The following is a 61,629-nucleotide window of genomic DNA, read 5'->3' on the forward strand; positions in this document are numbered from 1 at the left end:
TTTCTTGGTAATGATGATAACTGGTTTGTTCTTTGCTTTATAGATCAGAAAGACAAAGGTGGATACCAACAAAACAAATCTTACAACAGAGGTATGTTAAACCACATTGAGTCTGCCCTTTGGATACAAAAAAAAAATGTTGTGACCACATGATGACCTTCCCAAGCCAACACGCCTCTGATCTCCTGCAGAGGCTGTGGTTATCCTGTTCATTCATTGCTGTTTTTAACTGTGTTACAGAGTGTGTTAGCATTTAATCAGTTACTAACTTGTAATGCATCAAAATGTTAGTTAAAGGATCGGGTTATGCCCGAACAGAACTAGTTCGTAGTGTTAATAGTTACAATGGAAGGCAGAGTGAAAAGCCGGCTGTCGTAGAGACGGGGGGAGACGAGATATTGTTTATATAGGGCGATAACGACACACATTTTCAGACACTCTCCTGGAAGGCATTTATAGTGTTGTGCTCGGTTCACATGAAAATTGACAGAATTGAAAAACGAAAGCTTGAGGTAGTAGTTCAAACCCTGCCTCCTTTCTCACCTCTATATTTTGGACAATCACTGCATGAAGTGGGTGTGAACGTCGACTGTCTGTTTTAGAAAGTTATAGATATTGTCGTACACAGCCCCCCTAATCACGCGAAGGTACAGCGGGAGGGGGTCTCGAAGCTATTTGACCATCCAACAAGCTGTTCTGAAGAAGCCTACTAGCAGCTTAATTTTAAATTGTTGCATTTGGAATTGTGTGTAAACCATTAAAACAATGCACGATGAAGTCATTTCCTGTCGTGGATATTCGTAGCTAATCATGTTTTCCCTCTTTGCACGATTACAGATCAGCGAGGTGGTTACCAGGGGAACAGGGGAGGCTACAATCGAGGCGGATACAGAAATCAAAACTACCAAAGCAACTACCAAGGCGGCTATCAAGGCGGCTATCAAGGTGGCTATCAAGGCGGCTATCAAGGCGGCTATCAAGGCAACTATCAAGGCAACTACCAAGGCAATTATCAAAGCAACTACTGAGCTTGGAACGTTTCGATTTCGGTCTCGCCCGCCTGAACTAGTCTTCATTCCATAACAATAACAACAACCTGGGTTTATTGCAGTGCAAGTCCTTCCCACTGCGACTCCACTACGGCCGACTTCTTTGAATAAACATGAAGAGTTTTTAAGGTTATTATTGCAAATAGAAAATTGTATAATAAAGGAATTGCAGTGTGGCTGACTTGTGGCGGTACAGTCAGGTGACAGACGTGTGACGTATTGTTGACTTACACTTATTAAATAAACAATTACGATAATGAAGCAGCGTGTTTTGTGTTCTCTTTTTACAGTTTTGTTTTTATGATTCCAATTCAACAACAAATGGATGACGTTAACCCCTCCTCCACACTAAACAGTGAAAGTCATTATTAGGTCTCAATGAATGTTTCTGGTTGTTGGGCAGAGTTTATGCATCAGTTGACAGTTGAAAACAGAAAGGTATCCTCTTGAAAAAAGTCTTCCATAATCTTAATATGTCTTCTGTCTACGTTTTGTGCAGTATAGAAACTCAGGAGCTGCTCCCTGGGATCACATCTCAATTCTTGATGTCAGAGTAACATTTCTCAGAACTAAAAATGAAGCTGCAAACTAAAGGAACTACTTTTTAGGCGACTCAAAAGAAAGATAAAAGGATTGCCTCTTTGCTTTATGAACAAAATATCAAAATCTATCCAACTGCTGAACATAAATATGCTACAAGAGTTGGCAATGAGGAATATTATGAAAGTACACCTGGTAATAACCTTGATTCTCTCACAGCTGCCAACACCCAGTCGAAGGGCTTTAAGCCAAGATAAATTGTAGTGAGCCAAGTAATAGTAAAAGATTTCCATTATAATCGGGACCCAGAGTGCTTTGGATTTTTCCGTCTTATTTGAACTTGTTTTTATATCTCTAGTAACATATTTGTGATGGTGACGTTCCTCCAACCCCCACAAGGCAAAAGGTAAATGCGTCAGATCAGGTCAGTGAGTTTGTCTGACAAAGACTAACCAGGAAACATCAGACTCAGTCACTGTGTCACCTCATGTTCTCGTTACTAATTATTTGTTGCTTTAACACCGTTAAAAACAGCTTGTGTTGTTTGGGGACATGTTTCTTATTATATGAATAACAGACTCTCTGCTACACAGGGGTTTGATAGCAGAAGACATGAATGGTAATGTCAGTTTCTCCATGGCTGCTTTTTAATTTAAGAAATACTGTTTTGTGTTGGTGATCTGTCAGCAACACTTTTCCCAATATTTTTAGTGGTTTTACCAGAAGTTAAGAGATCTGTGTTGTTTCACCAGCAGGCAAAAATGAAAATAAATGTACGTAGTTTACTATAAAACATAAAGACATTGACAGTTTTAATGTACAGCAGCAATATTTCATGTTTTTGAACAAATTGTCCACCAAACTTTGTTGCACTTATTATTCTCCAGTTTACCATACACCCAGTAATTAAGATCAAAACTAATCAATCGAGGCCAACTGCAAGTTGCTTAATATACATTCACTTCATCAGCAGCTTTCATATCAGCTCTTTAGGTATTACTAACTAAACATTCTTTTGGTCAACTGTTCCCATGTTGCTTCCTATCCTGCACCATTTCCTGATTGGGGACCTTAATGTGTCCAGTGGTTCAGCACCAATGCCTCTTCTCTGTTCTCCCTCTGTGCAGGTGGCCCATTAACTGCGTCCTCTCAGTCTCCTGTAGAGCTCTTGCTTCAGTAGATCCCTCTCTTTGCGGATTCCCTGCAACACGGTGCGATTCTCCTGAGCCCGACGCACCAGGTAGGGCAGTGTGTCGTCCACTGAGCCGTATGGCACCGACTTGTATATGGCATAACCCTCCTTAGCTGGAGAGAGAGAGAGAGAGAGTATTTTAGCATTTAAATCTTGCCCATCGTAGTTTACATGAAGAGGGGTTGGATGGTCAGAGCTGCTGTCCTACAACTGAAGGTTTGTATCATGTCAAACTGTACTTGAAAAAGACACAGGAGCTCTTGCAGAAAATGTAAATGTAAAGAATGGCAGTTAAGGTACAGCTCACCCAGTGTGAGGGAGACGTGATCACACATGCCCAGCAGCTGGCCGAAACACACTGAGCCTCCGTCACTGTCTATCCTCAATTCTTCCATCCTGAGGATGAGATACACAACAGCTACATCACATACAGCAGTAGTACCCAACCTGGGGCTCGGGACCCCACTAGGAGTCGCAAGATAATTTTGAGGGGTCATGAGATGATTAAAGGAGAACTCCACCGATTTAGCATTTCACTACTGTACTGATATTATTGGCCATTATTTATTATTTACCATTTGCTCAGATTTAGCCTGGGCCCAGCTTAGGTTGGTCAAGTCTAGAAGGAAGCCCGCAAACTGCGAAACCTGATTTGAGATTTGAAAAAAACTTGAAAAAAACTCTCACGAGACTCCCTGCCAGACGACCTATCCTAACGTTAACCATTCGAGGTCAATGTCTAACAACCTCGCGAGAGTTTCCCCAGTTTGCGGGCTCCCTTTTAGATACTACCCCCCCTCCCCCCCGCCCCCACCCAGTTTGGGAGCTACCGGGTTAGGGTAAGAATATCAGGGTAAGCCAATCAGAGGCAGAGTAGAGCGGGTCATTGCTTCGCCATAGTGGGATTCATAATATCGCACCCAGGCCTTATGCTAGTTGCGGCAAATATAGCCTCGAGTCGCTAGCCTCAAGCAGAGCCGAGGAGGGGCTAGCTAACTACTCCATACCCCCACGTCTTCAACCCAAACTGACGCTGACTCAGGTGACATCACTTGAGGCAATTTATCCGATTTTGTGCAGCTCCCCTCTGGAGCCACAAAAGGATTTGTACAACCTTTTTTCCACATATGCAGTTTACTCCCCAACACCTATAAACACATTTTGATGTGTAATCAGTGGAGTTCGTCTTTAACAGATGAAGGAAGCAGAAAAACAAATTCATGCTACAAAAAGTTATGCTATTTTCCTTTAGACTCCCATGCAATTTTCACTTCACGTGGTCTAACCGTTTGGCGGCTCGCCTCACTGACTCCTCGTTGTGAGTGGCGACTATGATCCTGTAGCGCTCGGGTTTCTGTGAAATGGCTCCCAGCATCACATCCAGAGAGCCGTTATAACTGCACAAACACAAGTAAACAGATGAAATGTGTTGGGAGTCAAGTCAGAAATGATCAGGGTGTTTTCAATAAGGCAGGATGAGTTGTAACTAGTCAGACTGTTAAAGTACAATATCATTATTCATAGTTCTGCTTTTGGTGTGATAATGTCCTGTTTTGCCCTGGATGATGTGTATGTATGTACTGTTTATATCCCTCTCTACCGCTTGTATAGAATAGAATTTATATATGCAACAGACACAACCAATGCACTTGAGTTGATTTTAATCCAGATAAAAAGGTTTTTAGCATAAATATATGTGCATTGGTAAAATTGACCAAACCCAGAAGAGTGCTAGACACAGTTTTATGATATTTTTTTAGTGTTATCTGGGATGCATTTGCCTGGTTGTGATTAATGACCGCTGCCTCTTATCCACCTGTCATTGGTGTCCTCCCAGCTCTGGTGGACGGGATCCAGACGACCCTCTTTCTCTGCCAGCTTCCTCTCTTTGTCCATGTAGGCTCCTCGCACCAGCTTCACCCCAAAACAAAAACCCTCATCGTTGGACAGACGCATATCTTCTAACAGGAGAGACCTGGACTCCTGAAAGACACAGACGGATAGGGGAGAATTTGATAATGTAAGAAAATACTTTTTATTAACTATTGTTTCAAGTCCAATTAAAAGGAGAAAGAGAATTAAAGATATTTGCCTTCAGGTAACACTGATATGTGTTCCAAATCCAGGCGCCATCTTTGTTAAACTTCTTCATCATCGCCATGGTGACAAGAGTGAGGGCGGGGTTCATGTAGGTGTACTCTGCATCAACCAGGACTCTGACTTTGTTTACACTTGCCTAAAAAAAAGCACAATCAATCTTTGCAATAAATGTATAACTTCACTTATTCACTGTCTTGAGGCTTAAAGAGGACCTATTATGCTTATTTTCAGGTGCATACTTGTATTTTGGGTTTCTACTAGAACATGTTTACATGCTTTAATGTTCAAAAAAACGCTTTACTTTTCTCTTACCGGCTGTGCTGCAGCACCTCTTTTCACCCTCTGTTTGAAACGCCATCCTGAAAAGGCCAGTCTGCTCTGATTGGTCAGCTGGCCCACTCTGTTGTGATTGGTCAACCGAACCAAACTCTTCGGACTACGCCCCAGCTCCGCTCTAACTAGCTTTGTTTGAGGGAGTGCCAAACTAGCCTCTAGGCAGGTATTATGCAAATTTGTTACTTGGTGACATCACCATGTTACGGAAGAAAAGCGGAACTTCAAGCGAGGCGTTTCAGGCAGTTCAGGAGCAGTGTTTCTGTGGGGGAGTGTAACTCCCTTTGGCGTGGACTTTGGGCTTTGTAACTTTGCAGACCTTTTACATGCATAAAAAAAGCACAAACCATAATAGGTCCTCTTTAAAAATAGTCACAATAATTTAAGTGTTCAAGATCACTTTGATGCAGTTCTCCCATGTAATATAAATTTCCTTCACATCTGTACCTCTGCTATTTTGTTGAGTCTCCGCAGGCTACAGAGGAAATGGGCCGCTTCACTTTCATCTAAACCAGGGAAGTTGATCGGCTGAAAGAGGCAGTTTCAGGCAAAGGTCAGAGGTCATTTAACACAATCACCCTCATCAACACTGTAAATGTATATATATAAATTGGGGGGAAAGGAAGAATCTGACAAACTGGGTTATTTTGGTGTACTGTGGATGTACCTCTCCATCCATAGCTCTGACGAGGAGATTCAGGTCATATGGTTGTTGTGCGATGAGGGTTGTGAGTTTCACCTTGATACAAGCAGTACAGATTCGTCGGTATGAAGAAAAACACAACGTGTACACAAAATTCAAGAACAAACTGGAACAGCTGTGGACACATCAAACACTAAAATGTGTATTCTTATCTTTTTTTCCCACGTGTTTGAGCTACATTCAGCTACTGTTTGACCTCAAAAGCCTGGGAATTTCCCAAATGGTTTTCCTCGTAACCAAAATGCTTAGAAAGGTCATTGATGTACCAAAAAATAAATCAAATTTTAAATACCCCCCTCTATTCAAAGATTTAGCATTTGAAAGTTAAAGGTGCCATTGATAACACTGATAACATTCAGCCACTAGATGTGGCATTCTCCCTTCCTTGTTCCAATGCATTCACTTCACAACAAGTGGTTGCCAGGCGCTAACTGACGACCCAGAGAGACCATGTGATACCAACGTCGTTTTACTATTGGCTCACAAGCTTTGTTAGAAGTGGGAACCAAATGTCAGATATTTTCCATAAATATAAACAAAACATTCAATTTGGACCCGCCAAAATATTTAAAATGATTAATTCACAATCATGATATTTTTTATCAGGAAAGCTATATTTTTATTTGGCACCTTTCTAAAGTCTCTGTGGATGTTTTTTTTTTGTTTTTTTATATTTGTCTACATAAAAATGTCATCAATAAGTCCTTTAATTAAAATGTCTTTCTTAACATTACAGTAAACATGTTAGTAGCAGTTCAACTGAAAATGGTGTGATGATAGTAATTTCCTAGAAACATAATGAATGGTGATGTACAGTAAAGCGTCTCCTTACACACAGCTCCGGGCTGAGCAGGGCCGTGACCTTCAGCTGCATCATCGGGTCTTTGCTCCACGCGTTGCTGTGAGATATTCGCACACATTCCAACATGGCCTTCATGTTGTCGTCATATCTCTTCTCTCTGGTGGTGACAAACAGCAATAAAGTGATTCACTTCACATGCAAGAGCATTTCACTTATAAAACAGCAGTATAGAGGAAGTGTGTGTTTCCAGTGGAGCTGAGGTGCAATGTCAAAAAAAAGAGACCTAATTTGCAATAATAATCCATTTCTTTAATACCCTGTAATATCAGCAACAAACAGGCAATGACCAGACTTTGTCACCACATAGTGAAGACAACAGCATTGTTAATTCCCATCTTAGTTATGGAAGATAAACTTGCGTGGTCTCCCCTCTTTGAGCCAGGGTTGTGACAATATGATTATTTTACACCCAGTACTCTTTATTACAAATCCACAAATAAAGTCAGTGTGATCGCCCAAAAGAGGAGCATACTGAAGAAAAATCAGTGCACCTCCACTGTTTTTTTCTATCTAGTTCCCCTTGAACAAAATCACCAGCTTCCAATTACAATACCCAGTTAAATTTGTGAGATTTTGATGTTTGGTTGTTGTTGTTTTCCACGTTTTTTATATGGTGGGATGTCATTTTCTGTTCTGTGAAGCCTGAGCACACTGAATTATTAACAATTTGTAGTACCCTGTGCTTTCTCCCAGATCTTCCTCGATCGGTACCGCCAGCATGGGCCTCAGTCCCAGCAAGCTCATCTTCTCCATGGACTGAGAGATCTCACTCTCATTCTCTCCGGCCACAAACTGGGCGTACACGGTGGGCCGCAGCAGCAAGGAAAACCCCCTCCTCCCGAGGAGGGTGCGTGCTACCGACATCAGCTGAAGGAAGAGGAGGAGAAGGAGGTGAAGTGGACAGAGGCGGTGAAGAAGGACCTTCGTTTGGTCAGCTAACATTACTGCCAAGCATTTGAAATATTTAGTGATATTGTGGTTTTAGCTGTCAATCAAGTTCAGTCTTACGTGTCTCAACTCACTGTTTTGACGGATGCTCATGTCTATGTAGTGCGAGTACAAACGCGCGCAATAGGACGCTGACTGTCGGTGACTTAGCAGCCATATGTGTCACTGTTAACAAGCAATTTCTGATTTTTACATAGAGCCCCTTTAAGATCACTTACTTTAAAACTATAAATGTTGTCAAGTTGAGTCCAAATGCAATTTGAACAAAATTACCCTCTGATTAAAAGTATATAAATGGTATTAACATGATTCAAATTGAAATCTGTTTCTGTTTATTAATATAAAACAGGTCTGAAGTTTTTAAAGTTTTAGAATACAGATGAAAATAACATCTAAGAGTACAAATGGTAGTAAGCATTATACTTAATCAGTGTAACGATTATGAGGGGGTCCTTGGAAAATGTTCTCCCCTTTAAGGGGTCCCTGTCCCCAAAACGTTTTAGAACCCCTGGTTTGAGTTAATAAACTTTGGTTTAAGGCAATCGGTGTCCTCAAATAACACCAATGTTTGACGTATTTAGCTCATCAGGTTTTAAAGTGTACCTCTTCCACCACTGCACAGACGCACTTATTTTTGTCAGACATTCATAATGTGCAACATTATACCACAGTATGACAGAGAAAAGAGAAAAGATTGATCAAGAAAAGTTAACATATGTCTCTCCTTGCCTCACCCACTTTTTTTATCCATTCACTTGTCTTATTCATTTCATTTTCCTCCAGATAATAATCACGAGTGTCTTACCTTCCCACTGTTGTTGACGAGCATAGGGAAAGAGCAGAGACGAAAGATGCCCAGAGCCCGGAGCAGCTCACCCCAACTCTTCACCTTGAAGGCACTGGGATCTTCAAAAGCCAGGGTCGCTGAGAGAACATCAGGCTGCTTGACCGCCGCCGCCGTCCTGGAGGCCGCAGTACCCAGCAGCCTCAGCGACAATAGGTGAGGGAGAGAAGGACGCAAGCGAGAGCACATCATCTTCCCTGGAAAAGTGTGTATGCTTGGGCTTGTATGCTACCGACTCAGCTTGTAGGTGGAGTCCCGAGGATGTTTTTGTATGAAACTTCCTATGTTGTAATTTTGAGGTGTATACCGTCTGCTCAGTGAGGAAGCTGCATCTGACGTGTGTGTGTTAAATATAAATATAATGATCCATAGTGTCAGAGAGGCATGATCAGAGCCGGAGTGGTCGAGTCAGGAAGACGTGATAATCCTCTCATGTCAGGACCTGTTGAAAGAGCAGAAAGATAGCAGCAGTGTTTGTTTTACCAGCCTTACTGCATGACGCTGCCAGGGTGTGAGTGTTGGCATCAATTAGAGAAAAACTAGTTTTAAAAAAAAAAAGCAAAAACAAAACAGCTCAAAGGAGACAGGATAATTTGAATTATTTGTCTGTTAGGTTACTCCAAAAGTACCAAAATGTGAATGAAATTGACTCACGGGTTACTCACGGGTTAATAAGTGACTAAATTTAGGTAAACATCAAGTTGACCCTTAGCATCAACCCACAAGTGTTCCCTCGGTTTGACATCAACAAAATGCACATTAAAAGCTCACTTTGTCATGTTGGATCTGGCTTTTTGTGAGAAGCTTTGGAATAAATGTGGCTGTAAAAGCCAATTCTAGGTTGTGATTAGGCATTCGGATAGTAGAGCAATCAAAGTGGGTCAATAGCAGGATTCAACTTGTTGCATTTATAATTACAGCTACAATAATGTTGCCTTTTTAACAGTGAAACAGAGCTAAAGATATGATCCATGAGGGATGTTAAAATAAAACATTAAACATTAAATGAAGGACTCTTTAACAGAGCCAGAAAAGTGGACACATAACAAACGCTCCGGAGAGGTCAGTTATATTCTGAGAGGGAGGTTGAGTTTAATCATATTTTCCAAAAAGTCTGAGCTCAGCAGTCAGGAGAGGAAATGATTAACTGCTGCCTGCCGCCATCCTTGTCACATATCTCTGACCTGACCGCTTTAAAGTCCTCAAACTTCACACACAGTCGGGCAGTTTTGGTAAAGAAACACACTCTTCTTGCAGGTAAAAGGGGTAACTAGCTCTACTTTCTTTCATCAAGCAGAAGAGGGAGAGGTCAGAGGTCAGAGGTCAGGCTTGAGAAAGGTGATGTCTAGATGTTACCCTGCAGATTAAAGGAAAAGTTTGACATTTTGGGAAACACTGTTATTCACTTTCTTGCTGAGAAGAGAAGGTCCTACATTCGATCCCTGGGTTCCTCTGGGTTCTCCAGTTTCCTCCCACCACCAAAAACATGGTCCTGGCCTACACATCATATTCTACAGACTTAAAGTGGCAGTAGGCAGTATATTTTTGGCATCATTGGGCAAAAATTCCATAATAACCTTTCAGCATATTGTAATTCAAGTGCTCTGAGAGAAAACTAGACTTCTGCACCTCCTCATGGCTCTGTTTTCAGGCTTTAACAAATCTAGCCCGTGATGGGAGACTTTGACCAATCACAGGTCATTTCATTGAGAGAGCGTTCCTATTGGCTGTGCTCCGGCTATGTGACCAGAACACGGCGTTCCTTCACCAGATTTCACAATGGCGGCAGCGTCACAAACTTTCTCATTTTACAGCTAAAGAGTGCACTACAAGATTATTCTGAAAACATTTGAGGCGAGAAATAGGCATTAACGTAACAGAATATTGATTCATATTTGATCAGCGCTGCCTAGTTTGACCGTTTGGTCAGAGTTCGCGAGAGACAGCCGGCTCTCATAGACGGCAGCTGGACAGCGGACCTCAGATCAGCTCTTACTGCTTGTTTTCCTACGGTCTGTGAAATCTTGCCGATGCCGTCAGGAGCACTGGAGGAGATAGATGAACATGATTTTTTTCAGGTTACCTGTTTCATGTACCACTGTCACGATATAGCGACCGTTTTATAGAAATAACTTTTTTTAATCATATTTGCTCCAATCGCGCCTACTACAGCTTTAAGACAACATCTTTGTTTGGTACAGATCCCCGCAAAAATCACACCATAACCATTTAAATATGTTTTTCAATGAAAATGAGAATATGATGTAAAAATTATAATTCCCTCTAATATTGCAAATCATATCGCAATTGCAATATCAGTCAAAATAATAGCAATTATATGTTTTTTCAAACTCATGCAGCCCTTCCCAGAACAGCTGTGTTTTTTGTTTGACACCTTATCCAAAGATCTAGATATTAACAGAAACAAAGAACACATTTTTTTATTCTCTACAGTCACTTTTAGCATGTTCAATGTTTCAGTGAAAAAGAATTGAATCACAAAAGACTGGATCATGGGAGTGTTTTTTTATTATTTTTCACACTGGAATGGATATTTGCAAAGAAAATCTTCAACATATATTTACAAATTCATCAATTTCATTAATCTGTTTTATCAGGTTATCATCTTGGGAAGACACACACACACACACTCATAGTACTTTGGGCTACTTGAACTAATGCTACTAAAACCCCAAAAAGCGCTATCAAGCCAAATCATTTTAAACTATATTTTAAAACACAGCTCTTGTGCTCATATCCAGGTAGGACCCCTGGGGGTGGGGGTGGGGGTGGGGGTGTCCATGCTGGTGTTGTCTGTACAGATGCCTGAACGGGATGGAGAGGGATGGGTGAGGTTCCTGACAGAGCCGGAGAGGGTAGGACGGGAAGGCGCTGGAGGGAAGTGATGGATCCAGCTGAGGGAGAAGAGACGGGTGGTGCAGTACCATCTCTGGGCGATAGGGGGCAGCGGGATTGAACTGTGGGATGGCACCTAGGTCAACTGGAGGGTATGAGGAGGTGGAGGGGTTGGGCAGGTTTTGAGGATGGGCTGTAGGCTGCATTGAGGCAAGCAAGCAAGAGGAGGGCTGGAAATGGTTAGGAAGGGAGGACGAAGGGTGAGTGAAGGAGGAGGGAGGGAAGGCAGCTTGGGCTTGGTGGCTCAGATTTGGGAGGTGAAGGGCGGCGCTGGGAGACGCGTTTGAGAATGACAGATTTTGCATGTGTGGAGGGACGGAGGGGAAGGCAAAAGATGTGTGGGCACCATGAGCGGGTAGGGAGCACGGCAGACTGGGAGGTTGTAGTTGGTGGTTGTAGTTGTGGAGAAACTGAGCGGGAACTGGAGCAGGATCAGGATTTGCAGGAAGGATATTTGGATAGATGAATGCTGCTGAGCTTTGGTCGCCGGGTGGGTTATTTCCGCCGGTGATAGGTTCACCCTGCGGAGGCTGACCGGTGAGCAGAGAGTGAACTGATATCTGGTCCTGCAGTATTGACTGACACGTGGAAGGTGGGGCAGAGAAAGAGGCGTCTGTAGGCGTATGAGGGCTGATTGTCTCTGGGATGGTGTGATAGGTGTTGGCAGAGGGGGAGGAGGAGGACAGGAGAGGCTGTGGCGAGGAGGAGTTGGAGGGAGGCGGAGTGGGGAAGGTGAAGGAGGTCTGCTGCAGGGAGGGAGTGGTGGTGGAGGAGGAAGAGGAGGACAGAATGGAGGGATAGTCGATAGGCTGAGGATTGGATGTGTCTGAAGAGTCGGAGAAGGAGGGGGATGACTGAGGAAGAGGAGCTGAAGGGAACGAGGAGGCCTGAACAGCAGAGAAGGTGGAGGTGTAAGCTGCTTCTTCCATAGTGTCTGATCTGTGGAGGAGAAAAAAAATCAGTGCTGAAAAATGCTTTGAATTTAGGAGTAAATTCCTCTCTCTCTCTCTTTCTCTCTGCACACCTACCTTTCAATCATACGATTCGCCAAATCAATTCCTGGTGTGCCCTGCATCCCGTTGGCCAAGGAGATGCCGATGTCAGACATCTGCGATGCCATGAACGCCTGGCCAATATCTAGCGGCTGCTCCGGGACCAGAGCATCCTGATAGGAGGCCTCCTCTGGTCTGAAGTCACAGGAGGGGTCGGGCAGTGGGGGCATCGAGGCCAGAGCGAGGACCTGAAGGTCTGCGCTGGTGGTTATGGACGGGGGCAGAAGCTCAGTGGAGTCGCACGGATCACAGTTCACTGAGAGAGAAAGATAGAGCAATTCAAGGCAATGTAGGAAGTAAGAGTCATATCCAAAGTGGCTTGAGTCTGCTTATCCCACTTACCAATATCCAAGGTTTCTGTCATGACAGATATTTTGCGCTTCAGTCGTGCATCTCTTTGTCTGCGGCGGGGAAAAATTGGATTAGTTCAGATCCTCCACAAAATGAATGCAACAATGTGTTTCTATGTGGGGATTGGTTGTAAATTACTTTTTGCTGTTCATGCCCTCGTCTCGGAAGCCTTTAGCAAAGGGGTTGGAGCTGATCTTCAGCTCTGTGATCTGGAAACAACAAAAAAATAAATTACAGTTGGTTTATCTTTCCTCTACTTCTGTTCTTGGCTCTCTGTTTTCTTGATTTTGCATTGAATCTCAGAGAAATATGGTCAGGGCACTGTGGCTCTGCTGCTCGAGATATTGGTGCATACAAAATTCATCCTAATCTTGAACTCATTGCAGGTAATTTTGTGCAGAATCATTAGCCCCTTTGTTAATAAATAAATGTAGTATTATGGTACCTTGTTGTTCTGGTAGGCGGTGACTGTGAGGAACTGGGTCTCGGGGAAAACGAAGGAGTGTTGCCCTCCGCCCCACCTCAGCACATCTCTGGCTTCAATCACATGAAGTCTGGGCTGGTAGCGATGCAGCGAGTGCAGGATTATCTGCAAATAAAAAGAAAAGAGAGATGCACCATAAAGACAAAACCTACCGGTGAGGGTTTGGTGCTGTATTTGTGCTGCTGTCAGTACTCACATGTCCCTGTGAGTCCAGTGTGTTGTTGGTGAGCTTGGCGTAGTGAAACGAGATGGTGCGGCTCTGCCAGTGAGCACCTGTGGCGGGAGAGTCTGGGTGGATGAAAACCCGGTCGGGTAACCTCGCCTCTGCACCGCCAACAGCCTGCCAGCCGCCACCTTGGAAGCGATAGCGGGAGTTGTCCGCCGGGATGATGTCCAGGAGGAGGATGTAGCGGAGGGACGGGTTCAGGCCGGAGAGCTTTAACCTCAGCCCGGGGAACATCCGTCTAAAAGGAGGAGGGACAGTGGACAAAAAGGTCATTGGTTATTAGGTTTGGAAAAGTTGTGGACATTAACTGTAATTATAGGAGGATTCAATGTCAAAGGTCAGCGCTCTCTCACCTGCCCTTCTTCGTGATGATCATCTCTGTGCCCACCGAGCTGAACTGTTTCCACAGAGACGCGTTCTCCAGCTCCATCTTCACCTCATTTTTGGGGGTTTTGGTGGTCGGGTCGTTGGGGACGTGTGGCGGGGCCAGCAGCCTCGGGGGCAGGGCTTTGGCCGCCACGTCACAGGCGGGAGGGAACAGCGGCATGTGGGCCGATGCTTGCCGGTCTGTGGGGAGGATAAAAAACCTTTACATGGATGGTTGAAATTAAGCAAACATGGATGCAAATGTTGGTTGAGGACCAATCAGGTCTCAACCACTTCAATCAATCAATCGATTTTATTTAAAGTGCAGAATCACCATGGAGCATGGTCCCAATACACTTTAGGAAAAGAGAGAACAAAGCACACAGCAAGCACATGAAATAATAAACATTAAAAGTAACACATCTACAGTAAGAACAGGAAAAGGGGTGATAGACCTGACTAAGTTCAGGGGTAGGCTGCAATAAATACAAAGGACAGAACACATAGCAAGCAAATAAATAATACACCATATAAAAACAGCCACCAGCCACTTGAAAAAATATAATTGGCTGATAACAAACTAAATAAGTTAAAATCTGAATCCAATTTTATAGCCACACCCATAGGAGGGACTATTTCTTTGATGACACAGATGAGCTAGCAGAAAGTATTTCAAAAGTACACCACTAACATTTTGGGAGAACATTCAAGATTTTAAAAGCAAACTGTTAAAAAGAATGAAATCACATTTCTTCATGGAGGTCCGTCTCACACTCTCACCTCTGTAAAAGCACTCTCCGATCCTCTGAGGTCCCAGAGTCAGACTGGGGTACATCTCCACGCTCAGCATCTTCCTCGTCTGTGTTTGTCCCTTTGCTCGTCCTCTTCACCTGCTGCAAAGTAGCATTTCACTCTTCGACTCTCCTCGTCTCCTTCTCGGTTTCCTTCTACAGATTTGTGGTATCAATCTTCTTTAAAATGTTCTGTCTCTTCTCGCTTCTATCTCCGTTCCTATCCGTCTGCTGTCCTCTGCCAGAAATGCCCACAGCGGTGATGTTCTCTGTTAAATAGGTGTGTGGAGCTTCACACATGAGGCCAAATGGCCCCCTTTTTTTAACACGGCTCTTCAGTTGCCTCCCTCATCTTCCCTTCTGTCCCTGCTCGACAAACACAAACAACACCGGCCATATAGAGGTGATTCACAACAACTAGGGTTTACTTTAGTGTCTGGTTGGAACATGACTGTGATTTGTGTTATTTCATGTCAGTAGAGGCAGAATAAGTACCTGCACTCAAGTACTGAGTTATTTGTATCTGTTCTTGAGTACTTTATCATTCTTTTTCACTACATTTCAGAGCCAAATATTATGCTTTTTACTTCACTGCAATTATTTTACAGCTGTATTCACTAGATACTTTGCAGATAAACATTTTACATACAACAATCAGCTTAGGAATTATGATGTATTGCTGTAAGTTAAACCACCTAAGCTATATAAATTAGTTAAAATTTGCTCCACCTCGACCAGCAACAACAGTAAAATGTCTTACACAATAATGCATGAACAATTAACTAACATATTACATATAGTACTTTTACTTTTTACTTTTTGTTACTAATACTTCTATACTTTTACAGGACTTTGACTTGAGTATTTGTACATTGTGATGTAGTAAAGGATCTGAATACTTCTTCCACCACTGCGTGTCAGTAAAAACTGTCACTAATGAATCTGTTATACATATTTATCTTCAACTTTAGTCATGAGGCATTTAGTCAGAGGTACAGTATGTGTGTGTCGGATGTAAAACCGATATTTGTAATCTTACTTTCAAGGCTTTCTGTAATAATTCTACTAATTGCGACTCACATTTCAAACGCCTCTTACACACACATATAAATGTGGTAGTTTAGTGGCAGGACCCCTGCGGCTGTTTGATGACTTGATGACATGTTTCTTCCTCTCAGCGGGGAGTCGGGCCTTGAATGAAGGTGGAAAAAGGAAGAGGAACAGTTTGGCCGACGGCTGCAATTTGGCCGCAACACAAACGTGAGTGTCTAGAAGTTTATATGAATTCAGGTATGAGCTCGGTGTTACAGCTGATTCTGGGCTATCTAACACTTGAACTGTTGAATCAATGTGAAGGAAGTTTGGTAAGCAGACAGGATTTCTAGTTGAAACACAATGTGGACCACACAGACAGACAGACAGTCAGTTGGTTAGTATGAGTTGTGGAGGATGTTCAGATCCTCTACTTAAGTAAATGTAGAAGGTGAAAGACAAATAGGCAAACAGGTCTGGTGTGCTTTGTAAGTACAAATAGTTAAAATGTTGGAAGTATTATAAGCAAAACGTACTTCAAATAAAAGTACTCATTATGCAGCAAAGTCTCTCCTGTAGGTGTAATATTAATATTTATCATGTTAGTGGACTATTATTATAACTGATGTATTAACATTTCAACAGCATTTTGATGTTGTAACCGGTTGAGACGGAGCTAATTCTAATGACTTTAAATTTGAGCTGTCAGTTGATTAAAATATTTAATCGCGATTCATCGCAAATTAATCACACATTTTTTTAAATATTCAAAATGTACCTTAAAGTGAGATTTGTCAAGTATTTAATACTCTTATCAACATGGGAGAGGGCAAATGTGCTTTATGCAAATGTATGTATATATTTATTATTGGAAATCAATTAACAACACAAAACAATAACAAATATTGTCCAGAAACCCTCACAGGTACTGCATTTAGCATAAAACAATATGCTCAAATCATAACATGGCAAACTCAAGCCCAACAGGCAACAACAGCTGTCAGTGTGTCAGTGTGCTGACTTGACTAGGACTTGCCCCTGAACTGCATGTGATTATCATAAAGTGGGCATGTCTGTTAAGGAGAGACTCGTGGGTACCCAACGAACCCATTTTCATTCACATATCTTGAGGTCAGAGGTCAAGGGACCCCTTTGAAAATGGCCATGACAATTTTCCATCGCCAAAGTTTGGAGCGTTATTTAGTCTTCTTTGCGACAAGCTAGTATGACATGGTTGGTACCAATGAATTCCTTTGGTTTTTTCTGCGTTAAAGAAATTAGTGGCATTAAAACAAATATGCGTTGACGTGTTATTATCGCGATAACTTTGACAGCCTTACTATTAATACTTTTAGGAAGTTTAACCTACCGCAATATATCATATTTTAGAAACTGCTCATGTTTTGTATGTAAAAGGGTAAAAAGCACATTATTTCCTAGTTAAACGTAGTGGAGTAAAAGAGCTTGAATGGAAGTACTTTCAAATTGTAATAAATTATATATACTAAATTACATTGCACATCCAGATAAGTGTCTAATGAGTGAAAAAAATGTGAAGTGCACAATTTCATGCATACAAATGTGTTGCAGTAGGGTTTGAGATGTCTTCAGCTAAAATAAAAAAAAGTAACAATGATAACAACAAATCTCCATAAGAGACTTTAATATGTAAGAACTAACAGTAATCTGGTGCTTTTTGGAGGACTCGACAACAGACCACAGAGGATTAATGTTACATCATGAGCACAGCAACTCAAATGATCAAAGGGGATGAACTGTGGGAGATTTCATGTGAGCAGCTGATCAAAGAACTCTTCTTGAACTGCTTTCAGAGGCCCAAATCTACCTGCTCATATATAGACAACATAAAGAAAGAGTGACAGCTGGAGTCACGTTACAGGAGTGAAGTATAAATGTTGTTCTAGTTGTTGTTTTCCTTCTCCATTTGTGTTTCTGTGTGTGTTGGAGGGGATAAAAGCTAGTGAGGGGAAGTGGAGGTGTGAACGCCACACTGAGAGAGAGGTCATTACCTCGATGGTGTGTGTGTGATGTCTCTTAATGTTTTTACGAACCGACAGGTGCGTCAGCCACCAGACTCTGTTACAGCCCATGATGAGGACTGTTAAGTTGTTTTGTTTTTTCTGAGGGGGGGGGCAGGGTAGTGTGTGCTGTTTACAGTGCTCTAAGTATTAGCATAGGCCTGCTCTCTTGCATGTATGTGCTAAGTAGTTTGATATCAACCTTTGTTTGCTCACTGAGGCCTAAAGGTCAGGTTACTAGGTGAAAAACATACCATAAGAGGCATTTGCCTTTACGTTTTCATTGTTGGCTCAGATGTTCCTGCTGTTTGAACACTTCCTGCATAACAGGGGGGGGGTTGTCCCAGTGTGTTTACAATGAAACAACAAGCCCTTTAATCTGATGACGATTACCGTTCCTGTGTGCATGATGCAAACACTCGTCCTTTTAGGGTAAATTTGTGGATGCTGAAACTCTCTCCGCACCGCCAAAGGGCACTCTTTGACGCCACAGATTATTAGGATTGAAACATGACGTGCGTTGTCTGTAAATAAATCCCCTGCATGCAAAAGACACATGCATTTAGATTACATGCTGCTTAATCTTCATCGCTCACTTTGTATTTGTGGGCTGTTTTCCAAAACACAACTACAGTCCATTTTTGTGATCAAACAGAATCCATTTTTATTAAGACCCTGCCAGAAATACGTGATAAACACCACATAACATGTACCACAGGAAGCACTCTTCATTATTACACCGGGCACAGATATACTGACATACTCTTTTACGGCTTTACATAAAGAGCCTGCACGGAGAATTGTTTTTTTTAATACAATCATATCGGCCACATCCATTTGAATCACATTATTACAAAAAACAGAAGGTGCTTTTTGTAATGTCGTTAATTTGATCCAATCAAAACAAAGAAAATGCATCCAACAGACTAACTAGTGCAAGTTGGTCAGACCACCTCCAGAGGGTCTCTGTCAGCCTTCGACACCGCCACTGTTACACTGTCGGGAAGACGCACGGCCAGCTTCTCCCTAAACACGGCCAGAAAGCCCCGCTCACTGTTGCTATGGTCACTGAGGATGACGTTGGTTCCCTTCGCCACGGCGTCCAGCACTTCGTGGTGGGACATCTCACCTAAACAATGGATATTTACAATAATTACATCTGCAGTTGTTGAGCATATTGACAGTAAAACAAATATCAGGTATATACAGTTGATTTGAATGGAAACTAATATTTATTTTAAATGTCTACCTGTGATGTAGAGGTCTGCCTTGACTCCGTTCAGTACTGAGGCCCCAGATCCAGCACACACAGCCACAGTACACACAGAGGACTCTGAAAAACATCAGAGTAATGACTCACTGAGGCACGTATTTAGATCTCAGGACAATTTCAACAATCAAAGTTTGATTCAGTGGCATCCAGAGCTGTTTAAATTAGATTTTTAATAAAAGCATTCATCACCTCTAAAGCACATTTAATGCTCGCTCCATGTGGAGCTATTAACCCCCAAAGAAGTACAGGCCGACTTCTCCGGTCGTGCTTAATATTTATTTCCACATTCAGGTTGAAGACTGTGGAGGTTTTAAGTGTCTGGTTGTGGCCTTTATGACATGCTTGACCCATTTGTTTGGAATATGGTCTGTATTTGGGAAATTTGGTGTAATTAAGCTGAGTATTTACTCTTTTGGTGAACACATTTTGTCATATTGTTAATGTATTGGTTTGATTTGTATGAAGGTATCTTGGTTGTTCCTTAAGCTTCACCTTTCACCTCTTAATCTAAAATTTCCAACCATCTATGTCGTCTACTGGACCCAACACTCGCCTAATGGGTTACTTATAACGCCAGTACAATAATCTCCTGTTTGTGTAAGAGTTCATTACCTAGCTTCTGCCCCGATCCCAGAGCCAAACGGAGGTGACTTAAACCCAAGTGGGACTTCATTTTCTGGATAGCTGTTGCCACGGTTACTGGTTGGTCCAAAACACTAAGTCGTCCTTGGCCATGGCCCGGGAGAGGGGGCTGCAGGGAGCACAAGGTGGAAAGTAAAGAGTAGCTTTAACAAAGGTTCAACATAGAGCTTCGTTTCCATCTTAAGAAAAATCTTTTTTTTCCTCTTGTATTTCTGAAACAACATAATACGTTTTCAGTGAATGAAAAACAGTGCTATTTCTAAACAATATTCCTGAATTTCTTGATGTTCTTCTGTTCGTTATCTTATAGTCGTGTGTTTGTGCTGTACCTTTTCTAACTTCAGGATGCTGAAGGACAGGCTGGGAGCATTGTGTCGTAACAGAGTCTGGACACTGGGGGTCAGCGCTGAGTCACTGCAGGTTACGCTGACGTGGATCCCACTGCTGTCAGGTCTGTTATGAGAGCAAAAAAAATATTATTTACCAGTGCAAAGGACCTAGTGGTGATAGGTATTTTTTTTTAAATATTAACCTATTATCTCCAAATCTGTATACCTTCCATAACTTATTAACATAAATGATTAGTTTCTGTTCTTTTCAATATTTGGTGAAAGTCCCCACTTGCTGAAAATAGGCAATCAATCAGAGTGCAGGATTTTTTACTTTACGTTGTTGTCAAAGTTATGTAACCAGCTTGTGGTAATGAAGTTGGGAGCAGGGTCTCAGAGTTTGTCAGGCTCTTTTCGGAAGCTTTTGATATCCAAGGTGTGAAAGTCAACTCCAGAAACGCATTGTATTCACAAGTTAATTGGCTTTAAATCCAAACCCGGAATAATAAACTGAGACTGGATGTTGTGAATACAGTAGCAGTGGCTGTTTCTTCATTAAAACTGACACTCAAATCTTGCACAAACAGTTTTCACAACTTTGAGATATAGTTGTGTTGGATTGCGTAAGTGTCGGTTGACTCAATGCTGCACTGAAATGAAGGATATTACAGTAAAGGATGCTTGAATGAAAGGAAATCAATGTAAAATGCTTTGGAAATTGTCTGCAGTTAGTATACAGAACTTGTAGTTGAAGGGCTAACACATGCTAAACTAGCAAAATGGTCCTTTATTAAGTGCCAATTCATACACTTGATATGTGCAAACATGTACAGGACCTGCTGACTGAATGCTGCAGTGTTGTTTCACTGTCACAAGCCTTCAGTTCCTCCATAACGGTGTTCAGGTCCTCTGTGCTCTTGACTGTGAAGTCCAGTTTGTGAGTGTAGGAGGCTCCGCCGAGGGCCTGACTCAGCACAGACACCTGGCCGCTACCTGAGTCAAAGATGGACACCAGAGATGGAAAAAAAAATACACTCAGGGGACTAGATGGAGGTCAGAATTGTTGACCTGTGGGTCAGTGTGATGTGTCACAACATTTTAAGCCTATACCTTCATTAAATATGCAAGTCCTGTAGGTATGTGTGACTCATTTTCCATTCAGAATGACGTCTCTTACCAAGTCCCCCGACCAGCCAGTCGTTCACCCCTCCTTTAACGCTATCCCAAGAGGTGTGAGGGGAGAAGATGGCCATCCTTGCCTCCACAGCCCGGATGGCCAATCGCTGCTTCCAGTCTTTCTGAACCAGGCGCTTGACTGGCCGAAACAACGGAGGGTGATATGAGATAATGAGGTCACAGCTCATGGCCTCTGCTTCGTCCATGACAGCATCTGTGAGGTCGTTGGTCAGCAGGATGGTTTTAACGGGCCGAGGTTTGCTGGGCTCGACCAGCAAGCCTACGTTGTCCCACGACTCAGCCAGAGACAGAGGGGCGAGCTGCTCCAACACCTGCAGCACCTCTTTTAGCTCCATCAGGCCTGAACAGTGAGCAGAAACAGAGAGGCAGCAGGAAGTGGGAGGGACGTGGAGAGATGAGGTCTGTTGGCTTGTGAAGAAGAAGCTGTGAGGAGTGGATGAAACTGATGAGGCAGAGGAGCAGAGAGCAGCCTGGGAGGTGAAGCTCCTCCTGGTACAAGGTCTCCTATGGGTGAGTGAATATAATGTCCAAGAGAGGCTTCTTCTGCATCCAGTCAACATCAGTGGACACCTGTGTGTGGACAGAAAAAACACACATCAAGTCACACCTTAATAACCAAGAGTAGTTGTTAGCCTTATAACCTCTGGGCTTGTTTTTAATAAGAATAAAGTACTTTATTAATGGATCTAACATGACCTACAACTCAACAGCTGTCAGTGCCAGTGCATGTTACAGTCACTATATGTTAGCATGCAGCTAACAGCAGAGCTAACAAGCTAATAAACACTACAATGGACAACGCTACAGTTAAAAACACACTATGAACGCATCACTGTGTGTGTGAGAGTGAACTTATCATACTTCCGCTTGCCTCTCACTATATAGTTGTTAGACTACACGTGCTCTGTTGTCACATTTCTCCCGAAGTAACGGAGCGAACTTACTTAATGTCCCTCTGCAGCTTCCGTTTCTATAGTGATGGTTGTGAACTCTCGCGAGACTCGTTGCCCGACGAGTTTAACTATTCGAGGTCAATGCCTAACCTTTAACAATCTCGCGAGAGTTTCCCCAGTTTGCTGGTTCCCTTCTACAGAGAGACACTATCCAAAAGGCAAGGCAAGGGTAGGCAGCTTTAGCACATTTCAGCAACAGGGCAATTCAAAGTGCTTTACATAAACATTCAAGAACATTGCGACAAAGTGCAAAAGAACATTAAGATATAATTAAAACAGTTATAAAAACAGGAAATATTAGAAAATAAAAACAAGCTAAAAATAAAAGCTAGGATAGAAGCTACAAAAAATTACACACAAGAGTAAAAGCTCTAGTGTAGTATAAGATCATTATCTGGTTTAATAAAAGGCAGCAGCAGCAAACAGGAAAGTTTTTAGCTTTGATTTATAAGAACTCGGAGTTGGTCCTGCAGGTTTCTGGGAGCTTGTTCAAGATATTTGCTGCATAAAAACTGAACGCTGCTTCTGCATGTTTAGTTTTGACTCTGGGGGACACTAAGCAGACCTGATCCAGATGACCTGAGAGGTCTTGATGGTTCATAACATAGCAGAAGATCAGGAATGTATTTTGGCCCTGAACCATTTAGTGCTTTGTAAACCAGCAGGAGTATTTTGAAAAGAAGAAAATCCAAAAGGTCAATGAACATCATTATGAGCAGCTTTTGTGTAAAAAAGTGTGTAATTTTATTGCATTACCACCGAAGGATAGACTACTTAAATAACTCTACTCCAGTCAAGTATCTGCATTATGACGCTTTGTGGTGGATTTATTTTGTTAAACAAAAAAAATAACAGAAATAGTACAATCAATCTGCATAATCATCTGTCTGTAATCTATTATTAAAATGTTCCTGTGTGTAAAGTCAATTCTCCCTCATATTAGTATAAATAGATAGATAGATAGATAGATAGATAGATAGATAGATAGATAGTAACTTTATTGATCCCGAGGGAAATTCAAGTTTCCAGCATCACAGTTCCATAGTGCAAAACATGTTAGTAAAAAGGCAGTAAAAAAGTTAGTAGTGCAAAGTACAAAATACAAAATAATATACCGGATATAAAAATACAAGGAGATGAAGAAAACTGTTACAACTGAGTATAGTGCAGGGTAACAGCTGGGATACAGGACTATTAAAAAAGTGAATACAGTGCAGAAGAGACTGTTAAAAATGAATACAGTGTAGGGTAACTCCAGTAGCTTAGCCTATGAAAGTGCACTGTGTGCATTATTATCTGTCCTGCAGACCGCATCCTTTAAGTGCCTCATAATTGTACTTAAGTACAGTATACGGGTAAATGTACTTAGTTACTTTCCATCACTGTAATCGGATCAGTAACACACAAAATGTCTTTATCCCCCAACAGATGTCTCCGTCACAGTCAGTTCTATTTTTGACGCTTCCAATACATCAGTACTGATAAACATTTTATTAATTGTATCTTAATTAAAAAAAACACTACTCACAGAGTCACTTAAATGTTATGTAAACTTTGGATTCAGCACAATTAGTGAAAAACATGTTAAACCAGAACATCCTATAGCTGACTGGTATGACTTAATACTGTTCATATGTGATGTTATGAAACAAATTCACAGATTAATGTGAAGAGGAAACGACTAGATGACTCTGATAAGCTGTATTAACTCTCACTGGGCAGGTGGTCACACAGTATAGATGACCTGGGTGCATCTCCTCAGAAAGATTACCGGGATTTTTGGGACAAACAAATCCGTACACACAAACAAAGACGGAGCGGAGAGTTATCAATGTTGGGAGATGATTGCAAACGGTCAAAACCCGCAGTTCTCATTAAGTACCCGACAACAAGCTGCTGGGCAGAGTGGCTACTTCGGAACTGAGTCCGAGAGCGACCGAGAGAGAGAGAGAGAGAGATTATTGTGGATTAATGCAATAAAGGTTGATGCTGGATGTTAGAGGGATCAGGGAGGGATCAGGGCAAAGGCCCGGCAGCGAGCATTACATCATCTGATTCTTCCTCTGACCTCTTCAACTTCTCCTCACACTGCACCCCTCAGTTTACAAGGGACCCCCATTACACCCACACTTTTACATTTACATTGTAAAAGCAAGAAACAACATGAATCCTTCTTAGATTACTCTTTTTTTGACTGCCTGCCTTCACAAAAGAGCAGTAATTTACAACAGAAAATGTGTTACTGATCCATTAAGCATATTGCAACAGCGATGCCCCCTTGTATCCAATCTGTGGAGTGCCATTGACAGATGTGTGTTTAGTTATTAGGTCTGTGTGTTCAAGAACAGCTTCACTTTTGTTAATTGGTACTATAAGCCCTCGTGCCCCATCTGTCCGTCCATTTGAAGTTCTGCCACGTTTGTCATGCAATAACATCTGTCCGGCAGACTGCGAGGGTGCACCGTGTCCCCGTCAACAACCCCTAAATTCCCTGAACGCAGGTGTTTTTTTTTGCACACATAATAAAAGTAGACAGGACCGGGAAGACTAGTACAATAAAAAAAAAAAAAAAAGAATAAATAAATAACCAAAAAATAAGCGGATCAAAATAAGTACAAATTAAAAATAAATAATAAAGGTAAATAAATGATAATTAAACCCCGTCCCTATTCCCTTCCCCGTAATAAAAAATAAGTAAAATAAAATGAATGAAATTAAACACAAAATTAGTAAGGAATTATATGTATATGTATTGATAGTAACAATAACACAAAAGAGGTTAGGGCAACACTTTTTTTTATATCATTTTCCCCGCTCATCTAGAAAAGGGTACAAGGGCGAGTTACACAACGAAGAGAGATTTCTATTGATCCTTGATGTGAGTCCATGTTCTAAGTTCTAAGGGTTGTCAGGACATCTCGGCCTTTCAACTAGTAAAATACCCCCCAATTTAGTGATGTGCAAAATAGAAAGAACAAATCTTTTGAATGACTCTTTTAGTGTCCGGTATGTATCGGGTCAGCCTGTCGAGCGGGCCGAGTGATCATCCCCCACTTTCCCAACTGCCTACTCAATGTTATCGTAGGGCACTGCTCACGCTGCCTGCTACAGTGGTGCAGTCGCTCGAAACAAAGGAAGCGGCGTACACTGACCCAACGGCACTGAATGAACGAGCATATGAATCGGACTTTAGTCGAGACGGACGGTTAATGGTTCATTCATGTGCTCCTCGGATGGCCCCCTATAACGGAGAGTCATGGAGAAAATTACGCCATATTTGCAAAACTTGAAAGGTTCGACTACATTTACATGCATCAACTCGAAGTAACCGATTCTGTAAAAAGAGTCGGTATGCACATCACTAACCCAATTCCCTTAACCAGGCCTCAAACTGGGAGTCAGATTTCCATAGTTTCAACATGCATCTCTTCCCAATTATCATGCCGTACACAAAGGTCGTGCGGGCACTGTGGCCTTAATATTTCACAGTTGAGGTGTACCTGAGTAAAGCGGGTCAACGCAGGTGTTTAATCTCAGCTGTGCTTGGCTTTGGGTCAGTTTGACACGGTATTATTGGAGATAAACCACACGGTAGATTATGTTCATAGGTCTTTGCGTCAGGGTGGAAAGTGACATCTGTGGAAAGTCTGGTGCAAATTTGAGACGTCTTTGGTGTTTTTATTGTTGCGTTGACTTGTAAAATGTGCACAAGTTGCAATTCTAGATCAAGTACTAACAGTGTGTCAATTCTAACTAGCAGTGATTTGCTGTGATTCTGCCTGGGTAACAATGTTTTCTCATCCATCCATCCATCCATTATCTGTAACCACTTATCCTATTCAGGGTCGCAGGGGGACGATCCCAGCTGACATTGGGCGAAGGCGGGTACACCCTGGACAGGTCGCCAGACTATCACAGGGCTGACACATAGAGACAGACAACCATTCACGCTCACATTCACACCTACGGGCAATTTAGAGTCAACAATTAACCCCTAACCTGCATGTCTTTGGACTGTTGGAGGAAGCCGGAGAAACCAGAGAAAACCCACACTAACACGGGGAGAACATGCACAACTCCACACAGAACTGCCCCAAGCCGGGTTTGAACCTTCAACCCTCTTGCTTGTTTTCTCATCTCTCATGTCTTTTTTTATAATCGGCTAATACTCTTTAACTCACAGTATCTAAATTTCCCCAAACAATAAAAACTTGTACTGAGATTTGCCAAATTGAAAGAATGGCTCAGACAGTGCTCTACAGTACATCTTTTCATCCTTTTTTTTTTTGTACTTAATACCTAGAAATCTGTTATGCATGAGTCTAGTGTCAGAATTATGAGATCTCTTTATCCCGATGTCCCTCCAAAGCCAGTTCAGAGGAGTTACTCAATCCTCAACCAGCAGCAGCATCACTGATGTTTTTGGTTTCCAAATCCCTTCTTTGGTACACAAAATCCATAGATCATAGTGCCCGATTTATTATGCAACCAGAGAGTTTTGTGTTATTATGCAAGTAGATTTATTATGGAAGTCAGGCTGAAAATTTGTTCCATATTTGAATAGAGAAAGAGATATTTACCTCTTGGGTCAGACAGACCTCTGGATTAAATTACAATGAGCCATGACAGATGTTGTATCGCACGTAAATTAGTAAATCTCTTTAGTTTTTGTACAATTTGCTAAATTATAAAGAAGCTGTAGTCTTTCATCAACATATGTGACAAACTTCAAATTCTTGCAGTGTCCTTGGTCTCCTTTCAGGTGTCACATTCATTCAAACCAAAACTCTTTCAAAGTTTACATACTTAGATCTTTTATTTAGATATCTGGAAAATACCTGTTAGCAGGATTTAACTTGTTGTAGTCCAACACATAACAACAAATCCAGGCTAAATACTGTTTATGTACATATACACGGTAGTACTTTAACTCTTACTAAATGCTTGATAACGTAATGTCTAATTGTGCATTATAACATTGTTTCAGTGATATAAATACTGTCACAATAACTCAATAAAGAATAAATATGTTCTATTAGCAATAAGTACATTTCAAAAAATTCATACCAATTCAACAAAACAATCCAAAATTACTTTCTGTATATAAAATAAATCAAATCAATCAAACAAAACAATATAGTTCCATCCTTTTACACATTCGTTTCAGTGATCATAAAAAATATCAATCAGTCTTTGCATAGATGTAAAATTCTCTCTGAGAACAACTTGACATTGCTTGACTTTTCTTCGCAGCACTTCATTTGAATTTCAACGTTACTATGTGTTTGTTCTTAATATACTGTATACAAGTTCATTGGTCAAACAGCTTTATAGAAAGACGGCATCAATATCAGTCCGTAGAGGTGCAAAGGTACTTCCTCGATCATTTGTTGGACATCATTCTGACGAATTCTGCAGCAGAGAAGAAGAGTTTGATTAGTTAACAGAGTAGTGAGAGATTCATTTATGAAATCATTGTGATTACTTTTGCTTTGTTATTGATGTTCATGACGGTTCACACCTTCGAAGTCTACCGTGCCGTCTCCGTTGTCGTCTGCTTCTTTCACTATGGTGTCTATCTCCCTCCGGCTCATGTGCTCTCCCATCAGCTTGGTCATGGCCGATCGCAGCTCCTCCGTTGTGATCTCTCCGTCTCCGTCCATGTCGAACTAACCAGAGAAGCATGAAAAAGTATATTCAGTATTTATCTTTAGGAGGCCATAGTAAATGTGTTGGGGGGGTCAAATCTTGCATGGAAGCTGCTGCATTTTGGGAAGTTAAAGGAACCTCTTTGAAGGCGTCTTTGAGCTCCTTCACGCCGATCATCCCCGCCGTTTCTGCAAGAAGCTTCGGGGCCATCAGATCCACAAAGTCCTCAAAGTCCACTCTGCCACCGACTGGAGGGGAAATCAAAAGAAAAGATTCAGGACTTCTGTCTTCATCAATTCTGTATCAATTTTGGACCAAATGAGCCTCTAACTGTAGACTTTCTCATCAATTCCTGCTATCAAAAACTCACGGTTCATGTTGATGTTTTGGCTCAGCTCGATCAGCTCCATCTCCGTGGGCATGTAGCCCATCGTCCTCATCAGATTGCCCAGGTCCTTGCAGCTGATCAGCCCATCCTTGTCTTTATCAAACTCATTGAATGCATCACGCAGCTCTGCAGAAGTGTAGAGAAAAACATAGTTGCATAAAACATACTGAGAAAAAAACTGATCTGTCAGGGTTGTGTTGATCAAAGCAAAGAGTTTAATCTGCAAGTACTAATGAAAACATGAGAATATGCAAAGATGTAGATTGTGAGAATTGAATTTACCTTCAATCTCATCATCCGCCAGCCCTCTTGCCTGCACAAAAAGAAAAGAAAACAATTGGTTAGGTCCAGTATACCAACACACAATTAACAAAATGGATGTTTTATTTACTTTTATAGTTCAGTAAAGATTATTCCCATAGAATTAAACGGCACTGGAACACAGATTAAACTGTGGATTAAAGTTTAGATTAAAGTGTAGATTATGGCCGCATTGGCAGGTGTACCATCGCTGTCACGCAATAGTAAAGATCAGGCACAGATTATCTTTCTGTGAATCTCTTATCATTTTATTCTAATACTTTTTGGGTTGTAATTCAATCGACCTTTCATCATACATCAGCACAAACCCATCAACGATAGGAAAAAAAGCTGTTACTTACAATATTTTTCCCTCCTCGCAAGAAAATGCACGCTGCCCCGAAACTCATTTCTGCAAGAGGACATAACAAGAGTGTGTTTATTATGAAGAGTCATGAATTTGTTAACAATTTCACATGATGCAAAACTGGCTGGTATGATGTGAGCCAGAAAGTTGGGATTAAAACAGATTGAGTAGTCTGTGTTCCCTCTGAGGGATTGAACACTATGTTTTATGCCTGAAATGGTAGAAGTTTTCTGATAGATTTATAACATGAGAAAATACTAACTAGTCCAATTAGATATAATAATACAGGACATGTCAATTACATTATTTTCCTTCAAAGTTACAAGCCATTTAGTCCTGAGCTACATGATGAAATAAGGATTAACCACATGTGGGTTTTTGTTCTCACCTTCTTCTGGTGATTTCTGATCTTCAGCCAAGCGCATCATACACGACCGCTACAGCCGAGACTCAGCAGCTGACCTGCTGTGCAGAGAAGGCCTGTCTTCCTTGTGTTTCTTAATTAATCTTCTCCTCAGTATCAGTCCTCCTGTTCCTCCTCTTCCTCTGCCTCTCAGAGTGTCTGCCCAGTCTGAAAGGATGCTGGGAGGTTGTGTGATGGGAGGTGAGGCTGCATCCAGGGTTGTACATCCACTGGGAGGAGGAGGAGGAGGAGGAGGAGGAGGAGGAGGAGGAGTCAGCGGCGTGATGGGAGTGCATCAGGTTCATGTATGCGTCCTGGTTCCTGCTGAGTGTTTACATCATATTGTAAATTACACTGCCATCTGAGCCCAGGAGAAATAGGACACTGTCAGGTCACAGGTCAGGCGTAGAGTTTCTGCTTCTTTTGTTGACTTTAAATTAATTACAGCAGCTGTCCTATTCACAGCAGATTTAACACTGAGAAGTATTTTAATTACTATATAAAAGAACTAAGGAGGTAACTGATTATTGTCATTATATATATATTATATTGTCAGTTACTTCTGTGATTAATCTTTCAGTCAGATATGTAAATTACAATGATATAGTTGACGATTTATGTTCTGTTGATCGACTAATCGATTAAGTGTTTTAACACAAAAAAGCACAGCATTTTGGTCACTTACAGGTCATTAATCATAACATTAAAGTCTGTTTTCCAGACTTTTATCAGACATGAACTGGATAAAAGTCCATTTTGTTTTTCTCTCTTCATCTGGATATTTTGTGCTTGCTTGATTTTGTTGAAGTAATTTGTTTTCATGTGCTTTTTGAAATTTCTCTGCATCCTAATAAATGCAAAAAATTACCCAGAATGATCCAATAAAATTACCAACTATAATCTTGTAACATGTTTTACTTTTATTTCCACTTCAGACATACAATGTTCTAATAGTGATAAAAGTTTTTTCTTCTGGATCAGGACATTGATCTGACGGTGAATATTAATTCTTATAGGATCAACTGAATCATTCCTAATTTCCTATTAAATTATGATAATATGTTAAATTTGGACTAATTGTAGGTTTCACACTGTCGAGTTTGACTTTTTTGCTTGATAAATGATGATTGAATAATTAATGACTGTTGAATAAAGTTGACGAGTCATGTTCTGTTGATCGACTAATGGATAAAGTGATTAAAAATAAAAAAGTACAACATTTTGGAGAAAAAAATGGTCATTAATGATAACATTAAAAGTCTGTTTTCCAGGCTTTTATTGGACTTGAACTGGATAAAAGCCCCATTATATGTTTCTCGGTTGCATTTTGTCTTATTGTCTGGTTATGTTGTAACGATATAAAAGAACAGACGCTCATGTGTCTGTTGTTTCAGCCCCTATTGTATTCAAAAAGCCATGGCAGATTCTGGATGTATTAAAGAGCCACAGGCCAGTTACAGCTAATATCACAGTGTGTGATAATCTGCATGAGTATTGGTTACATTTGCGTGGAAACAAAAAGGATTATTTCTTCCATGAAATACCCTGATGACAATGTCAGGGATTAAACCTCGGGGTCAGTCTTCACTTCCCACAGACCAAGGAGGTCTGAATTAACTGGCTGAGCTGAAACGCTTCCGCACCAGGTCTTGATACTCTGTGTGTCCTCTCTGACCTTCTTCCTGCTTCCATGTTATGTAAATTCATCAAAAATCTGTTTGCATAAGAAACATAATCCGCAGCGGGAGCTAGTAATGATTTTATTATCTTTTTTCCCCCTCCCTCGTAGCAGTGGGCCAGCTGAGGGGTTATGGAAAGCCACGCCTACGGCTGTGAAATATGTCTGTGGAGTGGACATGTGGAATGAGGAAAGTATGAATGAAGAGGATGAAGGGAGGGCTGACTGGTAGAAGGTTAAGGATGTATAAGATTTATTTTTGGGAATACAATAAATTATAGAGGGTGATTGATGAAGATGCTATTACAGCGCATGAAAGCATAACTACTATCAGAAAACAAGTTTGACACATCAACAGTCAGCCTTATTGAATAACATCTCATTGTAAATAATAAGAAACTACAAATCAGCAGCTTAATGATAATATAGAACGATAAAGAGGGAACATTTTTGGTTTTATTGTGTGTTTTGTGTGTGTGGTGTGTCAGATAAAAGGGCACATCACATCACAGAGATTATACTGAGTGGATTATGAGAGCAAAGTCTGGGCCAAACAAGCCATATGTGTGTGATTGCGATGACGTGTGTCTCTCTGTGCAGAGATAGTTTGCCATCAAACCAACCAGATGTATTACGATTTAATTTCAGGAAAACTGTCATAGTATAAAGAACACACCAGAAATACACCATTTTAGAATAGGCAAAAATAACAGATTTATACTGCATGCAAAAAATTGCGTGGTTTTTGCCCCAAACTGCATGTGATTATCATAAAGTGGGCATGTCTGTAAAGGGGAGACTCGTGGGTACCCACAGAACCCATTTTCATTCACATATCTTGAGGTCAGAGGTCAAGGGATCCCTTTGAAAATGCCAGTTTTTCCTCGCCAAAATTTGGCCTAACTTTGGAGCGTTATTTAACCTCCTTCTTGACAAACTAGTATGACATGGTTGGTACCAATGGATTCCTTAGGTTTTCTAGTTTCATATGATGCCAGTAGTTACACTCTACAACCTCCGAAAGATCAAACAGCGGCTGGGCCCGTCTTTAGGCCGTTGGATTTTTAAGAGGTTCATTAAAAACCAATACAGTGTTTTGGAGAATCCATACAGTATCGCACACATAATATCGCGATACTCATGTGTATCGATATTTTTCTTACACACCTAATAAGTTGCGATCAAAGACGGATTACATCATAATTTTACTTGACACTTGGACAGCTAAACTCAAATAATATACAGTCATCTATGGCATAAATGTCATAAATGACATTGGACCCCAGTTATTACTTGGTTTGCAATATGCAAAATGCAGTTTTAAAGCGTATAGTTAAATCTCTATCAGGGGAAGTGTTCGGAATTGCTTTTAATAGCTGGAAAGTGTTGGTTGATGCCAAAATCTATAGCATCTTTATTTTTCAGCAAGGATTACACCCAAACATAGGTCACTGTTAAAATGAATGAGTGCTTAAAAAGTATGATATTGATGTGTATTTTTTGAGCTATATTCCATAGCTACGATTCTGGTTTCACTAGACCAGGGGTCTGCAACCTGCGGCTCCGGAGCCTCATGCTCTTTAGCTCCTCTCCAGTGGCTCACTGTGGATTTAAAAAAATGGAAATGAATAACTGTTTTTTGTTTACATTTTCATTTTTTATTTACCATTGTTGTCGGTCTATGGTACGACGGAGTATTAGGGCCACATTGAGGAAAAAAATAAATCTGAGATTTTGAGAATAAAGTCATAATGTTACCAGCTATAGGTTTACGAGAAAAAAAGTCGTAATATTATGAGAATAAAGTCATAATATTATAAAGTAGTAATTTTACGTGCTATTTTCCTTTTTTCTTGTAAAGTTATGACTTTATTCTCATAATATTACGACTTTTTTTCTGGTAAAGTTATGACTTTATTCTCATAATATTACGACTTTTTTTCTGGTAAAGTTATAACTTTATTCTCATAACATTACGACTTTTTTTCTGGTAAAGTTATAACTTTATTCTCATAACATTACGACTTTTTTTCTGGTAAAGTTATGACTTTATTCTCGAAATCTCTGATACATTTGCTCTTTGGCCCTCACTGCATTAGACTTATATACTATATACTTAGACTATAAAATGTGTTACCTTCATCACAATGCTCAAATGTTTTGCGGCTCCAGACAGATTTATTTTGTTTTTCTTTTGATAGTAAAGGTTGCTGACCCCTGATCTAGCCTAAGTGAATGGCTCATGGCCCTCGGCCACACGGGGGCGTCATCGCACACTCACGTGCTGCCCGCTTTATAACGCGTAGAAGAAGAAGCTCACTTCCGTTTTCCTCTCGGCTCCCGCCCCGCTCCGCGGCTCCGCCATCATGAAGTCCTGAACAAAAAACGGCTGAGAGAGAGAGAGTCGAGCAAAATGGGGAAAACACCGAACCGGAGATGAAATTCACCGACAACAACTAACGTAATGACAGCACAAAGTGGAGCACGGAGCGGACCCGTGGACACTAAGTCATTAATATCTCAATGAAACCCTCCCGGGTATCTCTCCTGTTACGTTATTTAGTGAGCGCTGTTGCTAACAGCAACTAGCTAGAGCTGGTTGCTAACAGCAACTAGCCAGAGAGCTAGCCTCTGGTTTTCTGTAGCTGGCAGGCGTCAGTCAGCGAGCTGTCACTTTAATTGACTGGCTCCTGTCAAGTCGTGCAGACGTGCTTAGCTTAGTCCAATGTACTGAGAGCATCAGGATGGAGAGGAGTTTAAGTAAAAGCATCTGCAGACGCACTGTGGTTTGCTCGTGTTGAATAGACACCAGAGCAGTGGAGAGAGGAAAAAGGGGAGTGAGAGCAATATTTTCCATCCAGGCCGGTTAGCTAGCTCTTGAGCTAGCTACAGTGGATCCCATAAGCCACGGTAAGACATGTTATAAATCATTCAGCATGCTAAAGTATGCGCCTCTCTGTCTGTCTCTCTCTTTGCAGGCTGAAGAAGCATTATTAATGTTCACATCCTGCAGACATTGACCATGTAGGCTTGTTGTTGGCCTGCAGCCCTGAACACCCAGTCAAGCCTTTGAGTTGTTGTTGTCCACTGTTTGAATACATGGCATGCATTTCTTCTTTTGGTTGAGCTAACTAGAGCAAAGATAGTCTAATTGACCAGCCAAGTGCACAAAAGCCATCTAGCCTTGCTCAGCTGAGATGCACACTACTGTACATGATGGCAAGCTCCTAACTACTTCTGTCTCACCAACCAAAGGACAATATACATTTTGTTTTTTCCAGAATATTCCCAGGGCACTCCCAGGGTGTACAATTGCATGTAGGTTGGTGATATAATCTTGCACACTACTGTACATTATGGCAAGCTCCTAACTACTTCTCTCTGTCTCACCAACCAAAGGACAATATACATTTTCCAGAATATTCCCAGGGTGCTCCCAGGGTGTAAAATTTGCATGTTGGTTGGTGATATAAGCTTGAATGAAACCATACAATTCTCTCTTCCTGTGTGTCTGTCTGGGATGAGTATGGTATGGATGGATGGGTTTGTAAAAAAAATAGATTTGGGAGCTTGCTTTAGGCTTTAGGTTGCAAGATTGAAAGAACTTCTCATTTTCAAAGGGAACCACATGCTTCCTCTTTTGACAGTAGCAAAATGGCCTTGAAAGGAACCTTTCATCTGATGCATGTTCATTTTGAAGTGTGTGGAAATACTGACATGAAGGACCAGTTGTTCAGTTACTGACCACTTAAATAATATATAATGGAGCATGTGTTACATTTCCACATTAACCTTTTTGTCAAGATCCTAATGTCCCATGATATACCCCGTGCCTGGCTGTTAACTTGACAGACGGTGCATCACACAAATGAGGAGTTGCTGCTGCCTGCACTATAGCCACACTTATAAGCATACAGTATGTACAGTTCATATATATTAGGAATAATGTGAGTTTCAATATCTTTCTCCTCTTTTTTAAATGGAAAACTATTACACAAACGCCGATCAAGTGTTTTTTTATTTTCTCACTGCAAAAGAAGTCTTTCCTGTAGCTGTACCCGCAAAAAATGATGTGATGTTGGGTTTAAAAATAGCTGTGACACCAAGTAAAATTATGTGGTGTTATGTAGATCTTCTTTAGTAGCTTACATCTAGTATGGTAATCACAGTGCAGTAATTTAATAATCACTAATCATTTTGATTTCCAATGCAAAGGAAATTAAACGTACCAACTAATTTAGAAACAAAATACTGTAAACAAGATCATTTGAATTAATTGGAGCTATGTGTCAGTATTTTTAAAGGCGATATCTTCTCCTGCTGGATTTTAGAAGTTGTCAAACACCACGCATGACCATTGTGCCAGGGTATATAGTGTTATTACATTGCCTGTCAAAAATTACCAGTTTCAGCCGATCATATCCTAATCTGAATTTCTAACAGCCAAATATTTATTACAGGAATGTGTCCCTCAGAGCTGTTTCCCATTGAACACCACTCCTTTGGTTATATTTCTATAATTAGTCAGGAAACCTCTGATGACCTTTTCAGAGAGATATCAAACTGTAGTGGTGCTTAACAGAGGTAAAACATGATAGGGAAATCATGGGCCTGCTACACTGGTTGGCATTCTACTTTTACCCTGTGATCTTTGGCCTGATGCTTTTCAGAGAGATTTCTTTCCGTACTAGAGCTAGACGATATATCGAACATCGGCCAGGCTAATGCTATAAAATTACCTGCTCAGCATGAATGTTGGTCACAGTTCTTAAAAAAAACTAAAATATGTGATCCATATTAGATGGTTATCTTAAGAAAACACTATCGGCAGATATATTGTCATCTGATTTTTAAAATTCCCAAATATCAATATCGGTATCAGCCTCAGAAATCCAGTATCGTTCGGACAATATTCTGTACTGTAACTGTATATCCATTTAATGCTGGTTCTCCTCATGACCTCAACTTTAGTTGATATGTTTATGTTGGGCTGAACACTGTATTGTTTTAGCATCAACGTTGCAATGTCAGCATATCTAAGCTAATCTTAAACACAAAGCCGTCTAGTCTACCTGGTTATTTAGCCTGATTTTATTGTGTTTTACTGGTTACACACGCACGCTGTCTACCTGCGATGGCCGGGTGTGCGGGCTGGTGAAGGACCAGTCAAAAATTGTCACAGAGGATTGTTTTGTTTAGCGTACAACAAACGTGAATTATTTTTGAGTCTTACTTAAACACGAGGGAGAAAGATAAAGTAATGGCTTGAGGAAATAAATGCTGCAATCTGCCATTTGAAGATATTTTGATCTCTAAAAAATATTATGTGGTGCCAAAAACTGGTATTGTTTTCTTTCTCATTTCCTATTGGATCCACAGGATCTAAACGCTGCATATACTGCTTCTGGTGAAATTATGGTAATTAACTATTTTTGAATATTGCAATGTTAATTGAAAAAAATACGATGAATACAGCAAGTTTTGACAGTATTGTTCAGCCTTATATTTCTGCTGGAGAGACAGATGGATGATGATGATGGATGAATGAATGGGTGGGTGGATGGATGGTCATTTGAAGCTGACAGGCACTTTGATATTTTCCATCCATATGAGCCAACACAGATTTGCATTTTTGTAGTCTTAGACAGTTTAAATGCAGATGTAGAGCAGGATACGCTTTTTACACATAAACCTAAGTGAATCGACCCTAAAAAATGATGACTAGCAAACCAATAGATATCTACGAGTACTGGATATTTAAAACAAATTGGTTAAGCTACATCAAAACACACGTACACAGTACATAACTATAAAAATAGATGTGTTTAATAGTGTAAGGTTATAACGTGCATAGAGAAGTCAGTGACCATATTTCCCAGGCGGCTCATGTTTCCAACAGTGTTGTGTTGGTAATCCTTCCAAATAGCAGACGCTCACCCAGTGTGTCTCTTCCACGCTCACCAGGCGCTGGCCATGCCAGCGAGTGTGCGGGCCGGGAGCCTGAAGGACCCGGAGGTGGCTGAGCTGTTCTTCAGGGATGACCCTGAGAAGCTCTTCACGGACCTGAGGGAGATCGGCCATGGGAGCTTCGGAGCAGTCTACTTCGTAAGTTGTACTAGTAATGAAAATCAATATTTTCTAAAATGTGTTGATTTGCTGTCTTTTCATCTATCTTATGATCGAGATGGAAGTTTGTCACTATTTTTTGATATCATATAGACCAAAACAATCCCCAAAAAAACCCGGCATAGATAAAATTAAAAAAGCTGCTTTTTCCCCATCATTGAGATGTAGTCACTGTGGTGAATCTAGCCGGGGTCAAAGTTGTCGATGGTATGAAAAGGTGAGCACAACAAAGGAGGGTAGCTGACAGACAATTGTGAGAGTAGCTGACAGAGATGGTGTCTGTTAGAGAGGAGGGTGAAGATGAAAGGAGGCAGGAGACAAGAAGAAGAAGGTATAAACATGGTGCGAGGTGTCAAGGACAAAGGACAACTCACAAGTGGTGGATGACAAGCTCTGTTTAATGAAGGGTGAAGAAGAGGAGCTAGTCATGGATGAAGGGATCAACGGGAGAGAAGAGGGAAGGAGGCTCAGCAGAAATCCTTGTTTTATGTAATAGTGATTTCTCTGTTGGGTCTGACGTAGAAATGGCTGATTAATCCCAGAGTTCTCAAGCAGGGAAGCATTGAAGAAGACTTGAAAGAAGTAATTTATTGTCTTTCCACACTAGGCCCATGACATCCGCACAAATGAGGTGGTGGCCATCAAGAAGATGTCCTATAGTGGCAAACAGTCCAATGAGGTAAATCTCTCTAATTTGTCATTATCGCAGATGTGAGATCAGTTTATCAGTCAGGTTTGCTCATTGTGACTCTGCTGATGTTCCAGAAATGGCAGGATATCATCAAGGAAGTGAAGTTCCTCCAGAAACTGCGCCACCCCAACACGGTTGAGTACCGCGGCTGCTACCTGAGAGAGCACACAGCATGGGTGAGTTTTTTTTTTTTAGGCATGTTTCAAATTCTAACCACAATACACATCTACGGCAGTTTTGTGCGCCGTCTACGTCATATTTATGAAATGCATTAATTTGTATGTATAGAAGGTGCTTCACAGTTTGGTAATGCTGTTACTATAAAACAAAGATGAAAAAGTGTTGCCTGTCAGCGTGGCAAGACACAATTCAACAGCCCCTTTCAAACAAACAGATTCCTGTCAGTGCAGACTGTCACCCAACGTGCATTTTCAGTGCAAATATTTGCACCACTAATGGTCTCTTTCGACCAAAACGTTCCAGAAACTAAACTCGGGAAGTAAACTAGAAACTAAAAGTTCCCTTTTGCGCATTCCTGTTTGGGTTTCCACCACAAGGTAGTCCAATGATAGATTAAAAAAGAATGGCAGCATTTGAATTTCCAGACATGGAGAAACTACAACATAGAGTCATCATGTTGTTCTTTTTAGTTATTGTTGCATGGCTCCAGAACGCCCGTCTCCACAGCAAATCATCTGTGAGTGTTTGATGGTTATTTATTTCTGCTTTATGGCATTACCACCATGAAACCATTATCGAAACAAGTTTTATTTACTGGCTTTTTTCTCTCACCCCTTTCATATTCACTTCCTCTCTCAGTTGGGAAGTGAACAAAAAAAGCCTAACATTGATTTTAACAGTAATAAACAACGTCAGCCCCTCGTCATATCAATACTAGTGCCGCCTAGTACTTCCTTTTTTTGTCTATGAAGTGGTATGCAAGTTGTAGTTGCCACAGTCTGTTGCCATGTCTGCAGGGTAAGGATGTGACGGTGAGGACATTTTCCCACTGGTTAATAAACTCGTGACAACACTGGTGTTACCGATAACACCGGACATTTTACAAGAAAAGATGACGGTCGGGTGGCTGTGTGTCTGGCCTCTCCGGTCCAGCTTTCGCTGCGGAGCCGCAGGTTTCCACCACTCCGTCTTCCGCATGGCGATTGCCTTGTTAACGTTATGGTTCCCTTATAGCATTGGGTTTAAATCTGAAATATTGCCAAATAGGCGCTTTTGGTTTTTGCTCTGCATGGTCTTATCCTCTCTCTTGTCCCGTGTGTATGAAATATGACACTTGCCACTCTGTGCTGAGACTCTGTATGGATGCATTCACTGTCAGTTTGTAGCATCTGTCGTCCGACTTTGTATTGATAACACAGCGCTGATACGCCAAAATGAACTAAATTGGTTTTATTTCTATAAAAACAAGCAAAACGACGGTGGGAGCAGTGGGTATGTAATGTAATCGGTGTGTGCCCGACCACTCTGTAACACCGGTAACACTGACAACCACGACAAGCCTACTGCAGGGACGGTCAGTCCTGGACACTCCGCCCCAAATCTTTCATAACCAACAGAACCTGGAACTATTGTACAGGAACCAGATCTAGTCCCTGGTTCCTCCGGCTGAAATGCAGATTTAGTTCCAGAGTTCCTTAAAAAGTGTGAAACTTGCTGCGGTGGCCGATTCAGATTTTTTTTAAAAGTCTGACCTGCCGATTCAAATTTACTTTCTTTCTAAGAACTATAATTGGCCGCTTACACAAACATTTTTGTCACTGTTATTTAATGGAAAATTAAATAAATGTGAACCATCGTGCAGCATATGCGTGTAAATTTGACTGGCACAGAATCGGCTATATCTCAGCCCGATCGACAGATCACCGGTCGTTGCCAATCAAGCTGAAAATTGTCAGATTCTGGTCACCAGCCGATTGATCGGTGCATCTCTATACGGTACTGTATTCTTACTATAGCCTACATAATGACAGATAACGCTAATGGGACACATTTAGCTAGTGACCATAATCAACTTCTGCTATGTGGAGGAGGTAGCTTTTACATCCGATGTCTCTACCTCCATTTTGAGGTGTTAGTGGTGGTGTTAAAACACTATTCTAGGCTGTACCTTCGTCCAACAACAGCTCTCGCACTTAAATAACTGTACTGAACTCTCAGGGAAAACTGCCTGCGGTCCATAAAAACACTTTTCCATTCGGGTCAAGTGTGAAAAAGTCCTTAACATGAAGTGTGCTCCTGGGTTAGGCTCCCTAAAATAGAAGTATGCAGTTTAACACCACCCTCTGTGTGTCTCCTAGCTGGTGATGGAGTACTGCTTGGGCTCAGCTTCTGACCTCTTAGAAGGTAAGTAGGAAATAATAGAGACATTAATTAATTAAGATTAACACTAATGAGTTAATTATACTTCAGTCATTCACATAAACAAAGCCTGATATCTCCTAACACCTCTCTTCTCCCAGTCCACAAGAAACCCCTCCAGGAAGTAGAAATAGCTGCCATAACCCATGGTGCATTGCAGGGATTGGTGTATCTTCACTCTCACAACATGATTCACAGGTAACCCCTGTTCCTTTTCTCACTATCTGTACTTATTCTGCTCTCCTCCTCCACACTTCTTCTGACAAGAGACAAAACAAATACAGGAGAGAAAGCACAAACTGTGCTGCCGAAGAGGAGCTTATGCAACGGTGTTTGTGCTCACACACTGTGCAGCAACACATTTTTAGTGCATCTAACAATACATTTTCTCTCTCATATGTCTTTATTTGTTTTCCTCATGATTTTCCTGACCAGTCATTTTCTGTTATGTGATCATTTCTCTCTCTCTCTCTCTCTCTCTCTCTCTCTCTCTCTCTCTCTCTCTCTCTCTCTCTCTCTCTCTCTCTCTCTCTCTCTCAGGGATGTGAAGGCAGGAAACATCTTGCTAACAGAGCCAGGCCAGGTCAAACTGGGAGACTTTGGCTCTGCTTCCATCGTAGCCCCAGCCAACTCCTTCGTGGGAACACCTTACTGGTAAGACATCTGAGATATTAATAATAACAGTGTCATCCTCGTCATGAGATGATGACAGCTACTCCTTGTGAATTCATAAGAATTGCACCAAATTATGATCCAGCAAAGCTCGCACCTTGCTCACGTCTGTATTCACCAGCTTTCCCAAACAGACATTGTCATCAACCCCCCTGATCTTCTTAAGCTCCTATAAGTATGTCCCTGTACCCTAATATTCCTGAAAGCCGGTTTTAAAGTTGTAATCCTCAAGAGTCAAGTCCTGGTTGATTTGGAGACAGACCTAGTTACTGTGGCAACAGCACGGTTTAATACCACAGATCCTAGAATTCTTAGCAGCAAACATTCGTTGAGCAGCTACTTTGAACTGACCGCTGTCTTGTTTTATGAATACATTTTTGAGGAACAATCGCAGTAAGCGCTAACCGCAAAGACAAATACATTGCGCTTTCTGTGACACAATAAAAGCCTCCCCATGTTTCGACAGTTGATTGCTTTTAATGTGAAGCAGCAGCAGTTGGAAATGTTTTGTTCTCCTTAGCAGTAACTTAGTTCAGCTCTGACATTGTTTAGAGAGACCAGTGGGCAACCTCTTGGTCTGATTTTGTTTTATGAGAAAATGACCCTACTTCTCACTTGATTTATTACCTCAGTAAACATTATAAACATGAGTTTATGGTCTCAATCGCTAGTTTCAAATCTTCAATACAGCATGATGTTCATTTAGTAAATTATGGTCCCATTTATAGTCAAATAGACCATAAAGCAGGGTATGCTTTAAGGTGTGGCTACCTTGCGATCGACAGGTCGCTACCACGGCGTTGTCCGGTCTGGGAGTTGTGTTTTTGTTGCTTATAAATGATAGCATTCGGTTGTACTTAGCTCCACCCTCTCGTTAACGTTTAAGTCAAAGTGAAATGAAAAATGTATTCTGATATTAAAATGTCATTCGTTTTTCTTTACTTCTTTAATGATTACCTTTAGCTCAATCACAAGAAGAAACACCTTTCTCCTCTCAGCCCTGATGGTATCTAGGCCTGCGGGTAGCTTCAGTTTTATTTGCAATACACCAAATAGCCGACTACTCGCCTCCGGCTGACTGTGCTTATTTTATTGTCACAGCTTCCAACAAGGTGTGTCTGCCTGAAAGTCAGATTCAAATTCATTGAAAGCAGTTGAAACTTGAACAACTGGTAACTGAGCCTTTAGTTTAGAGTCAGAGTTTTCATTGACACACTGAAGTTTATTTACCCATTATTTATATTTATGTATTAGAGCAAGTGTTAAGTATTTTACTGTCAGTTAACTAATCCTTTCGGCACTACCTGCATATTTCCTGCATAAGGACATCAGACTCGACTGTTGATCAGCTACAGGTTGTTGTTATTGTACATGAAGCAGCCTAACCTCGTGTCTATTCATGTGGCGTAGACGTGGGGATGACGGTGAGCCCTGAGGTGGTGTTCTCTGTTGGTCCAGGATCAAAAGGAAAAGAGATGGAAATGGATGAATTGCTTTATTGTATCCTCCATGCAGGATGGCCCCCGAGGTGATCCTGGCCATGGACGAGGGTCAGTACGACGGGAAGGTGGATGTGTGGTCACTTGGCATTACCTGCATAGAGCTGGGTAAGAGATGGCTGTAAAATGGTCCACAAGTGTGTTTTTTCTTTTGTGTGTTCAAAAAGCTGAAAGCATCTAACCCTTTTCTTTGCTTTCTCCTCTCTTCTTTTTTTTTTTTTTGTTCTTGCTCTTTATCTGCCACTCTCTGTCACGCAATGTCGTGCTTTGTCCCTCTCTAGCGGAAAGGAAGCCTCCTCTGTTCAACATGAATGCGATGAGTGCCTTATACCACATCGCCCAGAATGAGAGCCCTGTGCTGCAGTCTAATCACTGGTGAGAGTCGGTGAAAGTCAAATAAGACTTTTGTTGTTGATTTAAATGTGCAAATAGGAGCATCTTCTTATGTTGCTTGAGATTATATTATACATGTTGCTTTTAAAAAATAGCTTCTCTCAACATAATGTTTTTCAAAGGATGGAGGATTGATTGAATTTATAATTTTACACACATTGCCAGGAAGTCTACAAGTGGTAAAAAAAAGGTGCTGATGAAGGAATTAAATATTTAGAAATTAAATTAACTTCATGGATCTGTATTGCAGTTAGAACAACATTTACAAGCTGCTTTCATTTATCATAACATCACAATGTGAATGCTGGTTTTATAATGACAATTTTATAATTTTCAGGTCGGATTATTTCCGCAATTTTGTGGACTCCTGTTTGCAGAAGATCGCCCAGGACAGACCTACCTCTGATGTGCTGCTCAAGGTACAAAGTGCTGTTTGATGTTGTACATGAAGGGAGGCGGAGACGTGTGATCATCTCTTTGTTAGGGGTTGTCTTTATGATCAAGCAAGAGGAAATCTGAATAAGAAGAGCTTTTAGCCAAGGGACTAATTGTTTTTGTACACCAGGTGTTCAAATTGAATTAGTAAATTAAGATTAAATTGCTCCCCTTTCTTTTCAGTTACAACCAGCTGTTCAGTGTTAATAAATACTACGGTAGTCTCTTTTCCAGTTGGCTCAAACCTGCGCTGGCATAACAAGCAGATCAGCTTGTTGCTGTTGGGGAATCAAATAATTTGCCTTTGCCTAATTTTCCCTTAACTTCAAAGGAAAATATCAGGGGAAAAAGGGATGTGCAACTTATTCTGGTTGATAAAATGAATCCCAGAATAAAACAAAATCTTAACAATAATCGCCCCAAAACTAGCACCCCAACCCCCATGTAGGTTTCACGTTGGTTAATCCTAATGTACACTAAAGATCCTGTGAATATTACATTTTTCACCAGCTCTCGTAACTCTTCTATCCTCCCAGCACCATTTCCTATGCAGAGAGCGCCCCATGACGGCTGTGATGGACCTGATCGCCCGCACCAAGGATGCTGTCCGCGAGCTGGACAACCTTCAGTACCGGAAAATGAAGAAAATCCTCTTCCACGAGGCACACAACGGTCCCGCACCAGAAGGAGGCGATGAGGAAGAGGTAATAATGGGACAGAGGAGGAAGAAGCTGTAGGGAGAAGTGACGTTTAAAAAAAAGGGAAGTTGTGAAGTTAGAGACGCAGTGACTGATGGATAAATACTGGCTGCTATTGGCTGTCAGCTTTTAATTTACTAACTAGGGATGTCCGGTCTGCCGATACCGAGTCCGATCTGATACTTATATTTACCTTAAAGGTACAGTTTACCCCAAAATCAAAAATACATAGTTTTCCTCTGGAGTGCTATTTGTCAATCTCGATTGTTTTTGAGTTGCAGAATGTTGGAGATATGGGCTGGCACTCGGCTTGTGGCGTTCAAAGCACCCCAAAAAAAAAAAACATTTGAAAAACTTAACAGCAATGCCTCTTTCCAGATATCATGACCCAATTACTCAAGATAATCCACAGACCTTGTTGTGAGCAGTTTCATGAAGGAATTTTCTTTCTACCGAACTACACCCGACAACTGTATTGAACAGAAGAAACACACGTTTTATATTGTGACATGTACTGGAAATGACATACAATATCGCCAACAGCAAGAGGGAAACTTTCAAGCGATCTTCCTTGAGCCAGCTGCCACCTTATTTAGGTTTCTGTAGTGAAATGAGGAAGTATCGTATAGATAATTCCTCATTTCAACTTCACGAATCAGCCGTTCCTCGTCCATTAGAGCGTTTTCAAAGCGAACAAAAGGAATGAATAGAGACGTCCGACAAAAGTTCAGCACAAAACGCGCTGCGCCCGTTTGGACGATCCATTAGAAAACAATGCAGTCAAACTTGTTTGACGCTTGCTCGGGTCACACGCTGTTAGGACACGGTGTCATGGACATAATGTGGAGTAATTAAACATCATTTTTGGCCAATTTTGACCGCCCTAACCTGATCCAAGTCCTGGTTTTCCCTCACATATATGAGCGAAATGCACGCACAGTAGAATCCTGGCTGTCATAAATGAGAGCAGTGCTGCAACACAGTAGAGTACAGTAATGAAAGGGTCGCATTTGTTCAGCTTTATTTCAATACCGATCCAATATGCTCAGATCAGCACCAATATAGATTGGAACATTGAGAGTGGATTGTTTTGAATGGTCTGATTTTGGTGAAGTTGCCTCAAAGTAGTGCATTGTGTTGCCTTGTGTCACATTTCCTGCTAACCACAAGCGTGAAACGAGGACTCTTGAAACACACTTGAAAAGACTCTTTTGTTCATTACTTCACATTTTGTTGTGGTACATGTAAAATTGGAAATGCCACTCCAAACCTTCAGAAACTCATTTCATAACTGAGTTCCTGTTTGAAGTCGAACCTTCAAAACCCATTTTATTTTTAAAGAGAAAGAAGCATGTATCAGAGTCTGTATGGGAAAACAGCTGGTTTTAGCATACATCCTGCCTTTGTATTGTACTTTCTCAATATATATTGTGACCTTAGGGCCCCTTCCTCTCCATACAAAGGCCTTTGTCTCCATCAACATTTAATTCCAGTCGGTTGTTCCCCCGAAAAGGAAATGAAGGAATTTTGAGAATGTGGGGCTGCACTTTTCTAGAGTGTAGGTCTGTGTCTCACTGTTGGTTTCATATTATACTGTATGTCTATTTATATATATGTCTATGTACTCTATAAACTGCTCAATCTACTCTAAAGTAAAGAAACCATCCTAAAGGTTTCGTCTTTCCCCAGAACCGTTTAACCGTTTTTTTGACAAAACGTCCTCTCTTTCTTTTCCACCAGGATGTGGAGCAGTATATGCTGCGCACCGGCACTGTCAACAGCATGGAGAGCTCCCACTCTCTGCCGTCCATGTCGATCAGCGCCAGCTCCCAGAGCAGCTCCGTCAACAGCCTGGCAGACGGCTCTGACGACAGCGGGGAGATGGCCATGATGCAGGAGGGAGAGCACACTGTCACCTCCAACAGCTCCGTCCTGCACAAACCCCTGGTCAGTCCAAATGGTTTACTGTCTGTGGGCGGGTATGTCGGGGAGGAGCGTGAGATTCCTGTCCCTCCCAAACCTCTCTTTGACACATTCGGCACCATATCCATCAGTTTCACACAGAGCCTAGCATGTATCTTAAAAGATAGAACCAACCGGATATCTTTTCCTAAGACTTGTATCATAATAATTAGGGCTCCCCCCTCGTAGTCGATTAGTGGACTAATCGGTAGTTTGGTCTTATTCGGCTAAGATTTCTGTAGTCGATTAGTCGTTTTCTTTTGCTTTTTTTTATGCTGAATGAATTATTTCAAAGAAACTTCTGAGCACATCTCTGCTAAAAACAAGATTTTGAGATTCTTTGTGGAGAAACTCACTTTTACAGATCTGTCAATTAAATCACCTGATCGATTAGTCGACTAAGAATTTCCTTGGACAAGGACAGCCCTAATAATAATAATATTATAATAAAAATAAAGATTGTGTTAAGATGCATCAAATCAGTGAGTAAATTATGTAAAGATATTGGTAGCATACATTTTTCTATTATGTTTTTGTCCTGTGATTCACAGCACTTTAACTTTATTTTCACAAATTTTTAGCACTCCGTCTTACTTAAATACTGGAGTCGGACAAGCTATTCTTGTCAGACCAGTTTTACACATGCAAACTTGCACCACCTACAGGAAATGGAGGGTAATAGCAGATCCAGTTTAGACCTGCAGATGCACTGTAGATGTGTCCGTGTTGCCACCTACAGAGTAGAAGCAGTAAATCACCACGTAGCGCAACAGCAAGTTCACCAGACTGACTGGACTGCTTGAATCTTCACAAATGTAGTTAAATGTCCCCTGTATTTAATGTTTAGTACTAGGATGACATTTGGTTAAAAGACTAGCCAGTCCTTGAACTACAACAAACAAATCCGTTGCCTCTCTTCTGTTTCCTCCTTTGCTCCGTTTCCGCTATGTAGAGCCATGACAACATCTACGATGATCCCTATCAGCCAGAGGTTGATCCACTACGAGAAGCTTCGTCTGCCGGTGGCGGCGTCGTCGTCGTCGGAGGAGGAGGTGGAGGAGGAGGCGGAGGAGGTGGAGGGGGAGGGGGAGGAGGAGGGGGGAGGCGTCGTCGAAACAGAGATCATTTTGCCACCATCAGGACGGCCTCACTCGTCACTCGTCAGATCCAGGAACATGAGCAGGGCTCGGCCCTGAGAGAGCAGATGTCTGGGTAAGATGACGCATACATGCCATATACAGTATTGTTATAAAATCAAGACAAAGCTCTTAATCATACTTACAGTTTGAAAGGGCTTCACAGTCCACACCTTTGAAACCTGGAAATAAAATTGACACCCCTAACTTTTGAATGTCATCAGAGAACAAAGAAAGAAATATAAAGTCAATCAGAGCGCTTCCTTCTAGCTAACATGCCCCGTGTCTACTCACAGGTACAAGCGAATGCGGCGGCAGCACCAGAAGCAGCTGATGGGCCTGGAGAACAAGCTGAAGGCGGAGATGGACGAACACCAGCTGAGACTGGACAAAGAGCTGGAGAATCAGAGGAACAGCTTCTCAATGGAGGGAGAGAAGCTCTCAAAGAAGCACCAAGCGATCCTTGAGAAGGAGGTGAGCTGGTGGAGGGTGAGTAAATGATAGTGAGAGGAGAACGAGATGGGAAAACTAGACATGTCGAGAAGCACACGGCTTGAACAGAGGTGTGGGATGAATGGGAAGAGAAAAACCATCACAACAGTCATAGAAATTAAAGGGGGAGATTTGAGACAGATTTTCCTGATTTATAGTTGTTTTTTTCCAGACAAAGGCAGTCCTGACTGAGGAGAAGAAGTTCCAGCAGCACATACTGGCCCAGCAGAAGAAGGAGTTGACGGGTCTGCTGGAGTCCCAGAAACGGCAGTATCGACAACGCAAGGAGCAGCTCAAAGAGGTGCTTCTACGTTTTGTCACCAGTCAGCTGACAACCACAAAAGTATTTGTGTGAGAATTATGGATAGAAAGACATCTCCTGTTTTGCCTGTAAATTGGCCGCTGTTAATCAGCTCTACCATACTACTGATGCTGCTAATGTCACTATCCACTTTAATGCAACGTCTCACAGACGCACAAAGAATGTAACTTCCATCTTATTTTCACCACTACCCTGCAACTAAAATGAACCTCTATACAAACAGCATTGATCTTTCAGCCTATTCAGCCACTACTACTACTACTACTACTACTACTACTACTACTACTACTACTACTACCACTACCACCACTACTGTACTTTCTGTTCATTGCCTTTAATTCATTTCCACTCCAGGAACTGAACGAGAACCAGTCGACACCAAAGCGGGAGAAGCAAGAGTGGTTGGTGCATCAGAAGGAGTGTCTGCAGCAGCTGCAGGCGGAGGAAGAGTCCGGCCTGCTGCGGCGGCAGAGGCAGTATTATGAGCTGCAGTGTCGTCAGTACAAGAGGAAGATGCTGCTGGCACGCCACAACCTGGAGCAGGACCTGCTCCGAGAGGTACCGGGTTTATTGGTGTGTCAATGTTCAATGGATCAACAATTCAACTCTACTAAAACCTATCTTTAGCAGCCTGTAGGATTAGAACAGCTCAGTCTTGATGTCCCCTGGTCTTCGCTTTCTTTGAGTGACGTGGAGGTGGACATACTCAACAGTAAATTACATTATCAGGTAGCAAAATCATCTTCGGGTAGTGAATGTAAACAAATACATACCTTTTATTGGGCTTTTACAACACAGTAAAGCCTGCATCAAGTTGGATCAAACTTTCAAAGACAGAGGGAATATATAGACAGTTCTTGTGCGATCTTGTGACATCGTGAGAATCTAGCTGCCGTGCAAGGTAACCAAACAGTGTCGTCTTTTCCTGGGAATGTTGCCACAGATAACCAGTTTGTAATACTGCAGATGCAAGGGCTTCCATCAGTGGGTCATAGGCTCAATCACCATTGTGTGTTATGATATATATATTATTGATACTAACAATTTAAAATTAAATATATAAGAAATGTACTTATCGTAAAATATTCTTGGATTCTCCTCACATCTGTGAGAAGAATATTTTCTCTCCTCATAATATTACAGAATCCTTCCTGCCTCTTCATCATCTTCTTTTCTTCTCTAGGAGCTGAACAAGAAGCAGACTCTGAAGGACTTGGAGTGCGCAATGCTTCTCCGTCACCACGAGTCTACCCAGGAGCTGGAGTTCCGCCAGCTGGGTTTGGTGCAGCGCACGCGGGCCGACCTGATCCGCACACAGCACCAGACGGAGCTCACCAACCAGATGGAGTACAACAAGAGGCGTGAGCAGGAGCTGCGTCAGAAGCACGCCGTGGAGGTCCGCCAGCAGCCCAAGAGCCTCAAAGTGAGTGAGAGCACCGAGAGCCTGTGGTCTCCTGAGGAGGGAGAGGGGCCGAGCGGCGTCTGGGACAGTGAGGCGGGGGTGGTAGGAGGAGTGGAGGGGGAGGACGAGAGGGATGGCGAGGTGGTGGCTAAGGAGATGTATGATGTTGAGGATGAGCTCGATGGAGCAATATTTGAAGATGATGAAACTTATACAGGAATGGAAGGTGCGAGTGTCCCTGTGGTTGACAGGATAGATGAGTTAGATGAGGAGAATAAAACAAAGGGAATTGATGAGGAGTGGAAGGTCAGTGAAGAGGGGACAGATGTGAGGGAAGTTGAAGGAGTGCAGTGGGAGGACGAGGACGATGACAGTAAAACTGCACATGTAGACACTGATGAAGAGGAGGAAGAGGGCAGGGGCGTTGCCGATGGCTGTCCATCAGAGTTCATTGCATCCCTGTCCCCGGAGAAGAGACGACTCCGTGAGCGAGTGATCGATGAGCTGTCTGAGTTTTACTTCCCTAATGCTTCAGGGGAGCTGGAGCCCGTCCCCAACGCTCCCCCTCCTCCTCCCCCCGCCCAGACTTCTTTCCCTTCACTCTTCTCTCACGCCATCTGCCTCCTCCTCTCCCTCTCCGCCGCCGCCCAGCCCTCCAACCTCACTTTGCTGCTCCTCTCCATCTTCCTCCTCTCCCTCCGCCGCTCGCCTCCTCTGCCCTCGGTGGCCTCCGTTCTCCTCTCCGCTGAGCTCGCCCTCTTGGCGCTCTTCTTCTCGTACCTCTTCCTCCGCTCGTGCTGCTCTCTGTCTCTCTCCACCTACCTGTCGCTCAGCCTCTGGGCCAGCAGCCTCTTCAGTTTAGGACTCTCCCTCAGTTTGGGGATTTATTACATCCCCATGATTTTGATTTCAGCCTCCTTCCTCAGCTCTCCGTCCCTCTTCCTCTCTCTCTATTTGGTGGTGGTGCTAATTGTCAGGCCGGCCCGCGAGTTCTTCCAGCACGCACCCCGCAAAGTCAACCGCCTCTGCATGCGCGTCCTTTTCCGCCTGCCTCGACCCCTGTTTGCCATGTGCCAGTCAGTCCTCGGCGGTATGGCCGAGCGTAACCTCTATGAAATGTTCCCCAAAGCAGGGCGCAACTGGGGCGGGCGCCAGTCCAAAATCCCAGTCTCCCTAAAGAGCATGCCTCTAGAGTATCAGGCTCGCTGCAGCAACACCTCTCCCTTGGCAAAGGGCCTTCTCTGGGTGAAGCGTTTTGGCAGACGCCCCCTCGGCGTCCTGGCAGACCTCGCTAACACCATAGTGCTAAAACTTGCTGGGCAGCTCCTCAAAAAGCTGCCGCCCAGCGTCCGGATCAAACTCCAAACTGTGGGCCTCCTGAAGAAGGAGTACCCGAGCAGGCTGCCCCGGCTGCTGCCCTGGGAGGTCAGAGAGAGGAGGCAGAGGGAGAGGGAGGGGAGGGAGAGGGAGAGAAAGAGGAGGGAAGAGAGGTTGTTTCGTGACGAGGTGACGAGGTGGGAGTGCGGGTTGAGACGAACTTCATCTGGGAGGTTTGTCAGGGGGAAAGCCCGTCCGTGGAGATAGCAAGAGTGTGAGACAAGTTGAAGGAAAGAGTGGGAAACGTGCTGGTGGTATGTGTGTGAGTGTGATCATGACCATGCTCTTTGTTTTATTGTTCAACCATCATTTGTGTGTCTTTTTGATTTGGGCCCACACGTCTCTCTTGTTACTCCCAAACTGGTTTTTGGTCACATTTCTTAAAGATGAGACCTATTTTAGCCTGCACACATACACCTGTGTGCACTGGCTGAAAGTGATTTTGGCTGTTGAAACTTATCCAAACATGCCGTACTGTTGAACCAGCGGGCCCTGCAGACGTAAACGTGCAGCTGAACCCACGGCTACTGTACCAAACCCAGTGACGATTTCATTATTGTGCTTTTTGTAAAAGTTTTTTTTTATTATTTTATTATTATTTTGCTCTTAATTTGTAAGACAAATATTTTTATGGTTATTTTTAAGACCGGTTTTGTGCAATCTTTTGTTTTTCTTTATAGTGGTCTTATTTCATTGGGAGCACTATTATCTCAGTGCTTAGAACAAAGATTACAGTGTTGCGTAGCGTCACGGCTATAATTTCACTCCCCAAAGCTGAATACTGTGAAATAAACAAGCCTAATGAATTCACTAAACCTGAACACTATCCCTCAGTCGGTATAAAAGTGCAATAAACAGCTGAATAGAAATATCTGGGACCACTGTAGGACATTTGATATCATTTTGAAGTTCCTCTGTTTAGAAGTCAAAGTGGAAAATAGTTAGTGGAAGGTCTGACGTTACAGGACTCAAAATAATAAACTTTTGGGCCATTTAGCTGGAACAATAAGCATATCCAGCTCAGTGTTTCATCATTGAAACACATCATTGGTTATTATTTTTCATTATCTTTCAGATTCTAGTTAGATATACTATTGATATTGCGCTTTATGCAATAATCTTCTTATGATTTACCATGTAAACATTTAGTTATTTTCCCCCTTAATAATCCTATAAATGTGCAGCAGTTGAGTGCCTAGTTAGTTACAACTGTTTGTACAAATGTTAAAGTCTCTTGTGAAGTGACATATCCTAAATTTACGGATGGAAACATAAGAAAGCAGGATATACTTTGGAGTAGTGAAAGTATAATATAATATAATTAAAAAACATATTTAAGATTTCAATGATGCTTAATTTTTATGAAGCCATATAGACAATCTTTTGCGACACGCAATCATAAAATAAGTCCGAAGGTTGATGCAACTACTGAATGTGAAAGTTCACCATCATATGAAAAAGAAGATATCCAGTAATAACAGACATCTTTTGAATTTGCACTGTCCCAAAGACCATTTAAAGAAAATTCTAGATGTGGGATAACGAATCACTTTAGTTCAGGGCAATTATTTTCATTAATGATTAATCTGCCAATATTAAAAGTTTAACCTATGAAACATAAAAAAATTATGAAAAAATGCCAGTATGGACCCAGGTGATGCCTTCCAATATCTTGTCTTGTTTGACCAAAAGTCCAAAACCCAAAGATATTCAGTTTACATTGATATATGAAAGGGAACAAATTGAATTGAGAAGATGGAACCAGAGAATATTTGGCATTTTTTTCACTATTTTTGCTTAAAAACAATTAATCTGTCGATCGATTAATCACTTCAGCTCTACTTCAGTCGGACCAAAAAGAAACTCGACAGTTAATAGCGCCGTTTTTGATGTCATGCTCTTGCAATTTTGAGGACCGAAACACCAAAATGCTCTGATATGTATATTTAATTTAATGAAGTCAAAATAACCAATTTTAGGAGAAAATATGCCTAGACCTGAGAGTATAAGAATTTTAAAATGTGCATATTTGCAGGGGAAGTCTGGTTAAGATGAGTAAAATGCATTAGTGCCTATAAATGCTTTTAATGTAGGAAAAAGCCGTGTACTGTACTATACCACAGAAGGACGACATTTGAGCCATTTACATGGAGGAATATTGCTGAGTAGGAAAACTCAATCTTAACTGTATTTGACCCAGAGGGAAGAAAAAAGTCGGGCACTTCTTTTGGGGTGACCTGCATTTGAGAAGTGTAGCTTTAAAAAAAAAAAAAAAGACATTTCACAACAAACATTGTTTTATTTGAATGTAACTTATTTGCCATTGATTTATCAGTTATTTCCTGTTCCTCTGTGTATGTTTACATGTTTGTAATTCTGTTTTGTTGTGTTTCCACAGAGTTGTATCACCTTGAGTTTTTTTTATATATATTTTATTTATGCAGTATTTATAATTTATAAGTACTGCATCCTGTTTGGAAGCCATTTTGTTGTCCTTTTATTCTCATTTTAGCTGCATGAGTGTTGGTCGTACTGTATGTTGGCTGTGTGCTCAAAAAGCATAGAGAAATATTTTGTCATACTTTTCAGATTTTTTTTTTTTTTCTTTACACAAAAAAATAAATTCTTTTGTGTGAAAATCATTGTCTTGTTTGTTTTATGATTTTTGTTTTCCATTATTACCACGTCGTCTTCATTTCCTTTACTTTTTCCCCCTGATTTATCAGCCAGTCTTTTTGTATTGAAAGATCCCGTCGTCTTTTTGTTTATCATCACTTCTCCTGTATCATCACACGTTTTATCTCCGCTGTCGTCTGTGGTGCCCTTCCCTTTGTCAAACAGACACCAAACATAAACGCCAACAGGTTCTGTGACTTTGTTTAGGACTATTTCTAATCTAACGTTGAAATATGTTTAAGGACGTTAACTGATGGGTATATAATCATTCATAGGCCTCACAAGTAGGCTGTGTTATTTTAATTTATTTTAAATGCATGAAATGAACAAATTAATTATTTAAAATCATCCCGCTTTTGTTTTCGCAGTCAAAATGTTCAAATGTGAGTCATCAAACAGAGGTGTCTGAATATGTTAAGATATGTTATAAGAATTAATTCTTAAGGATTATAACTTGCAAAAGAAAAAGGTTGCATAACATTGTAAATCTATTTTTAGTAACGTTTTTTCACTTTAGATTAATCACATTTCTGTAAAAGGAACAATTTGCAATCCAAATGTACTCATGTCTGTTAATATTTTAGTTCTAAAGGTATTAATGTTTTCTGAAACTGTAGAAGGTTTGTTTGGCGTGGACTTTGTAACTTTGCAGACCTTTTAATTATATAACACACTAAAGGAAAGGGGAAAAGCACAAGAGCGTAATAGGTCCTCTTTTAAGAATTAAATATCGGTAGACGCCTATGATTTTAGCAAAGAACTAGATATAAAGTATTTTGTGAATGTTTACTGTATATTTCCTGAGTTGCTGACAATCAGAGATTGTGCTGCGCTACATTACGGCATTTACAAAATTCCATAACTGAAAATGTTTATTTTAATAATCCAAATTAAGCAGCGAGACGTAACCTTAAAGAACGTTAATATTTGAATGTATTTAATTTGTCAGACCTTCATAAAACAATGTACACTTGTGTACAAAATCAGTGTGCCGGAGTGTCATTTTGGCCATGATGGCGTCACTGTGAAAGATTCAACATTTGACAGGTATTTATACTTTTAAGCATTTTTCAGTCATTCTGCTAACAAAATTCATAGCAAGTCGTTACAACATTTCTTTAAAAAAAAAATACACAATTTTATTTATATTTTTTGCTGTGTTTTTTTTTTGTGTTTAACCTCCATCTCCATGTCCATTTATAAAACCGCAGGAGCTCTTTAGCCCAGCTGCTTCCTTCTCTCTTCTCTCTTCTCTCTCCTCCAGTCCAAAGAGCTGCAGATTAAGCGTCAGTTCCAGGACACCTGTAAGATCCAGACCCGCCAGTACAAGGCCCTGCGCAACCACCTGCTGGAGAACACGCCCAAGTCGGACCACAAGGCCGTGCTGAAGCGGCTGAAGGACGAGCAGACCCGTAAGCTGGCCATCCTGGCCGAGCAGTATGACCACTCCATCAATGACATGCTGTCCACACAGGCTGTGAGTAAGGCAAGGAGACGTCGTTCATTTCACACTCGCACCACACCACCACTGCTGTGCCTGGCCCGGGGGGCCGCCCTGCCTGCCCGTCCGCCCGCCCGCCTGCCTGCCCGCCAACAAGCCTCCTCCTGGTACCTCAGTGTTAATCCTCTAAAACCACTTTTCCCAGTTTTATACCACATGATCCTGTTTCCCCTACGGTTAAACCGTTCTGTGCTAGTCCTCTTCCAAAACATCCTCATCCCTCAATTTCAATTCAGTTTTGATGAATCTTAGTTTTGAGGATAAATGTTAGAATACTGTAAAGAAAATGTGTTTAACTTGAGGACTCTGATATTCAGCCACATAATAAGTCTACATACAGTCCATTTTATCTTTAAAAGACTGCTCCACCAATTTGGCATTGCTCTCCTGTAACATTGTCGGATCGAAGATGGACAGTTTAAAAGAAAAGGATCAAAATCGATTATTATTATTATTCCACACATTCAAGTGACCTTTAAACCAACTTTGATGTGGAGTTCCCCTTTAAATAGCCCCTTGATTATCTTTGTTGCCATTTTACATGACCTACAATATATATTAGCGTCACACTACTTTGACATGAAGATAGCAGCAACCTGTATGGAAGTTATTTGGGGCTGTCGGAAAAGGGGGAGTGTTACGTATTTAACTTTTTTGGAGAGTTAACTATTTTGTATTTTCTTGTGAGACTAACAGAAAAGAAGACTGAACAGTTAAATCAAAATAATTAACTCCAAAAAATGCCCTTTGTGCATCGTGGACCATAAAGGTTCATTTTGCCACAACAATCATGTCTCTGTATTGAGGTTTATTATTAACTATAGCTAGTAGGACCGTTATGCCAGTTTTTAGAAATAGTTTATGTGGTTCTTTATAGTTCGTAGGGATTAAACATTATCTCTTTAAAGAGAGCTTTACTTTATTCTGCATCATAACCGAAGTACGGTACAGTTACATGCCCATATATAAGATTCAGCCCCTCCCCACTCCACTAAACTCTGAGCTCATCCACTGCCCTGTCAGCATGGGACTCACACGCACACAAATCCCAGGCTTTTAAATGAATGAAACCTAGTAGGAAGAGGATGGGACGTAACGAAATGTCTCGTTCCCGCCACATAACGCCCTGTGCCTCTTTAATTACCTCACATGGCAGCGCGCCATGTAAGCCCGGTAAGCCAAATCCCTGCTGCCCTTGTTTGTCTGCGCATCTACTCCTGCTGTGGTTAAAGTCTCTTTGGGAAGGTTTCACTGATTAAACTCAATCCTGAGGTCAGACAAACACTGGATTTTTTTTTTTTTTAATGAAGATGTAATCTGTTTCCTTGAGCCGGGCATCACACACACAGGTCAAAGTAGCTGTGCAACATTTTGTAATATCATACTGATTTATTTAGATAAATATCTGAATAGTCAAGATAATGCTTCATATCCTTGAGCTACCCAGAAAAAACAGGTATTTAACACAACTCTGCAGCTCACTCTCCTCTCTCTGTGCATCTCCCGCTCTTTTCTTTACCTTCGTCATACTCTCCTCAACACTAAAGAACAATCTGTCGCCCGTACAATCGTGCCAAATCCATTTTTTCATGACACTCACTATTGTTTGTCTCTTTAGCTGCGATTGGATGAGACCCAGGAAGCGGAGTACAAAGTGCTGCGGATGCAGCTGCAGCAGGAGCTGGAGCTGCTCAACGCCTACCAGAGCAAGATCAAGATCCACACCGACACGCAGCACGACAGAGAGGTCAAAGACCTGGAACAGAGGGTGTCCATCCGCCGCGCCCTTCTGGAGCAGAGGGTGAGAGGCCTTTGTCAATCGCTTCTATGAGAGCAAAGCTCCTTACAATGTAGTAAAAGCCTCTGGTGAGTTTTAGGAATCCAGTTGGGCTGGTAGAGAAGGTTGTAAACTGAAAGGTAACTGCTGATGTTAGCTATAACATTGTTTTCACCTTTCAGGAGCTGTTCTGGAGCTTTCAGTCATATTACAAGATCTACCCCAGCAGATGGACTTATACTTTCCATCCATGTTACCTTAAAAACAGAGATTGAAAGTTAATTCTTAAACAGCAGTTCACAAAAAACAATCCCACCACCAGATCTACCTAGAAGATGTCCTGGAGCTTTCCATCACATCGCATATCTTCTTCAGAAAGAAGTTTTAACATCTACATTTCCAACATGACAACAGGGTAACTCAATCTGCTAAGAAAGATCCAAAACAGCCCCTAACTTGTGGTGAGATTGTTTTTTGTCAAGACTGAACTTTCAATCTCATGATTTGCAGTAATTAAAATGAGTTCCCAAAGAGTTTCACTTTTGGAAATGCAAAATCTTGAATCTTGGATTAGGAAAATATTTTATACTTTTTAAAAATGCTACAATTTAAAGGTGCAGTGTGTAGGATTAGGTGGCATCTAGTGGTGTGGTTGCAGATTGCAACCAACTGAGTACCCCTCCGCTCACTCCTCACTTTCCAAGAATGACGTGTTTTCTTGTGTATTTTCTTGCTCCTTTGCTAGATCGAGGAAGAGATGCTGTCGCTGCAGAACGAGCGCTCGGAACGCATCCGCACCCTCCTGGAGAGGCAGGCCAGCGAGATCGAGTCCTTCGACTCCGAGAGCTTGCGTCTGGGCTTCAGTAACATGGCGCTGACGGGCATCCCCAGCGAGGCCTACCCCATGCAGGGCTACTCCAACGTCCCGCCCCCCGGCTCCCGCTCCGCCGGCCACTGGAGCCACGGCATGCACCCGCAGAACGTGCCCCCGCAGCAGCACTCCCGCCGCAGTCACAACAGCAGCAGCAGCAGCAGCAGCGGCATCGGTAGCGGCAGCGGAGCAGGGGACCGCCGGAGCGAGTCCTCGTCCTCCTCCTCCCACGCCCTGGGATTGGCCCTGGGGCTGGGGCGAGACGGGAGGGAGGTGCACCACTCGTCCCGGTCCTCCGCCTCCTCTTCCTCCTCCTCGTCCTCCTCTTCTTCCCACCACCAGCGCCACCACCTGCCCCAGCACTACCACCACCAGAGCACACCGCAGCTCTACCGCGAGCGGGAGCGGGATCGAGAGAGGGAGCGGGAGAAGGAGAGGGAGCGGGAGTGGGCCGGAGTGCGAGGCTCCGGCGGCGACCTGGCCCACCCACACCCCCTGCCCTTCTCCCATCACCTGCCCTCGCGCTCCTCCTCTCAGTCCCTGGCCATGCTACCTCCCCCACCGCCCGCCCCTCCCTCCATCTCCGGCCCATCCTCCTCTTCTTCTTCCTCCTCCTCCTCGCAGGGGGGGATCTACTCCGGCGCCGGGCTGGGGGTGCGCGGCGCCCCCAGCCTGATGGCCCTGAGGAACAGCCCCCAGCCTCTGAGGAGGACGGCGTCCGGGGGGCCCGGAGGAGCCGGGGGCAGCGACGGCGTCCTGAGCCGAAGCACCTCGGTCACCTCACACATCTCTAACGGCTCCCACCTCTCCTACTCTTAGACGGCGGGGTGCTAGCACGAAGGGTGGGATTTTGATTTAAGAAGGTAGCTATCACAGGTTGCATCTCAATACTCTCAGCTTGCCACCTCGCCTTGCGTCCTTCCTTGGGCTGATCTCTACTCTCAGAAATGCAGAGGATTTTTAGGGATATCACCCTTTCCTCTTAACGCACAGTAAGACCAAGAGATCAGTCAGCATCAGAGGCAAAGAGAGGACAAGCTGACAATGTTGAGCTGCACTCTGCTCCTTTAGACTCAGGGTGGGTAGAGAGGTTTTCTCCCATTCTCACAGGTATAAAAGAGGGAGGGAGGAATGTAACCACCTGTAATACCGCTGGATTAAGGTGATATTAGATTAAAAAAGAGGAGGTTTGTGTTTAATGTTTTTATCTTTGTTACTGCCTGTATAAAGGTGAGACAGCAAGTGTGAAAGGAGGGATATTTTTACCCTTTTTGTTCTCCCAGAGCTGCAGAGGGAGAGGGGGCGGCAGCCATGTCTTCTTCTATGATGTTCTACGCCGGAATGGAGAAAGAGAGAGGACGGGGACGAAAAAAAAGGTGTTTTTTTGCATTGTGTATGTACTTGTATGTAGTCTGTAGCGTCCAGATATATCTAGCAAGCACTCGTAACTGCGGCTCCAGACAGGAAAAAAGTGGGAGAATCACAAAAGATGGGTTAGTCTCCAGCCTGCTGCTGCGGGGGGGATCGGAAAACACGTTTTATTGTTGATTTCTTTTGTATTAAGTGTATAAAAAAACACAAAAACAAGTTGCTTGGAACGTCACCAATGCCTTTAAGGGGTTCTTAAAGGGATGTCGTGCCATCAAAATTTTTATTTGATGACCGCGAGATTTAAAAACAGAATGTTTGTAAAGGCAAGAGACTCTAACAATGCAGCTGGGACGAGGAGAAACATGTAAAAATACAAAAAAACAAAACAAAAAAAGCTTTCTGGCATCCATGACATATTGAGTATCTAAACAACATAGGTGTCTATGGGAGTCACTTCAATGCATGAGATAGATGTACAAAAAAAAGCATTTGTAAACATGACCAAACCACATCTGAAGCGTACCGTACCTGTCCGAGTATCACCGGCATTGAAGATCACTCGTCCCACATTTTTTGATCTTTGCTGTACATATTTATGGGAATATTAAAAAAACAAAAACAAGTCATTGGTTTTATAGAGTAACAAAGATAATGATAGTAATTTTGATATATTCAAATGAGTATTGAATTCAAGATTTAGAGCGACAAACTCCAAACCGCATTTTCTATAGGTGTCAATATTACCATAACTAATCCTGATGTAATTGTTGTTGTGATCATGTTCACATTTTTCTCGCGAAGCAGAAGAAAAAGGGCCCACTTTTGACTGTAAAAAAATAATAAAACTGTTGTCAGGTATGGTGTGTGTTCAAGGTATTAATGATTATTAATAAGGGATTATTAATAATCGTTAATGATTCATGTGTGTGTCGAGCGGTAAAGTCTAGTTATATTGCCACTTTTTTTGTTTTAAACAAAACAATTTTAAAAGACACTCCTGCCGCAGCAACACCCCGCTATTCACGTGAACTCTGACCTCCTCCTCTGGACTCTCATAGGAAAAAAAAGAGAAGATTTACAATTGGGCACTGGAATGTAAATGCTGGTTTTCCTTTTTATTTATTTGTATTTAGCGTGGAAATAAGTTTCCACACAGAAGCTCTCAAAGGACACAGAGAGACGTGCACAATCCTAGTTGACACTGCTGAAGGGTGCAGCGTGTAGCTGGTGAAGAAGAAGAAGTGGGAGGACGGGCGTCGACTGAGCTGCTGTGAACGTGCACCCTCTTGTGCAGGCACAGCAGCAGTGACCGCAGCAGCCCGTCCTCACGGATAAAGACACCAGTCAGTGTTTCATGGTGCACATGATGCTTCTGAAGGACATCAGAAATAACTGGATTTTTTTTTTTTTGTTTTTTATTTTTATTTGAAAAAAAAAAGTGAAAAAGATAATCACCCTGCTGTTTGTATGACTCAGAAACACCAGCTCAAGACAATTCCCTGTATAACCTACTACTTTATGCTCGGTTGGAATCTCAGTGCATGCATAAACTCCTTATATAAACTAAGACTGGCGGGCTTCGGGACGGCCTTCGTGTTCGGGTGGGAAATCGGTGTGGTAGTGTTTTTAGACGGGTTGTTGTCCGTGTCAGAGGTCGTGGTTGAGAGCAGGGAGTCTCCGTTCCTGCGTCACGCCCGGATGAAAGATGAAGACAAAGAAGCAACACAGATCTGTGTTTTGCAGAGTTTTCGGAGGGGGGGAGGGGGGTTGAAATCCTTATTAAATATTCCAAATCAAGCTTTTCCAAGCCTGAGGAGGAGAAGGAAGAAGGGTCTTAACACATGTATTGGAAAAGAAATGGGGTGCTTTAAAAAGTAATTTAAAAAAGATAATAAATTGATATTAACACATTAACTCGTCTTGATTTGATGTACTTTATTATTAAGATGTTTATTAAAGTGTTGCAACTAGTCAGTTAATTGATTAGTCCATCGTCAGAAAATGAATCTGCATTTTTACAAATAAAAATGCCAGAAAATCTCTGCTCCAGTTTCTCAATAGTGAATATTTGCTGTTTTTTTATTAAACTTCAATATCATCCTTTTTTTATGTTTGATTATGTCACCTTGGGCTTTTTGAAATTATGACATTTATCTTTTTACTATTTTTTAAATTTTATGTACCAAATGATAAATAGAAAAAGTAGTTGAGAGATTTATTGATAACAAACATAATCATTAGTTACAGCCCTAGAATATTCGAATTGTCGATCTTCCCAATTATTTTCTGTTTGGTTTATAAAATGTCAGAAAATAGTAAAAATGTCCCAAAGCCCATGTTTATGGATTCACCAAGACCAAGAGTCACGTAAATAGTAATGAAGCATTTAATTGATTAAAAACTAATTGTACAATAAAAATAGCCATTAATAAATTTGTTTACAAATGTATTTATTTAACTATGAATAAATTGACTAAATTACAAAGTAATTCATTATTTGACATTTTAATGGACAATTAAAAGAAGAAGAATGAAAATAATTTACAATGTTTTAATAAACAAATTTATTAATGCCTATTTTTATTGTACAATTAGTTATTAATCAATTAAATGCTTTATTACAATTTACGTGACTCTTGTGGTCCTCCATACATGATGACATAGTAAAATGTTATTTTGTCAGACTAACAGTCAAAACCCCAAATATATTGTGAATATTTGCTGGTTTTCTTCGTCTTCGATGATATTAAATTTAAGTACCTTCTGGTTTTTGATGTTTGAATATGTATAACTGGGGTTTTGGGAAGTTATGAAGGACATTTTTTTTACATTTTATTTACGT

General features: G+C 41.7%; 6 protein-coding genes and 1 long non-coding RNA gene across 18 annotated transcripts in view; 2 read left to right on the plus strand and 5 right to left on the minus strand.

The window, feature by feature from the left end:
* eif3c (eukaryotic translation initiation factor 3, subunit C) overlaps positions 1 to 1,310 on the plus strand; it is a 15,176-nt gene extending 13,866 nt beyond the window's left edge. For 2 of the 4 annotated variants that reach the window (XM_037754640.1, XM_037754641.1), the window contains 2 exons: positions 44 to 91; positions 838 to 1,310. In XM_037754640.1, the coding sequence (XP_037610568.1) occupies positions 44 to 91; positions 838 to 1,028 (239 nt within the window). In that variant the 3' untranslated portion in view covers positions 1,029 to 1,310. The remainder of the gene's footprint in view (positions 1 to 43; positions 92 to 837) is intronic. The other 2 variants (XM_037754643.1, XM_037754644.1) reach the window with 1 other exon arrangement.
* Positions 1,311 to 1,903: 593 nt separating this feature from the next.
* Positions 1,904 to 8,763, minus strand: prodh2 (proline dehydrogenase 2). The gene is made up of 10 exons (XM_037754646.1): positions 8,533 to 8,763; positions 7,456 to 7,646; positions 6,750 to 6,876; positions 5,882 to 5,953; positions 5,662 to 5,742; positions 4,874 to 5,017; positions 4,598 to 4,764; positions 4,068 to 4,178; positions 3,089 to 3,177; positions 1,904 to 2,894 (listed from the first exon to the last, which is right to left on the minus strand). Exons 1-10 carry the CDS (start codon positions 8,761 to 8,763, stop codon positions 2,725 to 2,727), a joined length of 1,383 nt encoding a protein of 460 aa, XP_037610574.1. The 3' UTR covers positions 1,904 to 2,724.
* A 2,560-nt stretch (positions 8,764 to 11,323) lies between these two features.
* tbx6 (T-box transcription factor 6) lies at positions 11,324 to 14,816 on the minus strand. Its single transcript, XM_037754645.1, is given in 9 exon segments — positions 11,324 to 11,383; positions 11,385 to 12,426; positions 12,516 to 12,795; positions 12,882 to 12,940; positions 13,029 to 13,099; positions 13,336 to 13,479; positions 13,571 to 13,838; positions 13,954 to 14,167; positions 14,747 to 14,816. Coding segments are annotated over 9 exon segments (2,208 nt in total).
* A 3,650-nt stretch (positions 14,817 to 18,466) lies between these two features.
* nif3l1 (NIF3 NGG1 interacting factor 3-like 1 (S. cerevisiae)) lies at positions 18,467 to 22,310 on the minus strand. 3 transcript variants are annotated; one of them, XM_037755911.1, is made up of 7 exons: positions 22,214 to 22,310; positions 21,250 to 21,839; positions 20,909 to 21,065; positions 20,073 to 20,196; positions 19,714 to 19,852; positions 19,078 to 19,161; positions 18,467 to 18,957 (listed from the first exon to the last, which is right to left on the minus strand). In XM_037755911.1, the coding sequence occupies exons 2-7, from the start codon at positions 21,827 to 21,829 to the stop codon at positions 18,773 to 18,775; spliced, it is 1,269 nt and encodes a 422-aa protein (XP_037611839.1). In that variant the 5' UTR covers positions 21,830 to 21,839; positions 22,214 to 22,310; the 3' UTR covers positions 18,467 to 18,772. The 3 variants fall into 3 exon arrangements, with proteins under 3 accessions (XP_037611839.1, XP_037611837.1, XP_037611838.1); XM_037755909.1 differs by having other exon boundaries at positions 22,131 to 22,231; XM_037755910.1 differs by having other exon boundaries at positions 22,141 to 22,229.
* A 4,701-nt stretch (positions 22,311 to 27,011) lies between these two features.
* On the minus strand, positions 27,012 to 29,564 carry cabp5a (calcium binding protein 5a). Its single transcript, XM_037754309.1, has 7 exons — positions 29,315 to 29,564; positions 28,922 to 28,971; positions 28,542 to 28,572; positions 28,242 to 28,385; positions 28,010 to 28,119; positions 27,744 to 27,891; positions 27,012 to 27,634 (listed from the first exon to the last, which is right to left on the minus strand). The coding sequence occupies exons 1-7, from the start codon at positions 29,352 to 29,354 to the stop codon at positions 27,606 to 27,608; spliced, it is 552 nt and encodes a 183-aa protein (XP_037610237.1). The 5' UTR covers positions 29,355 to 29,564; the 3' UTR covers positions 27,012 to 27,605.
* Positions 29,565 to 32,397: 2,833 nt separating this feature from the next.
* On the minus strand, positions 32,398 to 33,421 carry LOC119479910. The gene is made up of 2 exons (XR_005204774.1): positions 33,289 to 33,421; positions 32,398 to 32,609 (listed from the first exon to the last, which is right to left on the minus strand). It is a non-coding gene; the product is annotated as an uncharacterized LOC119479910 (long non-coding RNA).
* Positions 33,337 to 60,701, plus strand: taok2b (TAO kinase 2b). 7 transcript variants are annotated; one of them, XM_037755894.1, is made up of 21 exons: positions 33,337 to 33,917; positions 36,387 to 36,425; positions 36,972 to 37,112; positions 37,741 to 37,812; positions 37,899 to 38,000; positions 40,143 to 40,188; positions 40,305 to 40,401; positions 40,744 to 40,857; positions 42,391 to 42,482; positions 42,656 to 42,749; positions 43,105 to 43,186; positions 43,739 to 43,906; positions 45,641 to 45,847; positions 46,815 to 47,074; positions 47,295 to 47,487; positions 47,663 to 47,791; positions 48,167 to 48,385; positions 48,996 to 49,235; positions 54,532 to 54,744; positions 56,387 to 56,569; positions 57,291 to 60,701. In XM_037755894.1, the coding sequence occupies exons 2-21, from the start codon at positions 36,423 to 36,425 to the stop codon at positions 58,233 to 58,235; spliced, it is 3,600 nt and encodes a 1,199-aa protein (XP_037611822.1). In that variant the 5' UTR covers positions 33,337 to 33,917; positions 36,387 to 36,422; the 3' UTR covers positions 58,236 to 60,701. The 7 variants fall into 7 exon arrangements, with proteins under 7 accessions (XP_037611822.1, XP_037611823.1, XP_037611817.1 ...); XM_037755895.1 differs by having other exon boundaries at positions 33,339 to 33,917; positions 47,295 to 47,472; positions 48,167 to 48,370; XM_037755889.1 differs by lacking the exons at positions 54,532 to 54,744; positions 56,387 to 56,569; positions 57,291 to 60,701 and having other exon boundaries at positions 33,346 to 33,917; positions 48,996 to 53,230.
* The last annotated feature ends 928 nt before the right edge of the window (positions 60,702 to 61,629 follow it).

The sequence above is a fragment of the Sebastes umbrosus genome, chromosome 20, assembly GCF_015220745.1.
Source record: "Sebastes umbrosus isolate fSebUmb1 chromosome 20, fSebUmb1.pri, whole genome shotgun sequence".
Lineage (NCBI taxonomy): Eukaryota > Metazoa > Chordata > Actinopteri > Perciformes > Sebastidae > Sebastes > Sebastes umbrosus.

Coding starts and splice junctions, on each gene's coding strand:
- prodh2 (XM_037754646.1), bottom strand. CDS start 8,763: ATGATGTGCTCTCGCTTGCGTCCTTCTCTCCCTCACCTATTGTCGCTG. Junction 5,954..6,749: donor TGCTCAGCCCGGAGCTGTGT/GTAAGGAGACGC, acceptor GCTTGTATCAAG/GTGAAACTCACAACCCTCAT. Junction 3,178..4,067: donor GTGAGGCGAGCCGCCAAACG/GTTAGACCACGT, acceptor TCTCATCCTCAG/GATGGAAGAATTGAGGATAG.
- nif3l1 (XM_037755911.1), bottom strand. CDS start 21,829: ATGTTGACTGGATGCAGAAGAAGCCTCTCTTGGACATTATATTCACTC. Junction 21,066..21,249: donor CTGGCTGGTCGGGGGACTTG/GTAAGAGACGTC, acceptor TCTTTGACTCAG/GTAGCGGCCAGGTGTCTGTG. Junction 18,958..19,077: donor GGCAGACCTCTACATCACAG/GTAGACATTTAA, acceptor TCCATTGTTTAG/GTGAGATGTCCCACCACGAA.
- cabp5a (XM_037754309.1), bottom strand. CDS start 29,354: ATGATGCGCTTGGCTGAAGATCAGAAATCACCAGAAGAAG. Junction 28,573..28,921: donor TGCGAGGAGGGAAAAATATT/GTAAGTAACAGC, acceptor CTTTTTGTGCAG/GCAAGAGGGCTGGCGGATGA. Junction 28,386..28,541: donor GGCGGATGATGAGATTGAAG/GTAAATTCAATT, acceptor ACACTTCTGCAG/AGCTGCGTGATGCATTCAAT.
- taok2b (XM_037755889.1), top strand. Junction 40,858..42,390: donor TTCGTGGGAACACCTTACTG/GTAAGACATCTG, acceptor TCCTCCATGCAG/GATGGCCCCCGAGGTGATCC. Junction 42,750..43,104: donor GTGCTGCAGTCTAATCACTG/GTGAGAGTCGGT, acceptor TATAATTTTCAG/GTCGGATTATTTCCGCAATT.